The sequence below is a fragment of the Copidosoma floridanum genome, unplaced genomic scaffold, assembly GCF_036245765.1.
Source record: "Copidosoma floridanum isolate Cflo_tuat_1 unplaced genomic scaffold, Cflo_Japanese_pri ptg000032l, whole genome shotgun sequence".
Lineage (NCBI taxonomy): Eukaryota > Metazoa > Arthropoda > Insecta > Hymenoptera > Encyrtidae > Copidosoma > Copidosoma floridanum.
Genome location: NW_028321909.1, coordinates 4,073,936 through 4,146,024, shown reverse-complemented (window position 1 = coordinate 4,146,024; position 72,089 = coordinate 4,073,936).

Below are 72,089 nucleotides of genomic sequence, written 5' to 3'. Positions count from 1 at the left end.
AACTTTGAGATATTACGTTAGCTTAATACTGTAATGGACAAAAATGTTTTTGGCTTTAAATGTTTGATGACTTCTACATCATCTAGAGTACATTTTGGAATAAAAGTGTACTATACAAAAAAGTTGTATTTCAATGAGATCTACAACTTATTCAACTACACATACACACAGACCTTTTATGAAAACTGTAAAATCAATAGTAGAGAATAGAATGGAATTGTTATTATTTTACAATTGTTAATGTTCGTTTGTTAATTGAGTTTTTTAATCATTAAAGGGGTCGTCTATTTATAAAGTAAACAGATGTAGTTTCTTCAAGGCTGCGTTGCGATCAATCAAATAAGGGTTGATCGTTAACGCTATTTTCCCTCCACCGGTAAAAGATACCAATAACAGAAGGGATCTACGGAGCAAGCGAACACAGAGGGATTCAATCGCAGACGATGGGCCAATAGGCGATTCTTTTTTGGTTGTCTTCTTCTTCGTTTTTGGTTGCTATGACGACCAGAAAATAATAAGTAAAAAATTGTTTTTTAAAAAACGGGCAGAACCATACCGACAAACGAGCAGTGATCACGGTCAATTTTGTTTGTAACCTAAAACTGAATAACGTAAATAAATGGCTTTCAATTGATTCTAAACTTGAACCCGAAGTTTTATTCTGATCATAAAGTTCTGTTTCGTGACGGAACAAGAATATAATAGAAATTTATTGAGGCCACGGGGTACATTCCCAAAATGGCCCTGCTTGATGTTACATCGAATTACAGAGGTAGTGTATTTAACAATTGCCTTTTTTTTTTTTTTTTCACAAATCCCGAAGGAAAATATCGATTCACGTGTATTTCTCTTAGGCTTCATAATTTTTCACATTTTCCGTATTAAACACTTGGAAGCAACAGTACCATGTCAATAAATAAGTAATAAAATATTAAAAGCATATTCAATTCCGAAAATAACAGAATTTTTGTGCACAATGATTCGAAAATAGTTTTGCAGATATTAACAAAAGCGTAATGAAAAAGTCACGAAAATTTAAGCTACGACTTGATGCATTTTTACTACATTGTTTGTAAAATTTTTTAAACTCAATATTATTGTCTGAAATTAAATGTACGTATTCTGTAGACAAAAACGAATAACGTAATATAAAAAACATTATGTAAAAGTTTGGATTTTCGTAAATTTGTAACAGTCTTTTGGTGATTGAACTTAGGAAATTCGTAACTTTTGAGGTCAAGACATTTTTTCAGTAAACAAAACAACATACTTAGTTTTTATTAATACCATTAGAATCCAAGGGCCTTGAGAAACATTTCTGAATTTTTTGAGATTTTTTTTATGCCTATTCGAGTACTAGTAAGTTGACTGTAAGTAGGTAATCCAAATCAGTTAAGCACCACGTAGGTCCTAGACGCCAATACAACCTTAATAATGTTTCTACAAGTACTTAATTACTTAACATATCAAAAACGTTGAAATTGACTAAAACAACTGCTACAATTTGGAAATAGTATAGCCTTATCATTCAAAAAATGATAGGCCTCCTTACACCCAAGCAGCGTCGAAAGTATTCAATTAATATTATTAATAAAATCTTGGATGGTACACCAATATTAACCATTTAATAGTGTTACAAACTACATAGTTATCATTGGTAACTTTGTAACCAGAAATTTTAAATAACACAACCACTACTCAATGATGCTGGTACAAGTATTAACTGTTTCAAATACAAATTTAATCAAAAATCGCAAAAGTAACTGCTAAGATGCAAAAATAATTAAGCCCAATCATATAACAGAGACACGCCTCCTCACTTCCACACCTTAGCAGCGTCAAAGTATTCTAGAAATATTATCAGTACACTCTTGGACATTGACCGTCTCAATCTATGACTCCAGGACCCTGTCTTAACGTTATTACGCCGCAATTATTAATATTATTCATGTAAATTGACATTTCGTTATGTAATTAAAACCATACTTGCAATACCATCATGCTTTCCATGATTTCGTTTTAAAAGTGTCATACAATCTAAAAATCTGTACTATAAAATAATGTCACAAACTAATTACGTGTTATTGATAAGTTTATAACCAGGAAAAGTATCTAACGGCACAACAACTATTTAATAATGTTTGTCCAAGTATTAAACTGCTTAGCCTATGAAGCCCATTTAAATTAACCAAAACTTACTGCTAAGATGCCGAAATAATTTAGCTCAATTATAAAATAAATGACAGGCCTCCTTATTTTTACTTTTGAGCAGCGTCAGAGTGCCGAAAATATTCTTGATAGACTCTTAGGCGTTCAACGTCTCAACCTATGTCTCCGGGACCCGGCCTTAACGATATTACGCCGCAATCATTAATATTTTCCAGGTCAATTGACTTGTCATATGTAATGAAAACTATCCTTGGAACAACATCATGAAAATTGTGTCTGGGAAAAGTGTCCATGATTCTTTATTTTAAAAGAATGGCTGTTTGTGCATGCGTGGGTGTGACGCGCACGTGTGTGTATGAGTATCGGAAAACGAAATAGTAATTTTAAATAAAATGGTATGATTATTTAATTCACAACATGATACATTAACTAAATAAAAATAAAAAATGAGTATAACCAATATTTACGGCAACAATATGAATTTATTCAATAAAATTTTTAATACAATGTTGCCTTAGAGAAACTAATTCTGGAGAAGGAGTTGAAAATAGATAAATTAAGAGACCAGGGATGTACCACAAATATCTCATATCATTACAATAAACAGCAATATAAATTATTTGAAGAAGCTTTGTACCCAGGAATGAGTAACTGTTCTCTCTTACTATCGAAAGAAAAATTAAGCGTCAATTTAAAGAAATGTTTAAAACTTTTTTAAAAAATTGTATAATATTCCTAATAAGCGTACATTCAAAATTAAAATTTTTTAGTAACGTTTATAATAGCGTAATCGAAAAGTATAAATCAGTGCCGTATAAAACCTTCCCTAATATTTAATATTGTAAAGTAAAATTATTTTTAAAGATGCAAATTTTTTTTCTATTATCTGAAAAAAATACATAAAATCTTATTACAACTCAATTAACAAAGTTTTTTAACAAGTGAACTAAGTGCAAAAAAGTGAAAAATTGTTAAATACTTCTTAATTCAAATTACGTTAAAATTTTTACATATTATTGTCCTTTTGTTTTCTGTTACCTAGAAAATAAGTGAACTGAGCGTTAAACAACTAAATCTCCTGATATTAACTGACGCTTATAACTTAAATCTATAAGGCTCAAATTTTTGGTTGGTTCTGCTGTTACAAAATACTCTTGATTATTGTAAGTTTCAACAAAAAATTCTGCAGCGACAACTTCAAATTCTTAAATTTTTTTAAAATTTCATTTGTTCCAATTTTTCAAATAAAGTAACTATGATAAGGATTGTAAATACCAAAACGTTACTCAATCTCGTGACTTTAGTAGTTTATAAGACCTTCACTGATTCATAAATTAACTTTTCTTAATTTATTTGACTTGACGTGATTAGAAAAAATTATCATTTATATTTCATTAGTATGGACCGTTTTAATAGTAAGAACTATCTAGTAACGTGATTAGCATGTGTGGTGATAATATTTTCAACATTTACAAGTTAGTGCAACATTACAGGATTTTCGTAATGTATCAATACTTGATACTTATAGCTTATTTAAAGATAGCAAGCTTGAAAATTATCAGTGTTGTTTCAAAAGTTACCAATGTGTCTTGAGTGTTCAGATGCTATTTGGTTGCATCGTGCTATCTTTTCCAAAAATATTAAATTCAAAATTCTTATGACAGTGACACATGTTATATACAAAGTATCACAGGGAAAAAAATGCTATCATAAATTTTTTAGGTTCAAATATTTATATAAATATTGGTTCTACCACATGTCAGAAAAAAATATTCGTTAATTAAGTCTTATAATAAAAAAAGGATAAACAATAAGTGGGGACTAATATCAAAAATCGAAAGTACTGAAATCATTTGAATAAAATTACCTTTTTAAGATAGAAAATCCGTCGTCACTAACAAATCAAACTTTTCGTAAGTTTGAAATATGTTACACATTTAATTTCTTTACGTTATAACAAATTTTTTTAACTTGGGATGTCGGTACTCGTTTTTTAAATATTTCAGTTCTAAATATCATATTTTAACATAGGTTGGAATGGGGTATAGCAACACCAGCTTGAAAGACATACGCAAAAAATCAAATAATTTTATAAAAAATAGTAGGCACATCCTCAACATTTCTGCTTTCCTTTTTTTTTTTTTTTTAACTATACGGTGACAGCACGAAACCAAATGCAGTTAATTGAATAAAATTTCTCCTATTACTAATGTATATAATAAAACCTACAAGACTGTCTTAATACGGTAAATGACGCACTACTTTTTTTTGACCAACGGATTTTCTACTTTAAAGCAAACATTTGTCAGACTTTTACTCAAGAGTTAGTGATACTAATTAATTTTATACTTTTCTATTGTTACACATGACTTTACATTTACAATATTTACAGTAAGATTTGTTGAAAAGCTGTTGATATAAGTAGCCGTGAGCATGATATCACGAATGAAAAACCAAACAATTAAACGTCACCACGTCAAAATTTAACTCGACCACACATGCTACCCATTCGTCAAAATCCAGATCGTACTTACCTCCCATACTTGATATTCTGTTACTCTTTATTCTGGAATTGCCGATGTCAAGTTTTGCTGCTTCTGAAGCCACGTCTTGCGGCGCGGCACTTGGCACTACCTTTTCTGTTCATGCGTCTTTTTTTTTTTTTTTTGTAGTTGACAAAGCCCACGTGATAAATTTCATTTTATGGATATTTCAAATGGGATGCAATTATAAAATCGTGGACTGAGATGGCAACTTCAACATTATTAAAAATAATAAATTCATGAATTTTTGTGAATACAGAACATTAATAAATAAAAAAATTTTAATTTATAATTTACTTATTCTTTTAAATTCATGGCTACTAAAAGTTCTTACAACAAATATATGTAATGTACAGTTCTTATTATTTATTTTTTGTATACAATATGATACTCTATTTTCTATACCTTGTGAATTCGGAATTTCGTCTTCGGACTCGGATATCACATGTTCTTCAGTTTCTTCATTTTGTAATTGCCACAATAACACTTTTTTTACTTTTTCTGCATATCTTTCTACATTGTTACCTGAAAATCAACTTGGATGTTATTATTTGAAAGTTGATTAATGTCATTTGAATATTTTCTATGCGGAATTGTACAAATTTTTATAAATTTAGGTTCTTGGAAACTTTTGACTTTTTATTTAGAAAGTTGTTTCATGTATTAAAGAGAACATTTATAAATTGTTTATTTTACAAAATGAAAAAACTTGTCTTTGAATTTTAGGGGTTAGTACATGATTTTGAGGTAAACCTGGATAATAATATTATTCTATGCACTTTTCAATAGGCACTGCTTAGAGAACTTGCGAAGTAGAAATATATTGAATTGAGGTTACAAATAGAATCCTTAAGAACTCGTTTTAAACTTGATTTATATTGCACGCAAAATTAAGTTGGAATTATACTTCACGCAAAATCAGATTGGAATCATAAAATATGGGTGTTTGAGTTAGCATCATATTGTACGAAATGTAAAAGCGCGTATTTTTTGCTTAAACTTATATTATATTAGTTTTGTCAGAGAAATCATATGAATAGGCTTTGGTACATGTAGAATGTTGAGATATGTTCCTTCGTCTATTGCAAATAATAAAAACGTAGAAAAAATCTATTACCCAAATTACCTTGTCTCCTTTGTGGATAATCTGATGAACTGTCACATTCAGATGATGCAAAAATATCTTTGTCACTTTCTGAAAGCCAATGTTTGACAAAATACATAATGGCATTGTATGTTAGAGACAAAATTTTTAATTTTAAAAAAAATAATCAACATGCAATTTTCTGTTCGAGAATAAATATTTAATTTCAATTGAATTACAAATTTTAATATTATTTTGTTTCAATTACTTTTGAAATTTACATTTTTTGCACTTACGTATGTTTAACATCATTTTTACGGACTGAAAATGATGTGAAAAATGTTTTTTACAAACATATATTTAAAATCTATCTTCACGCACTTATAACCGTGTGTCAACTCAAATTTTACGCACAGAATTGCAAAAAGATATGAACTCACCAGTCTCTTCAGTTTTACACCAATATTAAAAAAAAAAATTAACGCAAAAATGAAAGTTATACGGGAAATATTTATTGAGTTTTAACTAAATTTCGACAAATTACGTTAATTATTGATTCAGTGTCGTTGAAAAGCCAACACACATTGTAAAAGATTTTCATATCGTTTCAAAACTCTTGCAAACCCTTGGAACCACTTATAATGGGTGCGTCGTGTGATTTATTCTGTCTTTATTTTATTGACTTTTATATGTGTCTCTTTTATGAATACACACATATATACATTGTATAAATTATAATTTAAATATTAAGCCTTTTGTAAATGTTGAATGGATTTAAAATTAACTAAACATTCAATGTTACAGGATTGTATGACCATTACAACTATTCAAAACTTGTATACGAATGTTCAAATGAATTTATTTCAGATTCATTAATGAATTATTTATAAAATTTTTACTCACCATAATTACTTATAATGTTATTGTTGTTGGTACGTGATTCAGCCTTATTAATCTCATTATCTTTTATACATTTAGGATAATTTTGTTGTGAAAGATTTCCTGTCAGAGATTCATTATGTCCTGCTTTATCAAAATATACACCGTAAATATAATTTCTTCGCGGTTAGGTCCAGAGAGGTGAAAATATGTCAGCTAGATGGACAAGATCCAAATTCAGGTCATGCGCGTCTAAAGAACCATCTGTACTCGACATATCAATTTTATTTTGTTCTAAACCAGATTTTTTGTTGTGGTCTAAAAATGTATTATGAATATTTATTTTAAGTAATTAATTGTAAGATGTCAATGGATTTATAATAATATATTAATAACGAGATTTAAATATTATTGTTAGCCAAAACATGTTGGGCAATACTATGAGAGTATTGTAATAAATAATGGCTACTTACGTTATTGTTTTTATTTTTATTACTTTTCTTTAGTAAGTCTTTTATGAAAATCAAACAAATCAAAGATTAACTTTACATTTCATTATAAAAAAAAATCTATTATTATTACATACGCTTACAACTTTTTTTACAAAATTTAAAATAAGTCTGTTCCAGGTTATTCGTTGAATTATTTTGAAAAACTTGTACTCACCTTAATTTTTTGTCACGTTATTCCTAAGTGGTTCATATTTATGCATTATATTATCGCCAATATTATTTAAACGATTTTGTTTTTAAAAGGTCACTAATTGGGGCTTAGTTGTTTCATATTGTTGTCTTTTTTTAACTGGTAAATCATAATCATGATAAGTTCGACGAGGTTGGTCCCAGTTGGGTGACAGTCTTTCTTCTAGATGAACAGAATCTAAAGTTATTTCCTGGTCTGATGGAATTTCACTAAGTACATTTTCATTTTGAAATTGTGTATTTTATACATATAGACGTTTTACACTGTTAGTATCGAAGGGTGTCTGCATGTGATTAGGTATTTCTGCTTGTGAAGATGTGGGTGAGTGTACTTGCTGTCGGTTGAATGGTAAGCGATTAGGTGAAGGTAAGTACTTCTGCTTGGGGAGATGTTGATGAGTGTACTTGCTGTTGGTTGAATGGTAAGCAATTGTGTGTGAAGCTGGGTACTTCTTCTTGTGAAAGTGTAGATGAGTGTACTTGCTGTTGGTTGAATAGTAAGCAATCGTGTGTGAAGCTGGGTACTTCTTCTTGTGAAAGTGTAGATGAGTGTACTTGCTGTTGGTTGAATAGTAAGCAATCGTGTGTGAAGCTGGGAACTTCTTCTTGTAAAGGTGTAGGTTAGTGTACTTGCTGTCGGTTGAATGGTAAGCGATCGTGTGTGAAGCTGGGTACTTCATCTTGTAAGGGTGTAGATAAGTGTACTTGCTGTCGGTTGAATGGTAAGCGATCGTGTGTGAAGCTGGGTACTTCTTCTTGTGAAGGTGTGGTACCCGGCAACTCAGCAGAAGACTGTCTATTTAGATTGTCACTCTCGTTTAATAAGTCCATTTCATCAATTATTTTTTGTAGATTTTTATTGATAACCAGATCTGTAATAGAAATACAAAAGTTAAAATAACACTTTGTTCAACAACGGGCGTAACTGTAGAATTCTCGTTTGAATGTGAGTTGTTATCTTCTAGGAACTGATGAGAAGTGGATATTACATTTACTGCTTTGGGGACATTTATAAATACTGTTATGAATAATTTTTTAGTTGTCTCGCTCGTCTCTCTCTTTTTTATTACATCCTGTGGGCATTATGACAAACATGTCCCACCAAAATACATCACACTTCTACTGATTACCCACCATTTACTAGAAAAATTTTTAATACGATTATTTTTGATAAATCGCGCAAATTATTTGATATTATACTGTAATACATTAAAAAGTAGTGAAATAATATAAGACTACTTGTAGATCACATAAATAGATAGTATATCTTTCTAGTATAGTCTCTATAGATATGCTAATAGAATTACGTATAAACATTGAATCAAAATATCTCCTTAGTGGTGTCGTTAGGCTTCTTTAAATTTTCATGTCATTTTATTTTTTTCGGCAATAAAATACTACTCTTTTAAGAAACTCTGTCTAATAATTTTGAAGTTACGTTTAATCATGAACATTTCGCGATGACATGGCGTCTCCATAAGAGCCTATGAATGAATGTCTTAATTAACGATTTAATCGTTCGTAAACCTCACGGTCAGACCTACTAAAATTATAACATATTATTGAAAGCATAAAAATAAAAGTACATAATTTTTTTATAGAAATTTGTTGAAAACTTTATATGGCTACAACACACTCAAGAGAGTAGTGTTTTGTGCTGCGACGTCAAATTATTAGAACGTTTATACGTACGTAAAAAAACTGACAGAGCAGAACAACACAGGAAAATGCAAAGGAAAGCCAGAGTTATATAACTGTGTTTGCCTGCATCTTAAGCGTTATGTTCTTACAGCCTCAATTTTCTGGTGGTACGTCTGAAATGCAAGAACACGGTTTCGTAACTGCAACCTAGCTGTAGAAGAGCTCCAATGTTACTTGAATATGATACTATAGACTTCCTAGCACTTAATATAATTATCACGCGACCTAACTACTGGGATGCTTCTTACAGTCTACATAACTCACCCCTCTCCTACATCGTGATGTAATTTGTAAAAAATCTGTTTATCAAGAAAGTAGTTCAACATCATCCACGTAGAAATTGTTTTCTTTGTGGAGAGTAAGATGGCAAACAAACGGTGGAATTCTTTCCTATGACGTGTTCATGCGATTTTGTACTATAAAGGGAATCATTTTTATTACCATCAGTGATAAAGAGTAGTAGTTTTAGTAGACGTATGGTAACAATTAATAGTTGTATGGGTATAATAGGTATGAACTGTTGAAAGTTATGTAAACACACATCACGTTGTATGTCGTACCTGGCATAAAACCGGACAGATTAAGTTCTTCGTTCCACTCATCATGCTGCAGAACATCTAAATTTTCTAAATTCTCTAAATCTTCTCTATGAATATGCTCCACTTCATTTTCAGTACGTCTAGTCCTTGAAGCTTTTAACATTTCTTGGCATATCTTTCCCTTATAAGATACTAAATATCTATAGCTTCAGTTGTACTCATCTGTCTTTTAATTAATTTAATCCAAACAAAGAAAATTATATATTAAGTACTAAAACCCGTTAAAGTGAGATTGGTAGAGTTTTTAATAATGTATTACCGTCCATAATTCCTCGCTCTTGATACTTTGATACATAACGAGGGTTTCTGCTAATGCGTTTTTTTTTTTTTTATAAGCTTAAGATCATTTACTGTGCAGTCACACAATTCAATAAGGCGTCCTGTAAATAAAAATCAATATAAATTACACGTAAAAAAAAGTTATGTATTGACATCATTTGAATATCATTTATAAAATGACAAACACTCTTTCAACCAGAGGATTGTGTTTCTATTTGAAAATTTATTTATTTTTATGACATTTCAATTTAATAATTTTAATTGCATTTAGGCGCATGGCTTTACGCTTTAAGGAACACTTTGTACCCACTATCATTCTGCGTTTCCTATTGGGCACTACGTGCAGTACCGTCTTAGAAATTTAAGTGGTTCTCGGGCGCAAAGAAGCGCTCTTAGTAAATTAAATAATATCCGCCAGTTAGGCGTACCTGTACAAACATCTGGCCCAAAATTATAAATGAATAAAATAACTCCTCAAACATTCAATGTTTCCAACGCCCATTTTTAAGTATTTTTGAAAATTGTTAAATCTGACATTTTGGAGAAAGTCAAATATAAAAATTTTTTTTTCACACATCAAATCACTTTTTAAAAAGGAAATGTATATGCTAGTAGGGTGAAAAGAACCAATTTACATGCTCAAAGTACATGGTAGTCGCTCTGGATGCCCAACTGGCATACGTTACTATGGTTGCAAAGTGATTGAAGGGGACAAAGTGTTCCTTAGCTAGCAAAGCCATACGCCCAAGAGTGCGGACAGTTTAATTCCTTTTCTGTGAAAAGACAGTTAGTACTTGTGTTACGTTAAGCAAAAAATTATATACGCATCGGTAGGAATTAAATAAGGCTCAGATCATCCGGTTGCCACCATTGGCTTGGCCTCAAGAGGCAACATTTATTAGATAAGAGAAATTTTTTACTTTTGCTCCATATGTATGTCATATACTATTTTTTACGCAGTGAATGTGATTGTTTACCCAAGTGTAATGAGAAAAAAATTTTTTAGGTCTTATATCATGTCAAATAATACTGGAAATGAAATTTACGAAGTATCTATTCATAGCATACTTACGGAGAAAAGCCCATGCAGAAGGATGCTTCTCCAATTTACGTAAAAGACGGCTGTGGTGAGCCTCAATGGCATTATTAGTTTTTATGAGCAATCCAAAGATGCTTATTGCATTAGGCCAAACTTTTTTTAACCAAAAAATCTTAAAGTACGTTAAAAATTTTTTTAATTCCATTCTGTGTTGTAGTTCAAGATTGTCAAGAAGATCCTCATATTCTTTAACTATTTTTTCAGGTGGTAGAAACATTAAAGCCAAGCATTTTTTTACAAATACTTTTGCTGCGATGTTATTTTTAAAAGTATGATCTAAGTTTTAGTTTGTCGAGTTTCTGGTAAATAGCCTAAAAGTCATTAAATTTCTCCTTTAAATAGGAATTACAAAATAATTACTTTCTTGTAGAAAAAATTTGTACGAAATGGCGAACCCGATCAAAGTGTACGTTACACCCTACTACACGACAGGTAAGAAATGCTTTTCCAGTTGCTTTCCTAAGCGCCACTTCAAAATCAGCCATGATAACCTGTACCTTTACAGGATCCAGTAATTATTTAGAAACGATGTGTTAAAAGACAACGTTTTAAGCGTTTTCTCGTTTACTTGTTAATAATCCGAATATGATTGGAAACAACTTGAAAGTAATTTGTATTTATAATTTACAATTATATTTAATATAAAAAACATTTTTTATTTATATCCTAAGTGTAATTTGTATCTTTATCAGCAACAGAATAAAGAAATCAAATAAATAAATAATTACAAGCAACTATGCAGTCTTAATTTCCTTTATCATTTAAATTATAAGATGGTTTTTTCTTATTTTTCTTATTAAAGACTTACTGAATACAATCAACATTTGTACATCTAAATTATGAAAAATTATAATTGTCGATATAAAAACTTACATGACCGTGGCTGACTACCATTATAGTAAGCAGTTGTTTGAATTTTTGTCTTTCAACAACAGGTGTAACGTTAAAAGTACAGTCGACGAAGACGTGTATAACGGATTGAAAATTTCTTTTTACAAGATTTTCATCATAAATAATTAAATGCTGGTTTCCATCCGTATCTATCAACCTATAGACATCCAAGTTGGTATCTACTCCTCTGCGTTAAAAGTTATAGTCCGGATTTATTAAATGTTGAGCGAATTCTGTCATAGTACTGGGATTGGCTGGCCAAATATGTTAACGACATCTGAGCATTTTTGATCTGACCTCCTCATATGAAATCATGTTTTTGAGCTCTGGGTAGCTACATAAAATTTTTTAATATGTTAAATAACTCTTATAACAAGCTATAAAAAATATATTTATAAGAGCAAGAGCGTAATTATGATTGGAGAAAATAATTTATTATGACACGAGGATACGAACTAACACACTCCCAATCATATATAAATTGCCATCACAACAAACACGCTAAGGATTTATTATTTTTATGCAGAGTGACGCAAGTGATATACCTTAAAAAAGATACTCGGAAATAAAAGCTTAGTGAACTGAAGAATAGACATGGAAAAATCCTCAACTTATGCCGAGCGTATTTTGATGTTTTTCGAATTATTATTACTATCTGAACCAAAAACTATAATGTCAAACGTGCCAAGGACGATAAAATGCTTTTTGATCTACAAGAAAATTTTGTGGCATTTTCTTTTCCAAAGCCAGAGAGAAAGTTGTAGTTTTAGCAGTAAAGTTTTTTTAATGTACAATGCAAGCCTTGTACGATAACCCGACATTAAAAAAATCGTTCAACAGGGCCAAGTATATCAAAAAATTAAGTGGATTCTTTCTGATTTCAAAAATTACGCAACTCTTCATTCTCCCAGAGTACAAGTAAATAATTACCATATTGAATGCTTACTTACAGTAATATCGTTGTATCGAATAGTACTCTAGGATGGCAGTAATTATTTTCTATAGACTCTTTCAAATACTTTTCAAATTTAGCTCTAATCTCTTTCGTCTTGGATTTATTGCACAAGTTGGCATCCGTATCAACCCCTTGGTATATGGGTCACCCATGAACAATTTCTAAGAACTTGAATCGCGGTTGCACCACAATACTCGGTGGTACATAATAAATACCTACAAAATTATACATGATTTATTTGTTAAGAATTAACTTGAATTTAAAAATTTATTTTTCATTTTTCGTATGATCATTTTTAACAGCAAAATAATTGTATTGTTATAGTAAAAAATCTATTAAAAAAAATAGTTAAAATTTTATGTATTTATACCATGTTGTGGCGCTCTGTTTATTAATGCGAAAGAGTCTTTCCTCAAACATTCTTTCCTACTCGTCAGTTTTCTTTTTCTTTGGTGGCATGGTGATTAAACCTAGGATTTTTTATAATAAATGGTATGTTTTTTCATTGTGAACAATGCATAACTATAGTTCGAAAAGTTACAAAAACGAATTTTCAATCATATAACAAATTTTGGAGATGGGTTGTACTCCATGAGAAAACTATTCAATAATTTTTAGGATTTTTTAACAAACATCGTTGCCGTCAGTGACGGTCATAAAACTTGAATTTTTTTATTAAAAAACTGTAATGACTCTACTAAATTGTTTTTTGTTTATTAGGAAAGCTAAGACATACTTAGTAAATGATGCCAATTTTTAAGTTTATCATAAGTTTTATTATATTTAAAATAATTATAATTGTGTAGAACCCGTAAAAAGATAATTACACGGCATATAGTAAGAAATTCTAGGGGATGTCTAATATAGTAAAAATTTTGATGGTATAGTTTTTGATATATAACAGAGTAAATATTACTGTAATCATTTTAATATGTCTCACATTTTGAAGTAGAATTTGGTCTGTGACATAGTGAAATTTCTCATTGCGCTGCATTGCTATTCAGTATAGTAAAAATTACTTTGTTCGAGAGTAATTTTTTACAACATCTATAGGTATATAGACCTCTTTAGTTTTAAATTTAAAGTTATATTAAAATAGTTATGACAAGATACCTATTTTTTTTGTTTATAATAGTTAACAATTGATACGTGCAGACTTGCCTGTTGTACACGAGGTCGAGGGTTTGAATCTCTTTGTAAACTTCTTTTTTCTTTAGAAATTGGTTAAAAGAAATATAAGTAAAACTTAAAGTGTTTGGTGGGATGATGTATGGTGTGATGTGGGGTACAGAGGACCTGAAGTACGTCAAGAGGAATAGGGTTAAAAGGGAGAATCAAGCAAAATCTACTTCCGTTAAAATTTTTCTCAAGGTCACAATCTAAAATCGTTAATTTACCCCCACGCATAACGCGCCTATAGAAGTATAACTTCAAAAATTGATGGTTGAACAGCTGAAGACGATGAGTATCGTAAAAATTATACTTAAATATAATTTAGTAATGGTGTTTCTTTATTTAATAAAAGCTTATGAACTTATACATTGAATTTTCTTTTTTCCACTATAGTTTTTATTATAATGTAAGGTTAAGTATGCTTTTCTGCATATTTACGCACTATTTGCTTTTCTAATTGCTTCATATTGTTAAGTTTAAGATAATGATATCGCTTGTACGTAACCATACAACCAAATCCCTTCACTTCGTTCAATTGAATAATTATACACAGATGTGGTATAATTACGACGATTTTCTGTACTTTAGTGTTAATGGCGTATTGATGTATACATGTTTGCACGCGCAAATAAGTGAAGAAAAAACAGCCCTTGACTACTTTTTGGTCTTAATGTGTAATTAGTTTGCATTGCTGTACAACGCTCTCCATATTAGTAGATAAATCAGTTAAAAATATTTGTCATGGTTTGTTTAAATTTCCTGAGTAAAGTGGAAATTCATCTTGATGTCTGGGATTTGGTCAGGATAATAAATAAATGAAAAAAATTTGTTTTTTATATTGAGAGCGAAAAAAATAATAATTGAGGATTTATTATACATCATTTTTTGAAATATATAACTGTCCACGCCAATCGTGAACTTTTAATTTTCTCTCTTTATTTTCTAATTTTCTTCAGCACAATACGTTAAATGCAATAGTTATACTTCCTGGAAATGTAATAGCTTTATCTTTGCTTTATTTTCTAAAAGCAACACTTACTAATTTTATAACTTTCACTTTACATTTATACATACTTTAATTTCAGAACTTATATTTTCTCATCTTATATCTTTTTTTTACTCTGACTCACATAACGACTACAGTGTATATTTGTATAGTTATTTTTAGTTATTCTCTCGGCTATTATTGTAATAAATCAGATACGTCTCAACAAGCAAAGAGCCAACATTAATTGCTCTCTGAGCTCCGCTAACTGCTATTGTAAATACATACGCTATTAAATAAACACTATTTAAACTACTAACACTCAACAGTTTATTGATCCTCAGTAATTTCCGAACAATCGGTATTAAGATCCCTGCGTTCGTCAAGCATTTTTTGCTTAAACGTAACAATAACTATAGTTATTTTCCTCAAAAGAAACGTTTGAACTAGTAAACAACACCAGATCTTTAAGTCTTCAAGTATTTTAATCTTATTATGGATGTATTTTAAAACGATATTGTTTTTCATTATTTACTGCGTTATAGACAAGTTGAACCTGTTATCTGTACAATCTCTTTAAAACTAACAAACTAAAGTTCTAAATCTTTCACCTTTAATGTCTGCAAGCATTTTCGCTTGTATCAAAAAATAAATATACAAAATTGTACTTAAAGAGAAAAGTTTAAAAACAACAGAAGTCTTCAATATGGCAAGTCCTGGCGTTATTAATAAGAAAATAATAGAAAAACATATTATTGCAGTAATGATAGATTTATCTTTGAGGTCTTATGTGGCTCCGTTGCTTTTCAAGCATATACACGTACCTCTACACAAGTATTAAGACGCAAGACCTATTAAATCCAATTAGCTCACTGACTGTGCATTGGTAATCTTACGACAGAAAATCATACATACCGATTTTTGCGGACATGCAATAATGAAACTGAGTGACATTAATCGTTCTGCGATGCCAAAAATCAAAACAGGCTACGCTTGTTGTACTAATTTATTTTTCTTGGCACTTGTTTATCGTATTTTTACCATGTGCACATTGCTGCATTATAATTTGTTTAAATAAAATTTACTGATTAGGTTTTGTAGACGTTCTGCTTTAAAATTTTTTATGTACGCAAAAAAAGATGTTATAATTAACATACCCTGGAAAACGCAACTAAGTGATAAAACTCAACAAAATAATTTTTTCAATGTAAATAGATAAATTTTTTTGAGTTTTGCGTATTCAAGTACGCCAAAATAATCATAACGTCACTGGCATTCTCCAGGACAAAATATGCTTATTTAGTTATGGCAATATTAATTAGAATGAATACACGATTTCTACGCAAGAAGTACAATATTTATATAAACATGTTAAGAAAACTTGTTTGTGTTTAAGGTGATATGTGGAAGACGGGCACGTCAAATAGTTTAAAAGTTAAAAATTTCAGTTGATTAAACAAAGGAGTGGTTTTGGACGAATAAATACCATTGTCTCTGGGGCTATTATGCAGCCCGAGGGACCTGCGAATCAGGGCCCGAGAAACGTAAGGTAGCCACAGACCAAAAGCACTTATGTGTCTCATCCTATATCAACGGCTTCTAAAAAGAGTAGCACTATTATGTTTTCCCCATGTTAATTCAAATAAGAAAGTTTGAATAGTGCTACTCTTCTTAGGGGCTGTCAATATTTCCTACCAAGGGCACACCCAACCTTCAAAAACGCCCGATGTCACAAATGGTACATGAAGTCGCTAAGGCACAAAGTACAAACATTAGCGCTAAAAGGACGCGCTTAATGTAGGTTGGTGCCCGAGTCATGTATAAGTTTTTCTTACCAAGGGCAACAAAAATACAAGATTGGTACGCTAGGAGTCTCAATCTTGAACTCGAGGTCCGCACAGAGCTTAATTAAAAAGTGAACTAGATATAACTATTTACATCAATAAGTTAAAAATAGTTATGACTTAGTTAACTCGAGAATAAGATATCCAATTTATGCATCAGGAGTAAGGACTCGAGTGACAACTTTTTTTCTTTATCATTTAACTAATTGCTTCGAGCATTTTCTGCAGTTTGTATCGATATGTACTTGAAAAGCTTGTTACTTTTATTATTATTTATGTTATTGTTGTTACTATTATTTTTAGAATTATTATTATTTTTATCATTATTATAATTGATATCATGTTTGTTTTTATTTAATTGCATTAAGGCAAGTTAGTAGTGCCATTGTTTCGATTTTTAAATATTTTGAAGAGATTACTTACTGTCTTGGGATGATACTGCATACAAAAATGGCAATTACAGAAAAAAATACTTGAATAAAGTCTATGACTATGGTATCATTATTTTGAGCCACAAATTTAATGCAGTATAATTGTATGTTGCAGGACAGAATTTTGTTTTTTGTAGAGTATTTATTACCCCGTTGAAAATGTTAAATCACTATCATTAAGAGAAATTTGCCTAGCAAAAAAGTCTTATTTCAATAATTTTTTATTTTGCATCAGCAGCTCAACTTGTGCAAAAAATTGATACTTGACATCTTACATACGACTGATGAGTATTTTTTTTTAATTATTAATATGAGTATACTGTTGTCTTAGTTCATAGGTAATTTATTTATTACTGTTATTAAGATTATTATAATTATTTTTTAAATTTAACAGTGAATTAGAAGAACGTAGGAAAAAAAAAATTCACGGTAATTGCTTGACAACATAAAAATCTAGAAAAAAAGTTTTAGCTAAATAAGTAACAAATGTTTTAATGTAAAGACATTTTCTTTTAATCAAATAGAGCTTGATTCTGATTTTGTCTAACTTTGGCGATTTGAATATCTTCATAGGTGTTGGTTACACTTTTTACTAAAGTTAAAATATAAAGTACTTTTGAACAGCAGTTATGTCTAAAAATAACACTCAAAATAACAAATGAGGTGCCTGAAGGTAAATAATTTTAAGTGACTATTGATTATCTGTGAGTAATTATACAAAAAATAGCATTTTTCAAACATATTATAAGTGAGGACTGACCTACACTTGTAAACAATAAGAAATAGTGCAATGATTTATTATATCCTTTCGCTTGCAAGAAATAATGACCCAATCCTGAATTGGTTGTATTTTTGTTTTTTTGTGGGTAGCTTGATGTTTCTTTACTGATCACCACAGATCTGCTAATTATAAGTATTGTATACTAAAAATACATACAATATTTGTATGAATTTATCAACATTTCTAAACATGCTTCATTTCTTGTAACTTTATTATCATTATATATTTTTATGTAAATAAACGCACTAAGAAATTTAAATAAAATGACAAAAGGTAGTTGAAAACACAACTTAAATGCTTTTATTGACGGTAAACAAATTTTTTAAAAATACATGTATGTCAGTCTCAGACAATTTAAACGAGACGTACTCTGAGTAAAATATGTTTTATAATTACTCTATGCAGTAAGACTGTGCTCGATTCCGCAACGTATTTGTCTAAACAATACTGCAGAAAAGAAGGGTTTCCCTTACCAGAATAAGAGCATGCAATAAATGTTTGTAAATTCTAGAATTTGTATGAATTTTGCAAAAGAGTTGCTAAAATTCAGGGCTACTTGATTTTCGTTTACTTTATTTATCTACATTAAGTGTACGTTAAATTCTTGTATCAGTATACAAAAAGTTAATAATCTATGATGTTACAGCTTCTGTGAATCAAAAAAACAAGTTTCTGATGGTCTTCTTAAGCTTGTGGTTTATAGAAAAAAAAAAAATCAATATGGATGAAACGAAGAACGAAAAAATAGAAATAATCAAAAGATTTAAGCAGAAAAAAAAAAATAAAAAAAAAAAATAAAATAAATTTAAAGAAAAAAATTTTTTTTTTAATAAAAAAAAAATATCAATATGAAAGCAAAAAAATGGAGAATCTGGAAAAAATATTAAAAAAATAAAACTAAGAGTCCGGCCTCACCGCTAGGTGGTCTGCGTGCTCGGCTAGAGGTCGACTTCGCTGCGGGTGGTTTTCCAGCCATGCGTGCGAAGGCGCTCAGACCATTCGACTATCGTCGCAGTGCGACATCACTGCCTTAGTTACGTAAAGACTATTGTATAACAGCTCAATCACCGATACAATTGTATGGATGCAGTAGCTCAGCTCTCTATATTAAACGCGGAATGTCAGCCTTATCGACGCTGAATATTTTATTACAAGTTGGGAAGAAAAATGTAATGTTCTCACGGTTATTTGTAAAAGATCATTATCAATTTGCTAAGTTTAATATCACAAATTTTGTCAAATACTAAATCAAAAGTTAAAAAAGTTTAATGATTTATATTTATTTAAAGTTTAAAATGATAAAGAGTAATTGTTTGTAAGTTACTAATTATTGAAAATCGAATAGCCATAAATTAAGTAATTTGAATAATTAGCAATTAAAAACTTTTATTTTCTTCACATAAAAAATGATATGATAAAAGTAACTATCAATAAACAGATAATCATTTCAAATTATCAGACCCACAAAAAAATTTAGATATTACTAGTATTTGGCGTACGTATTTTGTTGATGTCAGTCTTCTAACCATGTAATAGTTAATCAACTTTGGTACGATTGAATGTCTTGCCTAAAATTATAATAATAGTTCACATTGATTGGTACATTAGATTAATTGGAAAATTTATGATAAATTTATTTCAAATTCTTTACAAAGGGAAAGAAAATATCGTATTTTAGATAAACATAAAACGAATTATATTTTATTCTAGTTTTTAGATTATATCTGTGTAATTTACACACAGAGAACATCGCTTCCTTTGAACTAAGTAAAGCCTATTTACAGTACTAAAATTAGGTTGAGTATAAAGATTTTACGTTATAAATAGCTTTGTAGGCACGCTTCGTAATGTGACTGCAGTTTGACTTTGGCCGTTTTTAAGCAGCGCCCTCTGTTAAGACACTTGAGAACCTATATGTCTCGCATGGTACCAGTATATCTACACATCCGATAATAGATATATTGCTTGAAAACATAGATATACTTACCCGTCTATTTAAAAATTCGTTGGTCTATCTATATGAGTCCAAAAGAGTCAAAATTCTTGGCGCATGTATTCACGACGTACGTATGAAGGTACACTTGTCAAGCGTGTACATACAAACTTAAAAAAGCGATATACATGCATACTTCTTTTACTTCTTCAACACGTCTATTTTACCAGTTTTTTCTTTTTTTTTTTTTTTTTCTTACTTTTGTTCTTTTACTTGCGAGGCATGCCTACGAACCTTTTTGTAACGTAAAATCTTCATACTTAACTTAATTTTATTTTTGTGAATAGGCTCCACTACATTTGAGGGTAGCGATGTTCTCTGTGTGTATATTACACATACGGAATATAAAAACTAGAATAAAAAAAGATTTGTTTTATTGTTATATAAAATACGATATTTTATTTTTCTTTGTGAATAATTTGAAATAAAATTATCACTCATTTTTAAATTTAAGAAATGTGCCAATCAATGTAAATTATTTATAATAATTTTAGGCAAGACATTCATTCGTATGGAAGTTTATAACCTATTATTATATATTACATGGTTACAAAACTGACATCTACAATATACGTATACGCCAAGTACTAGTAAATTTTGAATTTTGTTGTGGGTACAAAAATGTTAAATAATTATTCATTAAATGACAGTTTCTTTGATAACATTATTTTTTACTTAAAAAAAAGAAAAGTTTTTAAATGTTTATATTTCAATTACTTAATTGGTGGCTAGTCGATTTTGAATAATTTGTACCTTAAAAAAAAGTTTTCTTTCTGATTTTTTACTTTAAATAAATATAAATCATTAAACTTTTTGAACTTTTGATTTAGTATTTGACAAAATTTGTAATATTAAACTTTGCAAATTTATAATGATCTTTTACAAATAACCGTGAGAAAATTACGTTTCTCTTTCCAACTTGTAATAAAATATTTAGCGTCGATAAGGCTGACATTCCGCGTTTAATATAGAGAGCTGAGCTACTGCATCCATACAATTGTATCGGTGATTGTGCTGTCGGACAATAGTCTTTTCGTAACTAAGGCAGTGATGTCACACTGCGACGATAGTCGAGTGGTCTTAGCGTCTTCGCAAGCATGGCTAGAAAACCACCCGCAGCGAAGTCGACCATTAGCCGAGCACGCAGACCACCCAGCGGTGAGGCCGGACTCTTAGATTTATTTTTATTCTTTTTTTCCAGATTCTCCATTTTTTTGCTTTCATTTTCATATTTTTTTTTTTATTAAATAAAAAAAATTTTTTTCTCTAAATTTATTTTATTTATTTTTTTTAATTTTTGTTTTCTGCTTTAATCTTTTTTTTATTTTTATTTTTTTGTTCTTCGTTTCATCTATATTGATGTCTTTTTTTTCTATCAACCACAAGATTAAGAAGACCATCAGAAACTTGTTTTTTTGATTCTCAGAAGTTGTAACATCATAGATTATTAACGTTTTGTATACTGATACAATAATTTAACGTACACTTAATGTAGATTAATAAACTAAATGAAAATGAAGTAGCCCTGAATTTTAGCCACTCTTTTGCAAAATTCATACAAATTCTATAATTTACAAACATTTATTGCATGCTCTTATTCTGGTAAGGGAAACCCTTCTTTTCTGCAGTATTGTTTGGACAAATACGTTGCAGAATCGAGCAGAGTCTTACTGCATGGAATAATTATAAAACATATTTTACTCAGAGTATGTCTCGTTTAAATTGTCTGAGACTGACATACATGTATTTTTATAAAATTTGTTTACCGTCAATAAAAACATTTAAGTTGTGTTTTCAACTACCTTTTGTCATTTTATTTAAATTTCTTAGTGCGTTTATTTTCATAAAAATATATAATGATAATAAAGTTACAAGAAATAAAGCATGTTTAGAAATGTTGATGAATTCATACAAATATTGTATGTATTTTTAGTATACAATACTTATAAACAGCAGATCTGTGGTGATCAGTTAAGAAACACTAAGCTACTCACAAAAAAATAAAAATACAACCAATTTAGGATTGGGTCTTTATTTCTTGCAAGCGAAAAGATATAATAAATCATTGCACTTTTTCTTATCGTTTACAAGTGTAGGTCAGTCCTCACTCATAATGTGTATTAAAAATGCTATTCTTTGTATAATTACTCACAGATAATCAATAGTCACTTTAAATTATTTACCTTCAGGCACCTCATTTGTTATTTTGAGTGTCATTTTTAGACACAACTGCTGTTCAAAAGTACTTTATATTTTCACTTCAGTAAAAAGTGTAACCAACACCTATGAAGATATTCAAATCGCCAAAGTTAGACAAATTCAGAATCAAGCTCTATTCGATTAAAAAAAATGTCTTAACATTAAAACATTTGTTACTTATTTAGCTAAAATTTTTTTTCTAGATTTTTATGTTGTCAAGCAATTACCGTGAATTTTTTTTTTTCTACATTCTTTTAATTCACTGTTAAATTTAAAAAATAATTATAATAATCTAAGTAACAGTAATAAATGAATTACCGATGAACTAACACAACAGTATACTCATATTAATAATTAAAAAAAAATAATTATCAGTCGTATATAAGATGTCAAGTATCAATTTTGTGCACAAGTTAAGCTGCTGATACAAAATAAAAAATAAGAGTACTTTGTAAGAGCAGAACTTACCAAAACTTTAAGCCTTATAGATTTAAGTTATAAGCGTCAGTTAATATCAGAAGATTTAGTTGTTTAACGCTCAGTTTACTTATTTTCTAGGTAACAGAAATTAAAAGGACAATGATTTGTAAAAATTTTAACGTAATTTTAATTAAGGAGTATTTAACAATTTCTCATTTTTTTGCACTTAGTTCACTTGTTAAAAAACTTTGTTAATTGAGTTGTAATAAGATTTTATGTATTTTTTGCTGATAATAGAAAAGAAATTTGCATCTTTAAAAACAATTTTACTTTACAATCTTAAATATTAGGGAAGGCTTTATACGGCACTGATTTTTACTTTTCGATTACGCTATTATAAGCGTCACTTAAATATTTTAATTTTGAATGTACGCTAATTAGGAATATTATACAATTTTTAAAAAAAGTTTTAAACATTTCTTAAAATTGACGCATAATTTTTCTTTCGATAGTAAAAGAGAACATGTTATCATTTTACAATTGTCAATGTTTGTTTGTTAATTTAGTTTTTTAATCATTAAAGGGGTTGTCTATTTATAAAGAAAGTTAGTTTCTTTAAGGCCGCGTTGTGATCAATCAAATAAGGGTTGATCGTGAACGCTATTTTCCCTTTACCAGTAAAGATACCGATAAAAGAAGGGCTCTACGGAGCGAGCGAACACAGAGGGATTCAATCGCAGACGATGGGCCGATAGGCTATTCTTTTTTGGTTGTCTTCTTTTTCTTTTTTTCTTTTGGTTGCTATGACGACCAAAAGATAATTTGTTACATTGTTTTTTGAAAAACAAGCAGAACCTTACTGACAAACGAGCAGTGATCACCGTCAATTTTGAAATATAACCAACCAAAAACTGAATTACGTGAATAAATGATTTTCAATTGATTTTAACTCGAACCCGAAGTTTTATTTCTGAACATAAAGTTCTGTTTTGTGACGGAACATTTTGGTGCATCGGCCGGGAAACTCGCTTGTTTTGTTTTTGTTTTTTCCGTGTCTTTATTTTCGTGTGAGCCGTTATGAGGAGAAGAAATAACTCTCCTTTGGGAGGACCTCCGCTCAGACGACTGCGTCTAGATGAAGAGGAAGACAGACTCTCAGACTCGGATCCCGATGCAAATCTAACGGATTTTTAGGCTCGTCTGCGAGACAACTCTAACCACCAGGAGATAGACTCTTAAGAAAACTCTGAAATTGACGCCCCACAGTTGGACGTTGCGCCGTTATTTCCACCACCGATTCCAGCTTCAGTCCTTTTCCAAGGACCGTTTCCTCAGCAGTTGCATAACCCTGCTCCAATTTTGGGTCCTGCAGCTCCTGCCGCCGTCCCGCAACTAGAACACCTCCAGGCGCGAGCGCTGCGCCGACGTCCTGCAGCCGAGGCAGTTTAACTTGTGGCTCCGCCACCTCCTGCAGCTGCGCTAGTTCGCCCTCGGGCGCCGCGCTGACGTCTAGCAGCGGAGGCCGATGATCTTGCAGCCCCGCCACCACCTGCAGCTGCAGCAGTTCGCGCTCGAGCGCCGCGCCGACGTCCAGCAGCGGAGGCCGCTGAACTTGCAGCCCCGCCACCACCTGCAGCTGCGCCAGTTCGCCCTCCAGCAGCGCGCCGACGTCCAGCAGCGGAGGCCGCTGAATTTGCAGCCCCGCCACCACCTGCAGCTGCGCCAGTTCGCTGTCGAGCGCCGCGCCGACGCCCAGCAGCGGAGGCAGTTCAACTTGTGGCTCCGCCACCACCTGCAGCTGCGCCAGTTCGCCATCGAGCGCCGCGCCGACGCCCAGCAGCGGAGGCAGTTCAACTTGTGGCTCCGCCACCACCTGCAGCTGCGCCAGTTCGCCATCGAGCGCCGCGCCGACGCCCAGCAGCGGAGGCAGTTCAACCTGTGGCTCCGCCACTTCCTGCAGCTGCGGCAGTTCGCCCTCGAGCGCCGCGCCGACGCCCATCAGCCGAGGCCGCTGAACTTGCAGCCCCGCCGCAACCTGCAGCTGCGGCAGTTCACGCTCGAGCGCCGCGCCAACTTCCAGCAGCGGAGGCCGCTGAACTTGCAGCCCCGCCACCACCTGCAGCTGCGCCAGTTCGCCCTCGAGAACCCCGCCGTCGAGGTCCCGCGGCGCCCCCCGAATCTCCTTTTGCGCCAGAGCTTGCAGTGCCAGCGGCGGCAGTCCGCCCTCGAGCGCCGCGTCATCGAGGTTGTACAGCACCTCTACTGTTACCCGAGCTTGCGCCTCCGGCAGCTCGACTGCAAGCTCCGCATCAATTTTACGATGAAGAAGATCCGGTGAACGAGTTTGAGGATTATTTATCTGGACAAGCGATTTCAAACCAGGGATCAGAAAATGAATCATCATCGATAGAAACGTTTGACGATAATAGCAATATCGATTTAAGTAACCGTAATAATTTCGAAAATGCGGTCTTAAATTCACCATCCCGAAATCGTTTTCACAGCACCGCACATTCGACTCAATCGAGTGGAGATATCGCGAGATTAGCTAACGTTCTTGAGGATACTTTGGTACCGATTAGAAATGCTAGTATTTTATCGAACAATACAACTTTAGTAAGCAGGATAACAGCCAAACCACCTACATCTTTTTCCGGGGATCCGCTCCATTGGGGCGAATTTAAACAAGCGTATGAAGTAACAACTCAGCAAAATAATTATAACAATTAGGAAAACGTGGTAAGACTTTCTAAGTCCTTAAAAGGAGAAGCTCGTAACGCTACTAAAGCCCTTTTTGTGGCTGGAGGGAATGCAAATGATATCATTAAAACTTTAGAAATGAGATTCGGCAGTTCAAGGTTGATTCTAGAAAAATTTTTAAATGAAATCAAAGAACTGCCAAAAATCGATTCACGAAAAAATAATTTAGTAGAAGTTGCTACTCGGTTAAAAAATTCTGTATCCGCGATTAAGTCATTTAATAATTTAGGATTTTTGCACAGTTCTGATCTTTCGGGTGAGGTAATAAAAAAACTCCCTGATTCCATGATGAGTGGGTATATACGTTACGCTGCTTTTAAGGACCGAGAAAAGCCTGAACTTGAAAAACTGGCCAATTTTATTTTTGAAGAAGCGGAGATATCATTAACAGCAGGCGTTTTTGCGTTACAATCAACAGAATCCGATCCGAAAAACGAGCGATCTATTCGTAATAACCGAAATGAAAAGAGTGTATTTTTAATCGATGTGCCTGAAAATTCTTTTAATGATTCATGCGAAAACGTGAATAAAATTCAAAAAAAAAATCTTGTTTGCGTTTTTTGTAAAAGGAAAAATCATTACATTGAAAATTGTAGAGATATATGTAAAGTATCAATTGCTGAGAGATGGAAAACGGTAAAGTCAAATAAGTTGTGCTATAATTGTTTGCGTAGTGGTCATATTCGAACAAGCTGTCTTAGAAATCCGTGTAAAAGATGTGGGCGAAAACATCACGAAATTTTACATCGAGACACTAAAAATACCCCATTAACTTCCGCAAGCTCGAATACAGAGACTTCATCAGTTGAAAGCAGCAATAGTTGACTAAATTCGGTGAACTCGATCAAAGATTCACCATCTCAAAAGTCAAATTTTCAAGTTTACTTAAAAATAGTTCCAATAATCATTGAAGGCGATAAAGCTTGTGAAGAAATAGCTGCTTTTCTCGATGAGGGATCTACTTCGAGTTTAATCCGAAAGGATGTAGCTGAGAGAATTGGTGTAAAAAAGTTCAAACTGAACTTAATTTTGAAAAGTCTTGCCGGAATAACCATGTCAAATGAAAAGGCGAATTTCAAAGTAAAAGCTCAAAACTCAGAATATTATTTAAAAAATGTAATAATAGTAGAAAATCTTTCTATTTCTCCTCAACGAATTAATTAAGATATCGTTCAATCGTGTTTTAATAGAACTGGTGTAAACATATGCCCCTGTAATTTGTTACCATCGATGCTAATAGGTCAAGATAACATTAATCTTATCATTTCGCGAGAGACTAGAGTAATTCAAAAAGATTCCTTTTTTATTAGTAAAAGTTTGCTTGGATGGGCAGCACATGGTTATTTTGATGCACGTGATCAAAACACTGTCAAAAATTTTCAATTTAAAACAATAAACGGGATTGCCGAATCAGAACAACAAAACGAAACATAAAACTATGAAAATCTCGAGAATCTTGTAAAGTTTTATTTTGGGTTAGAAAATTTAGAAACTTTCGATTACAATGCCAAAACCGCAGAGGAAATACGAGCTTTACAAATTTTAGAAAAAACCAGTCGATACACAAATGGCTCATGGGAGGTGGGACTTCTTTGGAAAAGTGACGACGAAGTTTTCTCAGATGGTCGTTCATCCGCGCTTTATAGATTAGCTTTACTTGAAAGAAAACTCGCTAAGAACCCTGATTATGCCCGATTATATTACACTGAAATGTCGCGACTTTTCGAGAAAAACTTCGCTGTCAAAGCAGGGAAAATATCTCCGAATTCAAAAATTCGTTATTTACCTCACTTTGGCATTCAAAATATAAATAAACCAGGGAGAATTCGATTAGTTTTTGACGCTGCTGACAAAACTAATTCAAAAAGCTTTAATGATTGACTTTTAGCAGGTCCAGATTTATTAAAATCTCTTCCAGGCGTTTTAATGCGTTTTCGGCTATGTTTATTTGCGATAAAATCTGATATGCGAGATATGTTCTTGAAAATTAAAATTCGGCAAGAAGATCAAGACGCGCAACGCTTTTTCTGGAGAGGAGAGAATAGATTTAACCCTCCTGAAGAATATTTGAGGAGTTCTATGCTATTTGGGGCTAAGTCATCCCCCTGCTCTGCACTTTTGATAAAAAATAAAAACGCTCGACTTTTTGCAGATCAATACCCTTAAAGTTCAGAGAGTTTAATTCATAATTGCTATATGGATGATTTTCTTAACAGTTGTATGAATCGAATCAATGCTATAAATCGTGTTCGCGAAGTAGCAAAAATTAATGAGCACGCTAACTGGGAGATGCACAGTTGGTGCAGTAATGATGATTTTGTTATTTCTTTGTCTAAAGAGAAGGAAAAATCGAAGCAGGTTATAGAATCGGAAACTCTAGACAACGGAGGAGAAAAAATTCTAGGGTTACGTTGGTTTAATCAGGAAGATAAGCTGGGTTTTAACGTTAACTTAAGTGGAATTGATCAAAATCTACTTTCTAGTTTTAAAAAACCTACAAAAAGGAAATTTCTCTCTGTAATTATGTCGGTTTTCGATCCCCTAGGGCTTTTAACTCCATTCACTATTCATTCTCGGATTTTAATGCAAAGAGTTTGCAAAAGTGGTATCAAGTGGGATAAAGAAATAAAAGACGAATAATTTATTGATTGGCAAAAGTGGCTAAAAGACTTACCAAACGCGAAATCGTGTCGAATTGAAAGATGTTACCAGTTGCGAGAATTTCAAACTAAAAAAGCCGAGTTACACGTATTTTGCGATGCGAGTGAAAAAGCTTGCGATGCCGTGGCTTATTGGCACTTTTCTCTTAATAACAACACTTTTCATACTTCAATAATTGCTGCAAAAAGTCGAGTAGCGCCAATAAAAGGTTCAACGATACCGCGCTTAGAGTTGCAAGCAGCCTTGTTGGGCACTCAATTAGCTAAATCAATAGAAAGTGAACATGAATTCGAAATTTCAAAGCGAGTTTTTTGGTCAGATTCTACAACAGTCTTATATTGGATAAAACGGGATCCTAAAGAATTTAAAGTTTTAGTATCTAATCGCTTGAAAGAAATTCGGGCTAATTCAAAAGAAAACGAATGGTGTTGGGTTCCTTCAAAGGAAAATCCGGCGGAAGACGGAACTCGTTTTTCGTATGAATGTTTAAGTGAAAGTAGCCGTTGGTTTTCCGGTCCGACCTTTTTAAAAAGATTAAATTCAGAATGGCCAAAATTAAATAAACCCGATCTTTCAAAAAATATTTCAGACCTTGGTGAAAACGAAAGACAAATTTTTACCGTTGAAACTCAGACAACTTTGATCGATTTCACTCGTTTTTCTTCTTGGGATCGCCTTATTTCGGCAGTACGTTGAATTTTTATTTACGTATCAAAGTTAAAAAATAAATCGATCAAAAGAAAGGGTTTTTAAGACAACGGAAATTTTACTTACTGATCTACAAATTAAGGCCGAAAATTTGTGTTTAAGAATTTCTCAGAATTTATCATTTCCGGAGGAACTTATTACATTGAAAAACGAAAACAAAATTACAAAAAATAGCAAACTACTTAATTTAGACCCTTTTACTAACGAAAATCAAATTCTTCGCCTGAACGGAAGATTAGCGAATTTCGGTAAAAATGACGAAACGCTAAGTTATAAGCCCATCGTCTTAGACAGCAAAAAACGATATTCCAAACTCCTCATAACCTTTTATCATAATAAATATTTTCATAAAAGTCATGATACTATCTTAAATGAATTGCGTCAAGTTTTTTGGATTCTAGGTGTAAGCAGAGAATTACAAAGCATCGAATTTAAATGCATAATTTGTAAAATGAGAAAAAATAAACCCGCTAATCCAAGAATGTCCGACTTGCCCCCTGCTAGACTTGCGTACAAAAAAACACCTTTTTCTCATTGTGAGGTCAACTTTTTTGGTCCGATGGTCGTTAGAATAGGACGTAGACGCGAGAAAAGGTGGGAGGTATTATTTACCTGCCTAACCACAAGGGCGATTCATTTAGAGCTTGCTCATTCGTTAAGTTCTGATTCGGCGATTCTAGCGTTTAAAAGATTTATAGCACGAAGATGTACTCCAATAGTACATTATTCAGATAATGGAATGAATTTTAGGGGCATGTGTAAAAAATTGAAAGACACTATTGTTGAATTATACTCACATAAATTGAAACTCGAAGAGTTCACCGCAAGAAATAAGTTTTACTGGAAATTTAATCCACCTTCTGCGCCGCACATGGGGGGAGCGTGGGAGCGACTCATTAGATCAGTGAAAATTGCTATTAATGCGAGTTTGAAAGAACAATGCCCGAGAGAAGAAACACTTTTAACAATTTTAACTGAAATCGAAAATTCTGTCAACTCTAGACCATTAACACACGTCTCTTTAGATCCACGAGACAATGAAGCACTGACAACCAATCATTTTTTAAAAGGTTCTCCTTCGGGCATGGTTAAATTCAATAAAAATAAAAGTCCATCACATTGTTCGCGAAAACAGTGAAAAATTTGTGAACTGGCAACTGATTTATTTTGGAGAAGGTGGTTGTGAACGTATCTTCCATCATTGATTCCGAGAAAAAAGTGGCTTGAAAATGAAGATCTTATAAAAGTAGGAGATATAGTATTAATTTTGGATGATAAAATTGAACGAAATCAATGGAGAAAGGGTTTAGTTACGCGCGTTTTTCCAGGAAAAGACAAACAAGTCCGAGTCGCAGAAGTAAAAACAGCATTTGGAAAATTTTTACGACCAGCGAGAAAACTAGTTATATTCGCTGAGGTTCAAAATTGAATTTTGAACGGGGGAGAATGTTATTATTTTACAATTGTCAATGTTCGTTTGTTAATTTAGTTTTTTAATCATTAAAGGGGTGTGTCTATTTATAAAGTAAACAGTTGTAGTTTCTTCAAGGCCGCGTTGCGATCAATCAAATAAGGGTTGATCGTGAACGCTATTTTCCCTTCACCGGTAAAGATACCGATAAAAGAAGGGATCTACGGAGCGAGCGAACATAGAGGGATTCAATCGCAGACGATGAGCCGATAGGCGATTCTCTTTTGGTTGTCTTCTTTTTCCTTTTTTTTTTTTGGTTGCTATGACGACCAAAAAATAATTAGTAACATTGTTTTTTGAAAAACGAGCAAAACCTTACCGACAAACGAGCAGTGATCACTGTTAATTTTGTTCCTAACCAAAAACTGAATTACGTGAATGAATGATTTTCAATTGATTTTAACTCGAACCCGAAGTTTTATTTCTGAACATAAAGCTCTGTTTTGTGACGAAACAGAACAGTTACTCATTCCTGGGTACAAAGCTTCTTCAAATAATATATATTGCTTTTTATTGTAATGATATGAGATATTTGTTGTACATTCCTAGTCTATGAATTTATCAATTGTAAACTCCTTCTCCAGAATTAGTTTCTTTAAGGCAACATTGTATTAAAAATTTTATTAAATAAATTTATATTGTTGCCGTAAATATTGGTTATACTCATTTTTCCATTTTAATTAGTTAATGTATCATGTTGTAAATTAAATAATCATACCATTTTATTTAAAATTACTATTTCGTTTCCCGATACTCATACACACACGTGCGCGTCACAACCACGCATGTACAAACAGCCATTTTTTTTAAAATGAAGAATGATGGACACTTTTCCCAGACACAATTTTCATGATGTTGTTCCAAGGATAGTTTTCATTACATATGACAAGTCAATTGACCTGGAAAATATTAATGATTGCGACGTAATATCGTCAAGGCCGGGTCCCGGAGACATAGGTTGAGATGTTGAACGCCTAAGAGTCTATCAAGAATATTTTCGGCACTCTGACGCTGCTCAAATGTAAAAATAAGAAGGCCTGTCATTTATCTTATGATTGAGTTAAATTATTTTGGCATCTTTGCAGTAAGTTTTGGTTAATTTAAATGGGCTTTATAGGCTAAGCAGTTTAATACTTGGACAAACATTATTAAATAGTTGTTGTGCTGTTAGATACTTTTCCTGGTTATAAACTTATTAATAACACGTAATTAGTTTGTGACATTATTTTATAGTACAGATTTTTAGATTGTATGACACTTTTAAAACGAAATCATGTAAGGCATGATGGTATTGCAAGTATGGTTTTAATTACATAACGAAATGTCAATTTACATGAATAAAATTAATAATTGCAGCGTAATAACGTTAAGACCGGGTCCTGCAGTCATAGATTGAGACGGTCAATGCCCAAGAGTGTACTGATAATATTTTTAGAATACTTTGACGCTGCTGGGGTGTAAAAGTGAGGAGGCGTGTCTCTGTTATATGATTGGGCTTAATTATTTTTGCATCTTAGCAGTTACTTTCGCAATTTTTGATTAAATTTGTATTTGAAACAGTTAATTCTTGTACCAGCATCATTGAGTAGTAGTTATGTTATTTGAAACTTCTGGTTATAAAGTTACCAATGATAACTATGTTGTTTGTAACACTATTGAATGGTTAATTTTGGTGTACCATCCAAGATTTTATTGATAATATTAATTGAATACTTTCGATGCTGCTTGGGTGTAAGGAGTCCTATCATTTTTTGAATGATTGGGCTATATTATTCCCAAATTGAAGCAGTTGTTTTAGTCAATTCTAACGTTTTTGATATGTTAAGTAATTAAGTACTTGTAGAAACATTAGTAAGGTTGTATTGGCGTCTAGGACCTACGAGGCGCTTTACTGATTTGGATTACCTATACTTACAGTCAACTTACTAGTACTCGAATAGGCATAAAAAAATCTCAAAAAATTCAGAATTGTTTCTCAAGGCCCTTGGATTCCAATGGTATTTATAAAAACTCAATATGTTGTTTTGTTTACTGAAAAAATGTCTTGACCTCAAAAGTTACGAATTTTCTAATTTTAATCACCAAAACTCTGTTACAAATTTTCGAAAATCAAAACTTTTACATAATGTATTTTATATAACGTTATTCGTTTCTGTCTACAAAATACGTACATTTCATTTCAGACAATAATATAGAGTACAAAAAATTGTACAAACAATGTAGTAAAAATGCATCAAGTCGTAGCTTAAATTTTCGTGACTTTTTCATAACGCTTTTGTTAATATCTGCAAAACTATTTTTGAATCATTGCGCACAAAAGTTCTGTTATTTTCGGAATTGAATATGCTTTTGATATTTTATCACTTATTTATTGACATGGTACTGTTGCTTCCAAGTGTTTAATACGAAAAATGTCAAAAATTATGAAGCCTAAGAGAAATACACGTGAATCAATATTTTCCTTCGGGATTCGTGAAAAAAAAAAAAGGCAATTGTTAAATACACTACCTCTGTAATTCAATGTAACATCAAGCAAGGCCATTTTGGGGTTGTATCCCGTGGCCTTCATAAATTTCTATTCTATTCTTGTTCCGTCACTAAACAGAACTTTATGATCAGAATAAAACTTCGGGTTCAAGTTTAGAATCAATTGAAAGCCATTTATTCACGTTATTCAGTTTAAGGTTACGAACAAAATTGACGGTGATCACTGCTCGTTTGTCGGTATGGTTTTGCCCGTTTTTCAAAAAACAATTTTTTACTTATTGCTTTTTGGTCATCATGGCAACCAAGAACGAAAAAGAAGACAACCAAAAAAGAATCGCCTATTGGCCCATCGTCTGCGATTGAATCCCTCTGTGTTCGCTCGCTCCGTAGATCCCTTCTGTTATCGGTATCTTTTACCGGTGAAGGGAAAATAGCGTTCACGATCAACCCTTATTTGATTGATCGCAACGCAGCCTTGAAGAAACTACATCTGTTTACTTTATAAATAGACGACCCCTTTGATGATTAAAAAACTCAATTAACAAACGAACATTAACAATTGTAAAATAATAACAATTCCATTCTATTCTCTACTATTTATTTTACAGTTTTCATAAAAGGTCTGTGTGTATGTGTAGTTGAATAAGTTGTAGATCTCATTGAAATACAACTTTTTTGTATTGTACACTTTTATTTCAAAATGTACTCTAGATCATGTAGAAGTCATCAAACATTTAAAGCCAAAAACATTTTTGTCCATTACAGTATAAAGCCAACGTAATATCTCAAAGTTGTAAATACAAAATTTGCATATCCAAAAAAAATTAAAACTTGTATTATTTTTATGCATTTGTAAATGCTTTCTGTATGCTTTGAAAATTGCAGGAAATATTAAACATATGAAAAATATCAGTACTTACCTTTGCTACATTTTTCGCTTTAAGTCTATGTGTCGTTAAAGAAAGTCATAGATTTTATTTAAATATATTTTTATAATACTCATTTTTTATCAAAAATATAATCACTATGTTGAAAATAACGAAAAATAACGATAATAGCTGAGAAAGTGATGTAATATTGCTCATGTTAAGTAATAAAACAATTTTTATGAAATTATTACCAATAGTTACACTTTCTGCTCTTAAAAAATGTATGAGTCGTGCCTTAAATGCAAAAATAAGGCCGTTTGTTTAATCTTCATATTGAATTATTTAATAATTTTATTTTTGAATTAGTATATACATAATCAGAGTTTGATTTAAATAATAACAATATTGTTCAAGTAAATACCAAAACATATTCAACCTTAACATTTTATTACATTTGTAAAAAACTGTATATCATATGTACAATTTTAAAACATTTGTATCGTCTTGTTTACTACCCTTTCTTTAGTCATGTTTCAGAAATTTACGTCAATACAAGAAATCGTCAGACATAGTGAGGAATTAGCTTATGCCGAAAGTCATCTTATATTCCAGATACTCGTCGTTGTTACTAATTAGCAAGTTCTTTTAAGTAAAGGAGAAAAGCTTTATTGATATTTCTATTTCGTTATTGATTAATAGCGATTTAAACATAATTGGTGTAAAAAAAAGTAATTGATAAACAAGATTATTTTCTAAAGGTTTCAGGTGTATTATTTTAATTATCTACAAATATTTATGATTAAGGATGGATAAAGATAGATGAATGCTAAAATTTGACAGATCAATTAAGTGATATTTTTCTAAAGTGTACAAAAAGGGATGTATGAAATCGGTATATAAGGCTAACAAAAAAAAAGTTATTTAAGAGAAGCAAATAATTTTATTCTGTCTCCAACTGTAAAAAAGTTAAACAAATGTGTTTGTTATTTATGTGTTCAGTATTTTTGAAATACTTTAATAGCGATTCTCACTATAACCAGTTATTTTTCTAAATAAAAATCATTAAGTTTACAAGATTTATGATTTTATAAGAATTTGTAAATTAATGGTACACTCTCTCACCAAACTATTTTCTCTAATACCTATTTTAAATATTTGCGAAGTAGGTGATGCACCATGTTGTATTGGCCACCATTTTGATTTGAAGGAAATTTAACACATTTTATTGTATTCTAGTTATATTGTACCTTTACATTTGATAAAGTTTTTAAACCACATATACTAAAGTGATTTCATCGAAATGTAATGAAATATTAGAAGAAAACAAGCGATAGTCCTTGATGTGTTTTTAAAAAGTGTGCGCGAACCAGACAACTTTATTTAAATTGGCAGCTAGCTGAATAATTTCGGAGTTGCGAATTGCAATTGCCGCTATGTCGCTACAATAAAGCGGATCGACATAAAATACGTTGAAAAAAGTTAGATTTGGAAACATTCATGAATTTGCTGAAATTTGTTTTTATAAAAATTAATTCTTTGAATTACAATGAAAGATAGTATATGTTTCAAGATAATAATGTTATCGCAAATTTAAGTCAAGAGGTATGCAACTAGGTATATTGTACTGAGCCTTAAAAAACGAAAACTAAAAAATAGGGATGTAGAAATAATGGAAGCCGAGAAGGGACTTACCCGCAATATTAGTAAGGAAGTCACACAGCTAAATCTATTCTATTTATCAAACCTTTTCATTTGATACCTATATCAAAGGAAGTATAAAGAAACAGGTTACTCAAACAATTTATACTTGACACATGTTTTTTAATACTGTACTGCCTTTTTATTGGGTTATTGTACTGCACTAGCCAAACCCTATCATTTCATATTTATGTCGAGGAGGTCATGTAAAAAAAAAAAATAATCTACCATTTCAAAGATAGCGGCCGTTTTTTGGTAATAATAATATCCATTATACTATATGTTTAAGATAGTCCTTAGAACGAAAAAAGTGTGCATAATTTTAGTATGATCGGATATTGAGAAGTGGTTGATGAATTGATTACCCACTTTGTCCCAGATAAACAAACAACCAGGCAACCAAGATAAATAAAAGCTTATAAAGTACACCAACCTGCTACAATTAAAAATGTTAAATATATTAATAAATTTGTTTTAATGTGAAATTGTTTATTACTTTTAATCATTACTAATCATTATTGATTATTGTGCATCTTTAACTTCATGGACAAAAATGTATATCACGTTTTAAATTTCTATGTTTCTATCATTTTTTAAGTTTGCCAGCCATGATTGTTAGATATTTTATCAGTTTAAATGATTTAATTATATGATTTACTGTAAAGAAAATTCTTCGGTAGGCGATTTGCCGAAAGCAACATTTACCGAAAGAATTATGACGAAAAGCAATTTGCCAAAAATTTTCAGTTGTAATTCGGAAAATTTTTTTTCGATACGCTTCTTTTCGGCTCATTAGTTTTCTGCGAACCATTGTCGGCAAAAATTTTTTTTGGTAATTTTATGTATCGGAAAATGTTATACGAATACAAACCCCTCGATACAATTGTATGGATGTAGTAGCTTAGCTTTCTATTAAACGTAGAATTTCAGCCTTATCGACGCTAAATATTTTATTAGAAGTTGGAAAGAGAAACGTAATTTTCTCACGGTTATTTGTAAAAGATCATTATAAATTTGCAAGTTTTAATATTACAAATTTTGTCAAATACTTAATCAAAAGTTCAAAAAGTTTAATGATTTATATTTATTTAGAGTAAAAAATCAGAAAGAAAACTTTTTTTTAAGGTACAAATTATTCAAAATTGATTAGCCACCAATTAAGTAATTGAAATATAAACAATTAAAAACTTTTTTTTTTTTTAAGTAAAAAATAATGTAATCAAAGTAACTATCATTTAATGAATAATCATTTGACATTTTTGTACCCACAACAAAATTCAAAATTTCCTAGTACTTGGCGTATACGTATATTGTAGATGTCAGTTTTGTAACCATGTAATATATAATAATAGGTTATAAACTTCCATACGAATGAATGTCTTGCCTAAAATTATTATAAATAATTTACATTGATTGGCACATTTCTTGAATTTAGGAATTAGTGATAATTTTATTTCAAATTATTCACAAAGAAAAATAAAATATCGTATTTTATATAACAATAAAACAAATCTTTTTTTATTCTAGTTTTTATATTTCGTTGGTGTAATATACACACAGAGAACATCGCTACCCTCAAATGTAGTGGAGCCTATTTACAAAAATTAAATTAAGTTAAGTATAAAGATTTTACGTTACAAGAAGGTTCGTAGGCATGCCTCGCAAGTAAAAGAACAAAAGTAAGAAAAAAAAAAAACTAGTAAAACAGACGTGTTAAAGAAGTGAAAGAAGTATGCACGTATATCGCTTTTTTAAGTTTGTATGTATACGCTTGACAAGTGTACCTTCATACGTACGTCGTGAATACACGCGCCAAGAACTTTGACTCTTTTGGACTCATATAGATAGACCAACGAATTTTTAAATAGACAGGTAAGTATATCTATGTTTTCAAGCAATATATCTATTATCGGATGTGTAGATATACTGGTACCATGCGAGACATATAGGTTCTCAAGTGTCTTAACAGAGGGCGCTGCTTAAAAACGGCCAAAGTCAAACTGCAGTCACATTACGAAGCGTGCCCAGCGTTGGGTTAGGCGGATTCAATATCGGAACTTTTTCCCTAGATCGTATATATAGCTATACGATCTAAGGAGAATGTTCTGTCGAGCAGACAACTCAGCAGTGAAGGGGCATTGCCAAAGACACGCGAAAATTCAAAATTGTAATATTAATAACACAAGTGCCTATCACCCAATGACCCGGGGCGCTAACTGGCCACTCTGTTAAATAAATAATTTTTAATAACACAAGCGCCTATCACCCAATGACCCGGGGCGCTTACTGGCCACTCTTTTAAATGAATAATTATTAAAATAACACAAGCGCCTGTCACCTCATGACCCGGGGCGCTTACTGGCCACTCTTTTAAATAAATAATTATTAATAACACAAGCGCCTATCACCTAATGACCTGGGGTACTTACTGGCCACTCTTTTAAATAATTAATTATTAAAATAACACAAGCGCCTATCACCTAATGACCCGGGGCGCTTACTGGCCACTCTTTTAAATAAATAATTATTAATAAGACAAGCGCCTATCACCCAATGACCCGGGGCGCTTACTGGCCACTCTTTTAAATAAATAATTATTAAAATAACACAAGCGCCTATCACCCAATGACCCGGGGCGCTTACTGGCTACTATTGAATAATAAATTATCAAGAAATTATAAGAGCGCCATTTAAACAGATCTTTGTCGTACTAGATAGGCAATCAAAATTGTGATATGTTTACATATGTTATCGATCAACTTTTTATTATTTAATAGTGTTGCAAATAAGTGTCCTGGATCATCAGGAAAAAGGTGCTTGACATATTTATTAATAATTATTTATTTATTAGATTTGCAATTAGCGCCCCAGGTTATACGGTGATAGGCGCTTGTGTTATTTTAATAATTATTTATTTAAAAGAGTGGCCAGTAAGCGCCCCGGGTCATGAGGTGATAGGCGCTTGTGTTATTTTAATAATTATTTATTTAAAAGAGTGGCCAGTAAGCGCCCCGGGTCATTGGGTGATAGGCGCTTGTGTTATTAAAAATTATTTATTTAACAGAGTTGCCAGTAAGCGCTCGAAGTCACTGAGTGATAAGCGCTTGTGTTATTTTAATAATTATTTATTTAACAGAGTGACCAGTAAGCGCCCCGTGTCATGAGGTGATAGGCGCTTGTGTTATTTTAATAATTATTTATTTAAAAGAGTGGCCAGTTAGCGCCCCGGGTCATTGGGTGATAGGCGCTTGTGTTATTAAAAATTATTTATTTAACAGAGTGGCCAGTTAGCGCCCCGGGTCATTGGGTGATAGGCACTTGTGTTATTAATATTACAATTTTGAATTTTCGCGTGTCTTTGGCAATGCCCCTTCACTGCTGAGTTGTCTGCTCGACGGAACATTCTCCCTAGATCGTATAGCTATATATACGATCTAGGGAAAAAGTTCCGATATTAAATCCGCCTAACCCAACGCTGAGCGTGCCTACAAAGCTATTTATAACGTAAAATCTTTATACTCAACTTAATTTTAACACTGTAAATAGGCTTTACTCCGTTTAAGGGTAGCGATGTTCTCTGTGTGTAAATTACACAGATAAATTCTAAAAACTAGAATAAAATATAATTCGTTTCATGTTTATCTAAAATACGATAATTTCTTTTCCTTTGTAAAGAATCCGGAATAAATTTATCATAAATTTTTTAATTAATCTAATGTACCAATCAATGTGAACTATTATTATAATTTTAGGCAAGACATTCAATCGTACCAAAGTTTATTAACTATTACATGGTTAGAAGACTGACATCGACAAAATACGTACGCCAAATACTAGTAATATCTAAATTTTTTTGTGGGTCTGAAAATTTGAAATGATTATCTATTTATTGATAGTTACTTTTATCATATCATTTTTTATGTGAAAAAAATAAAAGTTTTTAATTGCTAATTATTTAAATTACTTAATTTATGGCTATTCGATTTTCAATAATTAGTAACTTACAAACAATTACTCTTTAACATTTTAAACTTTAAATAAATATAAATCATTAAACTTTTTTAACTTTTGATTTAGTATTTGACAAAATTTGTGATATTAAACTTAGCAAATTGATAATGATCTTTTACAAATAACCGTGAGGACATTACATTTTTCTTTCCAACTTGTAATAAAATATTTAGCGTCGATAAGGCTGACATTCCGCGTTTAATATAGAGAGCTGAGCTACTACATCCATACAATTGTATCGGTGATTGAGCTGTCGGACAATAGGCTTTCCGTAACTAAGGCAGTGATGTCGCACTGCGACGATAGTCGAGTGGTCTAAGCGCCTTTGCACGCATGGCTGGAAAACCGACCGCAGCAAAGTCGACCTCTAGCCGAGCACGCAGGCCACCCAGCGGTGAGGCCGGACTCTTAGATTCTTTTTTTTATATTTTTTCCAGATTCTCTATTTTTTTGCTTTCATTTTGATATTTTTTTTTTTTATTAAAAAAAAAAATTTTTTTCTCCAAATTAATTTTATTAATTTTTTTTAATTTTTTTTTTCTGCTTAAATCTTTTTATTATTTCTATTTTTTCGTTCTTCGTTTCATCCACATTGATTTTTTTTTTTCTATCAACCACAAGCTTAAGAAGACCATCAGAAACTTGTTTTTTTGATTCACAGAAGCTGTAACATCATAGATTATTAACTTTTTGTATACTGATACAATAATTTAACGTACACTTAATGTAGATAAATAAACTAAACGAAAATCAAGTAGCCCTGAATTTTAGCCACTCTTTTGCAAAATTCATACAAATTCTAGGATTTACAAACATTTATTGCATGCTCTTATTCTGGTAAGGGAAACCCTTCATTTCTGCAGTATTGTTTGGACAAATACGTTGCAGAATCGAGCACAGTCTTACTGCATGGAGTAATTATAAAACATATTTTACTCAGAGTATGTCTCGTTTAAATTGTCTGAGACTGACATACATGTATTTTTATAAAATTTGTTTACCGTCAATAAAAACATTTAAGTTGTGTTTTCAACTACCTTTTGTCATTTTATTTAAATTTCTTAGTGCGTTTATTTTCATAAAAATATGTAATGATAATTAAGTTACAAGAAATGAAGCATGTCTGGAAATGTTGATGAATTCATACAAATATTGTATGTATTTTTAGTATACAATACTTATAAACAGCAGATCTGTGGTGATCAGTAAAGAAACACCAAGCTACCCACAAAAAAACAAAAATACAACCAATTCAGGATTGGGTCATTATTTCGTGCAAGCGAAAGGATATAATAAATCATTGCACTATTTCTTATTGTTTACAAGTGTAGGTCAGTCCTTACTCATAATGTGTTTGAAAAATGCTATTTTTTGTATAATTACTCACAGATAATCCCTAGTCACTTAAAATTATTTACCTTCAGGCACCTCATTTGTTTTTTTGAGTGGTATTTTTAGCCACAACTGCTGTTCAAAAGTACTTTATATTTTAACTTTGGTAAAAAGTGTAACCAACACCTATGAAGATATTCAAATCGCCAAAGTTTGACAAAATCAGAATCAAGCTCTATTTGATTAAAAGAAAATGTCTTTACATTTAAACATTTGTTACTTATTTAGCTAAAACTTTTTTTCTAGATTTTTATGTTGTCAAGCAATTACCGTGAATTTTTTTTTTCCTACGTTCTTCTAATTCACTGTTAAATTTAAAAAATAATTATAATAATCTAAATAACAGTAATAAATGAATTACCTATGAACTAAGACAACAGTATACTCATATTAATAATTAAAAACAAAATACTCATCAGTCGTATATAAGATGTCAAGTATCAATTTTTTGCACAAGTTGAGCTGCTGTTGCAAAATAAAAAATTATTAAAATAAGACTTTTTTGCTAGGCAAATTTCTTTTAATGATAGTGATTTAACATTTTCAACGGGGTAATAAATACTCTACAAAAAACAAAATTCTGTCTTGCAACATACAATTATACTGCATTAAATTTGTGGCTCAAAATAATGATACCATAGTCATAGACTTTATTGAAGTATTTTTTTTCGTAATTGCCATTTTTGTATGCAGTATCATCCCAAGACAGTAAGTAATCTCTTCAAAATATTTAAAAATCGAAACAATGGCACTACTAACTTGCCTAAATGCAGTTAAATAATAACAAACATGATATTACTTATAATAATGATAAAAATAATAATAATTCTAAAAACAATAGTAACAACAATAACATAAATAATAATAAAAGTAACAAGCTTTTCAAGTACATATCGATACAAACTGCAGAAAATGCTCGAAGCAATTAATTAAATGATAAAGAAAAAAAGTTGTCACTCGAGTCCTTACTCCTCATGCATAAATTGGATATCTTATTCTAGAGTTAACTTAGTCATAACTATTTTTAACTTATTGATGTAAATAGTTATATCTAGTTCACTTTTTAATTAAGCTCTGTGCGGACCTCGAGTTCAAGATTAAGACTCCTAGGGTACCAATCTTGTATTTTTGTTGCCCTTGGTAAGAAAAACTTATACGTGGGTCGGGCACCAACCTACATTAAGCGCGTCCTTCGAGCGCTAATGTTTGTACTATGTGCCTTAGCGACTTCATGTACCATTTGTGACATCGTGCGTTTTTGAGGGTTGGGTGTGCCCTTGGTAGGAAATATCGACAGCCCCTAAGAAGAGTAGCACTATTCAAACTTTTTTATTTGAATTAAAAAGGGGGAAACATAATAGTGCTACTCTTTTTAGAAGCCGTTGATATAGGATTAGACACATAAGTGCTTTTGGTCTGTGGCTACCTTACGTTTCTCGGGCCCTGATTCGCAGGTCCGTCGGGCTGCATAATAGCCCCAGAGACAATGGTATTTATTAGTCCAAAACTACTCCTTTGTTTAATTAACTGAAATTTTTAACTTTTAAACTATTTGACGTGCTCGTCTTCCACATATCACCTTAAACACAAACAAGTTTTCTTAACATGTTTATATAAATATTGTACTTCTTGCGTAGAAATCGTGTATTTATTCTAATTAATATTGCCATTACTAAATAAGCATATTTTGTCCTGGAGAATGCCAGTGACGTTATGATTATTTTGGCGTACTTGAATACGCAAAATTAAAAAAAATTTATCTATTTGCATTGAAAAAATTATTTTGTTGAGTTTTATCACTTAGTTGCGTTTTCCAGGGTATGTTAATTATAACATCTTTTTTTGCGTACATAAAAAATTTTAAAGCAGAACGTCTACAAAACTTAATCAGTAAATTTTATTTAAACACATTGTAACGCAGCAATGTACACATGGTATAAATACGATAAACAAGTGCCAAGAAAAATAAATTAGTACAACAAGCGTAGCCTGTTTTGATTTTTGGCATCGCAGAACGATTAATATCACTCAGTTTCATTATTGCATGTCCGCAAAAATCGGTATGAATGATTTTCTGTCGTAAGATTACCAATGCGCAATCAGTGAGCTAATTGGATTTAATAGGTCTTGCGTCTTAATACTTGTGTAAAGGTACGTGAATATGCTTAAAAAGCAACGAAGCCACATAAGATCTCAAAGATAAATCTATGATTACTGCAATAATATGTTTTTCTATTATTTTCTTATTAATAACGCCAGGACTTGCCATATTGAAGACTTCTGTTGTTTTTTTTCAACTTTTCTCTTTAAGTACAATTTTGTATATTTATTTTTTGATACAAGCGAAAATGCTTGCAGACATTAAAGGTGAAAGATTTAGAACTTTACTTTGTGAGTTCTGAAGAGATTGTACAGACAACAGGTTCAACTTTTTTATAACGCAGTAAATAATGAAAAACAATATCGTTTTAAAATACATCCATAATAAGATTAAAATACTTAAAGACTTAAAGATCTGGTGTTGTTTACTAGTTCAAACGTTTCTTTCGAGGAAAATAACCATAGTTATTGTTACGTTCAAGCAAAAAATGCTTGACGAACGCGGGGATCTTAATACCGATTGTTTGGGAATTACTGAGGATCAATAAACTGTTGAGTGTTAGTAGTTTAAATAGCGTTTATTTAATAGCGTATGTATTTACAATAGCAGTTAGCGGAGCTTAGAGCGCAATTGATGTTGGCTCTTTGCTTGTTGAGACGTATCTGATTTATTACAATAATAGCGGAGAGAATAACTAAAAATAACTATACAAATATACACTGTAGTCGTTATATGAGTCAGAGTGAAAAAAAGATATAAGATGAGAAAATATAAGTTCTGAAATTAAAGTATGTATAAATGTAAAGTGAAAGTTATAAAATTAGTAAGTGTTGCTTTTAGAAAATAAAGCAAAGATAAAGCTATTACATTTCCAGGAAGTATAACTATTGCATTTGACGTATTGTGCTGAAGAAAATTAGAAAATAAAGAAAGAAAATTAAAAGTTTACGATTGGCGTGGACAGTTATATATTTCAAAAAATGATGTATAATAAATCCTTGATTATTATTTTTTTCGCTCTCAATATAAAAAAAAATTTTTTTTCATTTATTTATTATCCTGACCAAATCCCAGACATCAATATGAATTTCCACTTTACTCAGAAAATTTAAACGAACCATGACAAATATTTTTAACTGATTTATCTACAAATAGGGAGAGCGTTGTACAGCAATGCAAACTAATTACACATTAAGACCAAAAAGTAGTCAAGGGCTGTTTTTTCTTCACTTATTTGCGCGTGCAAACATGTATACATCAATACGCCATTAACACTAGTGTACAGAAAATCGTCGTAATTATACCACATCTGTGTATGATTATTCAATTGAACGAAGTGAAGGGATTTGGTTGTATGGTTACGTACAAGCGATATCATTATCTTAAACTTAACAATATCAAGCAATTAGAAAAGCAAATAGTGCGTAAATATGCAGAAAAGCATACTAAACCTTACATTTTAATAAAAACTATAGTGGAAAAAAGAAAATTCAATGTATAAGTGCATAAGCTTTTATTAAATAAAGAAACACCATTACTAAATTATATTTAAGTATAATTTTTACGATACTCATCGTCTTCAGCTGTTTAACCATTAATTTTTAAAGTTATACTTCTATAGGCGCGTTATGCGTGGGGGTAAATTAACGATTTTAGATTGTGACCTTGAGAAAAATTGTAACGGAAGTAGATTTTGCTTGATTCTCCCTTTTAACCCTATTCCTCTTGACGTACTTCAGGTCCTCTGTACCCCACATCACACCATACATCATCCCACCAAACACTTTAAGTTTTACTTATATTTCTTTTAACCAATTTCTAAAGAAAAAAGGAGTTTACAAAGAGATTCAAACCCTCGACCTCGTGTACAACAGGCAAGTCTGCACGTATCAATTGTTAACTATTATAAACAAAAAAAATAGGTTTCTTGTCATAACTATTTTGATATAACTTTAAATTTAAAACTAAAGAGGTCTATATACCTATAGATGTTGTAAAAAATTACTCTCGAACAAAGTAATTTTTACTATACTGAATAGCAATGCAGCGCAATGAGAAATTTCACTATGTCACAGACCAAATTCTACTTTAAAATGTGAGACATATTAAAATGATTACAGTAATATTTACTCTGTTATATATCAAAAACTATACCATCAAAATTTTTACTATATTAGACATCCCCTAGAATTTCTTACTATATGCCGTGTAATTATCTTTTTACGGGTTCTACACAATTATAATTATTTTAAATATAATAAAACTTATGATAAACTTAAAAATTGGCATCATTTACTAAGTATGTCTTAGCTTTCCTAAGAAACAAAAAACAATTTAGTAGAGTCATTACAGTTTTTTAATAAAAAAATTCAAACTTTATGACCGTCACTGACGGCAACGATGTTTGTTAAAAAATCCGAAAAATTATTGAATAGTTTTCTCATGGAGTACAACCCATCTCCAAAATTTGTTATATGATTGAAAATTCGTTTTTGTAACTTTTCGAACTATAGTTATGCATTGTTCACAATTAAAAAACATACCATTTATTATAAAAAATCCTAGGTTTGATCACCTTGCCACCAAAGAAAAAAAAAACTGACGAGTATGAAAGAATGTTTGAGGGAATACTCTTTCACATTAATAAACAGAGCGCCACAACATGGTATAAATACATAAAATTTTAACTATTTTTTTTAATAGATTTTTTACTATAACAATACAATTATTTTGCTGTTAAAATGATCATACGAAAAATGAAAAATAAATTTTTGAATTCAAGTTAATTCTTAACAAATAAGTCATGTATAATATTGTAGGTATTTATTATGTACCACCGAGTATTGTGGTGCAACCGCGATTCAAGTTCTTAGAAATTGTTCATGGGTGACCCATATACCTAGGGGTTGATACGGATGCCAACTTGTGCAATAAATCCAAGACGAAAGAGATTAGAGCTAAATATGAAAAGTATTTGAAAGAGTCTATGGAAAATAATTACTGCGATCCTAGAGTACTATTTGATACAACGATATTACTGTAAGTAAACATTTAATATGGTATTTATTTACTTGTACTCTGGGAGAATGAAGAGTTGCGTAACTTTTGAAATCAGAAAGAATCCACTTAATTTTTTAATATACTTGGCCCTGTTGAACGATTTTTTTATGTCGGGTTATCGTACAAGGCTTGCATTGTACATTAAAAAAATTTTACTGCTAAAACTACAACTTTCTCTCTGGCTTTGGAAAAGAAAATGCCACAATATTTTTTTGTAGATCAAAAAGCATTTTATCGTCCTTGGCACGTTTGACATTATAGTCTTTGGTTCAGATAGTAATAATAATTCGAAAAACATCAAAATACGCTCGGCATAAGTTGAGGATTTTTCCATGTCTATTCTTCAGTTCACTAAGCTTTTATTTCCGAGTATCTTTTTTAAGGTATATCACTTGCGTCACTCTGCATAAAAATAATAAATCCTTAGCGTGTTTGTTGTGATGGCAATTTATATATGATTGGGAGTGTGTTAGTTCGTATCCTTGTGTCATAATAAACTATTTTCTCTAATCATAATTACGCTCTTGCTCTTATAAATATATTTTTTATAGCTTGTTATAAGAGTTATTTAACATATTAAAAAATTTTTTGTAGCTACCCAGAGCTCAAAAACATGATTTCATATGAGGAGGTCAGATCAAAAATGCTCAGATGGCGTTAACATATTTGGCCAGCCAATCCCAGTACTATGACAGAATTCTCTCAACATTTAATAAATCCGGACTATAACTTTTTACGTAGAGGAGTAGATACCAACTTGGATGTCTATAGGTTGATAGATACGGATGGAAACCAGCATTTAATTATTTATGATGAAAATCTTGTAAAAAGAAATTTTCAATCCGTTATACACGTCTTCGTCGACTGTACTTTTAACGTTACACCTGTAGTTGAAAGACAAAAAATTCAAACAACTGCTTACTATAATGGTAGTCAGCCACGGTCATGTAAATTTTATATCGACAATTATAAATTTTCATAATTTAGATGTACAAATGTTGATCGTATTCAGTAAGTCTGAAATAAGAAAAATAAGAAAAAACCATCTTATAATTTAAATGATAAAAAAAATTAAGACTGCATAGTTGCTTGTAATTATTTATTTATTTGATTTCTTTATTCTGTTGCTGATAAAGATACAAATTACACTTAGGATATAAATAAAAAATGTTTTTTATATTAAATATAATTGTAAATTATAAATACAAATTACTTTAAAGTTGTTTCCAATCATATTCGGATTATTAACAAGTAAACGAGAAAACGCTTACAACGTTGTCTTTTAACACATCGTTTCTAAATAATTACTGGATCCTGTAAAGGTACAGGTTATCATGGCTGATTTTAAAGTGGCGCTTAGGAAAGCAGCTGGAAAAGCATTTCTTACCTGTCGTGTAGTAGGGTGTAACGTACACTTTGATCGGGTACGCCATTTCGTACAAATTTTTTCTACAAGAAAGTAATTATTTTGTAATTCCTATTTAAAGGAGAAATTTAATGACTTTTAGGCTATTTACCAGAAACTCGACAAACTAAAACTTAGATCATATTTTTAAAGATAACAACGCAGCAAAAGTATTTGTAAAAAAATGCTTGGCTTTAATGTTTCTACCACCTGAAAAAATAGTTAAAGAATATGAGGATCTTCTTGACAATCTTGAACTACTGCACAGAATGAAATTAAAAATTTTTTTAACGTACTTTAAGATTTTTTGGTTAAAAAAAGTTGGGCCTAATGCAATAAGCATCTTTGGATTGCTCATAAAAACTAATAATGCCATTGAGGCTCACCACAGCCGTCTTTTACGTAAATTGGAGGAGCATCCTTCTGCATGAGCTTTTTACCGTAAGTGTGCTATGAATAGATACTTCGTAAATTTTATTTCCAGTATTATTAGACATGATATAAGACCTAAAAAATTTTTTTCTCATCACACTTGGGTTATCAATCACATTCACTGCGTAAAGAATAGTATATTACATACATATGGAGCAAAAGTAAAAAATTTCTCTTATCTAATAAATGTTGCCTCTTGAGGCCAAGCCAATGGTGGCAAACGGATGATCTGAGCATTATTTAATTCCTCCCGATGCGTATATAATTTTTCGCTTAGCGTCACATAAGTACTCACTGTCTTCTCACAGAAAAGGAATTAAACTGTTCGCACTCTTGGGCATATGGCTTTGCCAGCTAAGGAACACTTTGTCCCCTTCAATCACTTTGCAACCATAGTAACGTATGCCAGTCGGGCATCCAGAGCGACTACCATGTACTTTGAGCATGTAAATTGGTTCTTTTCACCCTACTAGCATATACATTTCCTTTTTAAAAAGTGATTTGATGTGTGAAAAAAAAATTTTTACATTTGACTTTTTCCAAAATGTCAGATTTAACAATTTTAAAAAATACTTAAAAATGGGCGTTGAAAACATTGAATGTTTGAGGAGTTATTTTATTCATTTATTATTTTGGGCCATATGTTCGTACACGTACGCCCAACTGGCGGATATTATTTAATTTACTAAGAGCGCTTCTTTGCGCCCGAGAACCACTTAAATTTCTAAGACAGTACTGCACGTAGTGCCTAATACGGAACGCAGAATGATAGTGGGTACAAAGTGTTCCTTAGAGCGTAAAGCCCTGCGCCTAAATGCGATTAAAATCATTAATTTGAAATGTCATAAAAATAAATAAATTTTTAAATAGAAACACAATCCTCTGGTTGAAAGAGTGTTTGTCATTTTATAAATGATATTCAAATGATGTCAATACATAACTTTTTCTTACGTGTAATTTATCATGATTTTTATTAACAGGACGCCTTATTGAATTGTGTGACTGCACAGTAAATGATTTTAAGCTTATAAAAAAAAAAAAAACGCATTAGCAGAAACCCTCGTTATGTATCAAAGTATAATGAGCGAGGAATTATGGACGGTAATACATTATTAAAAACTCTACCAATCTCACTTTAACGGGTTTTAGTACTTAATATATAATTTATGTTGTTTAGATTAAATTAATTAAAAGACAGATGAGTACAACTGAAGCTATAGATATTTAGTATCTTATAAGGGAAAGATATGCCAAGAAATTTTAAAAGCTTCAAGGACTCGACGTACTGAAAATGAAATGGAGCATATTTATAGAGAAGATTTAGAAAATTTAGAAATTTCAGATGTTTTGCAGCATGATGAGTGGAACGAAGAACTTAATCTGTCCGGTTTTATGACAGGTACGACATACAACGTGATGTGTGTTTACATAACTTTCAACAGTTCATACCTATTATACCCATACAACTATTTATTGTTACCATACGTCTACTAAAACTACTACTCTTTATCACTGATAGTAATAAAAATGATTCCCTTTATAGTACAAAATCGCATGAACACGTCATAGGAAAAAATTCCACCGTTTGTTTGCCATCTTACTTTCCACGAAGAAAAGAATTTCTACGTAAATGACGTTGAAATACTTTCTTGATAAACAGATTTTTTACAAATTACATCACGATGTAGGAGAGGAGTGAGTCATGTAGACTGTGAGAAGCATCCCAGTAGTTAGGTCGCGTGATAATTATATTAAGTGCTAGAAAGTCTATAGTATCATATTCAAGTAACATTGGAGCTCTTCTACAGCTAGGTTGCAGTTACAAAACCGTGTTTTTGCATTTCAGACGTACACCCAAGTATAAATGATTCTTCCCAGGTATCGTGTGTGAAGCTGGGAACTTCTTCTTGTAAAGGTGTAGGTTAGTGTACTTGCTGTCGGTTGAATAGTACGCGATCGTGTGTGAAGCTGGGTACTTTATCTTGTAAAGGTGTAGATAAGTGTACTTGCTGTCGGTTGAATGGTAAGCGATCGTGTGTGAAGCTGGGTACTTCTTCTTGTGAAGGTGTGGTACCCGGCACTCAGCAGGAGACTGTCTATTTAGATTGTCACTCTCGTTTAATAAGTCCATTTCATCAATTATTTTTTGTAGATTTTTATTGATAACCAGATCTGTAATAAAAATACAAAAGTTAAAATAACACTTTGTTTGACAACGGGCGTAACTGTAGAATTCTCGTTTAAATGTGAGTTGTTATCTTCTAGGAACTGATGAGAAGTGGATATTACATTTACTGCTTTGGGGACATTTATAAATACTGTTATGAATAATTTTTAGTTGTTTCGCTCGTCTCTCTCTTTTTTATTATATCCTGTGGGCATTATGACAAACATGTCCTACCAAAATACATCACACTTCTACTGATTACCCACTATTTACTAGAAAAATTTTTAATACGATTATTTTTGATGAATCGCGCAAATTATTTGATATTATACCGTTATATATTGAAAAGTACTGAAATAGTATAATATTACTTGTAAATCACGTTAATAGATAGTATATCTTTCTAGTATAGTCTCTATAGATATGCTAATAGAATTACGTATTAACATTGAATCAAAATATCTCCTCAGTGGTGTCGTTAGGCTTCTTTAAATTTTCATGTCATTCTATTTTTTTCGGCAATAAAATACTACTCTTTTGAGAAACTCTGTCTAATAATTTTAAAGTTACGTTTGATCGTGTACATTTCTCGATGACATGGCGTCTTCATAAGAGCCTATGAATGAATGTCTTAATTGACGATTTAATCTTTCGTAAACCTCACGGTCAAACCTACTAAAATTATAACATATTATTAAAAGCATAAAAATAAAGGTACATAATTTTTTTATAGAAATTTGTTGAAAACTTTATATGGCTACAACACACTCAAGAGAGTAGTGTTTTGTGCTGCGACGTCGAATTATTAGAACGTTTATACGTACGTCAAAAAAATGACAGAGCAGAACAACACAGAAAAAGGCAAAGGAAAGCCAGAGTTATATAACTGTGTTTGCCTGCATCTCAAGCGTTATGTTCTTACAGCCTCAATTCTCTGGTGGTACACCCAAGTATAAATGATTCTTTCCAGGTATATGCCCTGAATGGCAACATCGCACATTACTTTTTCTTGGGTGACCAGAGATGGCGTTATCTCTAAATGGCAGCCAGACTTCTGCCATAAAAGAGTAAAAGAGAGAGAGAGAGAGAGAGCAGAGCCATGAAACGCGCGAGAGTGTTTACATTTTTAAACTAGTCTTCTGCTAGCACTATCAATACAGCATAGTGACAGTTCATAAAAGCCTCTTTAGTCATAATTCTCTAGACACCTCTCAACGTTGGCTTTTCAGATAAGTAGCTGTCAATAATTGATTTACCTTAATAAAGTGCATGGAAAGTAAGTAAGTGATTAGATGCTTTGTGTGTATATATTTGATGTCTTACAGGGTGACATGTCTTAGGTGAATCACGAGCCTGCATTGGTATTCAGAAGCTTCGTAGGGGACTTTGATTCTGTGCGTCCAAGAAAGAACTTGAAGAAGAAGCTATTGCCAATAACAAGCTAGCTATTAAACATAAAATTCAAATACAGCTGGTGAAATCAGCTCGTATTAACATGTGATTTTCTTGCCTGGATACAGTGGACAAATGCTTATGAACGGCATGAAGGGTCTTTTTTCCAACACTTGAGAAGGCTTTGGAAACTTTGGTCAGCCTTATCACAACCAGTTGTATTGTAAAATGGAGACTTAAGTGCCTGGGGAACGCCAAGAAAAGCCAGCTACGAGGACCACTACCAGCACCGTAGCAGAGATAGTTATATTTTTAGTATTGGAGGTTATCCATCAGTAAAAATAATGTGTTATGATGATTTGCTGCAGTAATTAAAAAAATTTGCTTATAACAAAATATAAATAACCGCGTACGACAAAATATTGTATAACTCCACTACTATGTAGGTGCAGAGACAGGAGCAGCCTCAGCCCACTTCATCGCAATAACAACCAACCCGCTGCCGTTTCGGCTTTTTTGCCGGAAATTGAGCCTAAAGATCCCCGCAAGATAACATGGGGTAGCGTAGCCAGCCAGCCGGCACAATCTGTATCCTCTACCCAAGGCCTTAAAAGGAAAACTGGTGTCACCCCACCAACGATAATACCTGGCAAGCATAACATGGACATTGTTACTCGGGGTGAGGGTAAATCCTCCATGCCACCACCAAAGGCTCCACCGCCACCCTCACCACCTACGCTACAACCAGCTATGCCATCAACCCAATTACCCGCATCCACTGCTGTTGAGAGACAACTGCCATAGAAGGGATGTCAGCGTCTGGCCCACCATCAGGAAACAGAATTCATGAAATAAGTCATACAATTAATTCCTTTTTTCACATAAATTTGGGTCAAGTGACTTGATTCTTATTGGTTTTATATGTATTTGTATTTTATTCCAGATTTTAAATTTGTGATACGTAACTCGTGTAGCACGCAGGAACACGATACGTCCTACTGTTGTGCGCAAGGTTTTAGTACTGCCAGAAATGTGTGCAAATAAATTCAAGTGATACTTACTTCAACTAACAAAAAATTCCAAATAAATTTGTCAAATTGTAAGCAGGACTTATCATATTGTATGCTGACACTGATTTCAAAGTTTCCTTCGATATTATAAGCAAATAACTATGAAAATATTAATTAATACGTTTTTATTTATGTTTGTTATTTTTTTTTTGAAGGAACTTGAGTAACTAAAATAAACATGCTGATGAACAATAACTACAGCATTTATTTTTTAAATACATAGTGGTAACTGATGCATAAAGACAAGCAATTTTTTAACATAATTTGGTTGGAAAAAAATGGAAAATTAAAGTGAAAGGTGAAAAAACAGAAACGATTTAAGCATATGGGTATTAAAATATTTTTAATAATTAATATAACCACTATCAGCTTCAATTAATTTCTCTAAGCGAGCTGGCATAGAGAGTGCCAATTTTTCAAAGTACTGGGGTTTAGCCATGAGATCATCCCATTCTCGAGTAACTGTTTCATGTAGGGTGTCAGCATTTTGTATCATACCAGGGCGCCAATCTCTGACCATTTCAGACCATACGTTTTCAATAATATTCAAGTCTGGCGAGCGCGCCGGCCAAGGTAACCGTTGAAAACGTGGATGAGCATTATACCATTCTTGAACAATCCTTGCTGTATGAACTAGGCTGTTATCTTCAACAACTCGTATAACTTCCTCGTTTGGAAAAAGTGGTTCTACCGATCCCACAAGAAAATGTTCCAAGATCGGGACGTATCGTGCGGCATTCATACGCCGGCCGACCTCGACGATATCACCAGCACTATGACCAGTGCACCATCCCCAATACGCTTCGTTTACTCGACCACTGTGGTAAATTGGAATTACGTACTCAGGTAAGTAGCGGGCACTTGGAGGTCTCCAGACAGTATATCGTCCATCCTTATCTGTTGAAAAAACCTTCTCATCAACGAAGACGGTGTTCATCCATTGTTCTATAGTAAGATGGTGATAATTATTTGCAAATTCCAATCTAGCTGTCTTGTGCCTTTCTGACAAACCCGTTTTTTTTGCAGCCTTGAAGCATTTCAGTTCTGTCCTATCCGAAACATTGGTTTTTAAAGTCTGGTAAGTGACGTCCAGATCCAAGGTTTCTGTTAGGTGCTTCAAGGGCTCAAAAGGAAGAAAAGTCATTTCCTCAACAACTGCAGCAATATCTTCATCGGTCATTTTTCGAATCGATCCATTAACTATTAACAGATATCAAGGTATAATTAAAACGAACATAATTAATACTCTCAGCAACGATATTTCTTTTCACCAATACTTAAATGAACTTACAGTGCCGCTCATCTTGTGCCTTAAATCCTTCAATTTCTTCTTTCATCTCAAATCTAAATGTCCATTTTGAAGCTGTTTTTCGACAACAATGACAGATTTCACAGATTTCATCCAAATCCATCCCTCTTTCCCATAACGCCCTCATACGCTCTAAGTTAACATCTGTAGGCCTAAATGCCATTTAAAAATCAATACAATTTTAATAAAAACCAGATGCTTGAATCTACTCCTAAAAATAATTTTCTAATATTAATACTGTATCCAGCAGCTTTGTGCTATTTGCCGTTATAGCTATAGTACCAAATTCGCAAACCGGTGCAAACTGCCTGCTTTCAGCAATCCTGCACAAACATGTTCATCCCTACCATTTATTAACTGTAACACGCATTGGGCTGTTGTTTTTTTGTTGTGAGAAATATCTTCCAGTGCCAACAATTTCTTACATTGCTAGTTTGCTATTACTGAGCCGCAGAAATCAATGGTATTCGAGTTATTCATTTCATCTTACCACGAGAAAGTGTAAGAAAAAAAAAGTTCATAATGAATTGAATGTTACAGATGGAGCATTTTGAAATCGAACTATGTCAGCAAGGTCTCAACGAGCAGCATATTTTAAATATTAAAAATTATATACCAAGATTGGTAAAAGAGGAGATCGACAAGCTCAAGTGACAATGGGGGTCATAGTGAAAAAGATCTCACAAAAGACGTAGTTGACAGCGTGTGGGAAGCCGTGGTTTACCACTGAAACTCTGCAAGTTTTGCTGGGTGCTTTGGAGATATGATTGTTACACGTAAGTATACATTGTTATGAAAATTATAAATTTTTTTTTTAATTCTACAAACAAAGTGTATTAGTCATCGTATTACCAACTATTTATTCTCTGATTGCAGGGAACTTTTTCACCAAAGCATATTATAAGCTAAAAGAAGACTACAACCGATTAAAAAGTGACCTGGCATTCGGATTTCGAACACAAAGAAGCCTAACTAAACTTGAAAAATATTTATTAAGCGATTTTGATGCAATTGAACCAAAACTATAAGTGTTAAAGTTATATTAATTATTAAAAATATTTTAATACCCATATGCTTAAATCGTTTCTGTTTTTTCACCTTTCACTTTAATTTTCCATTTTTTTTCAACCAAATTATGTTAAAAAATTGCTTGTCTTTATGCATAAGTTACCACTATGTATTTAAAAAATAAATGCTGTAGTTATTGTTCATCAGCATGTTTATTTTAGTTACTCAAGTTCCTTCAAAAAAAAAATAACAAACATAAATAAAAACGTATTAATTAATATTTTCATAGTTATTTGCTTATAATATCGAAGGAAACTTTGAAATCAGTGTCAGCATACAATATGATAAGTCCTGCTTACAATTTGACAAATTTATTTGGAATTTTTTGTTAGTTGAAGTAAGTATCACTTGAATTTATTTGCACACATTTCTGGCAGTACTAAAACCTTGCGCACAACAGTAGGACGTATCGTGTTCCTGCGTGCTACACGAGTTACGTATCACAAATTTAAAATCTGGAATAAAATACAAATACATATAAAACCAATAAGAATCAAGTCACTTGACCCAAATTTATGTGAAAAAAGGAATTAATTGTATGACTTATTTCATGAATTCTGTTTCCTGATGGTGGGCCAGACGCTGACATCCCTTCTATGGCAGTTGTCTCTCAACAGCAGTGGATGCGGGTAATTGGGTTGATGGCATAGCTGGTTGTAGCGTAGGTGGTGAGGGTGGCGGTGGAGCCTTTGGTGGTGGCATGGAGGATTTACCCTCACCCCGAGTAACAATGTCCATGTTATGCTTGCCAGGTATTATCGTTGGTGGGGTGACACCAGTTTTCCTTTTAAGGCCTTGGGTAGAGGATACAGATTGTGCCGGCTGGCTGGCTACGCTAGCCCATGTTATCTTGCGGGGATCTTGAGGCTCAATTTCCGGCAAAAAAGCCGAAACGGCAGCAGGTTGGTTGTTATTGCGATGAAGTGGGCTGAGGCTGCTCCTGTCTCTGCACCTACATAGTAGTGGAGTTATATAATATTTTGTCGTACGCGGTTATTTATATTTTGTTATAAGCAAATTTTTCTAATTACTGCAGCAAATCATCATAACACATTATTTTTTACTAATGGATAACCTCCAATACTAAAAATATAACTATCTCTGCTACGGTGCTGGTAGTGGTCCTCGTAGCTGGCTTTTCTTGGCGTTCCCCAGGCACTTAAGTCTCCATTTTACAATACAACTGGTTGTGATAAGGCTGACCAAAGTTTCCAAAGCCTTCTCAAGTGTTGGAAAAAAGACCCTTCATGCCGTTCATAAGCATTTGTCCACTGTATCCAGGCAAGAAAATCACATGTTAATACGAGCTGATTTCACCAGCTGTATTTGAATTTTATGTTTAATAGCTAGCTTGTTATTGGCAATAGCTTCTTCTTCAAGTTCTTTCTTGGACGCACAGAATCAAAGTCCTCTACGAAGCTTCTGAATACCAATGCAGGCTCGTGATTCACCTAAGACATGTCACCCTGTAACACATCAAATATATACACACAAAGCATCTAATCACTTACTTACTTTCTATGCACTTTATTAAAGTAAATCAATTATTGACAGTTACTTATCTGAAAAGCCAACGTTGAGAGATGTCTAGAGAATTATGACTAAAGAGGCTTTTATGAACTGTCACTATGCTGTATTGATAGTGCTAGCAGAAGACTAGTTTAAAAATGTAAACACTCTCGCGCGTTTCATGGCTCTGCTCTCTCTCTCTCTCTCTCTTTTACTCTTTTATGGCAGAAGTCTGGCTGCCATTTAGAGATAACGCCATCTCTGGTCACCCAAGAAAAAGTAATGTGCGATGTTGCTATTCAGGGCATATACCTGGAAAGAATCATTTATACTTGGGTGTACCACCAGAGAATTGAGGCTGTAAGAACATAACGCTTGAGATGCAGGCAAACACAGTTATATAACTCTGGCTTTCCTTTGCCTTTTCCTGTGTTGTTCTGCTCTGTCATTTTTTTGACGTACGTATAAACGTTCTAATAATTCGACGTCGCAGCACAAAACACTACTCTCTTGAGTGTGTTGTAGCCATATAAAGTTTTCAACAAATTTCTATAAAAAAATTATGTACCTTTATTTTTATGCTTTTAATAATATGTTATAATTTTAGTAGGTTTGACCGTGAGGTTTACGAAAGATTAAATCGTCAATTAAGACATTCATTCATAGGCTCTTATGGAGACGCCATGTCATCGAGAAATGTACACGATCAAACGTAACTTTAAAATTATTAGACAGAGTTTCTTAAAAGAGTAGTATTTTATTGCCGAAAGAAATAGAATGACATGAAAATTTAAAGAAGCCTAACGACACCACTGAGGAGATATTTTGATTCAATGTTAATACGTAATTCTATTAGCATATCTATAGAGACTATACTAGAAAGATATACTATCTATTTATGTGATTTACAAGTAATATTATACTATTTCAGTACTTTTTAATATATAACGGTATAATATCAAATAATTTGCGCGATTCATCAAAAATAATCGTATTAAAAATTTTTCTAGTAAATAGTGGGTAATCAGTAGAAGTGTGATGTATTTTGGTAGGACATGTTTGTCATAATGCCCACAGGATATAATAAAAAAGAGAGAGACGAGCGAAACAACTAAAAATTATTCATAACAGTATTTATAAATGTCCCCAAAGCAGTAAATGTAATATCCACTTCTCATCAGTTCCTAGAAGATAACAACTCACATTTAAACGAGAATTCTACAGTTACGCCCGTTGTCAAACAAAGTGTTATTTTAACTTTTGTATTTTTATTACAGATCTGGTTATCAATAAAAATCTACAAAAAATAATTGATTAAATGGACTTATTAAACGAGAGTGACAATCTAAATAGACAGTTTCCTGCTGAGTGCCGGGTACCACACCTTCACAAGAAGAAGTACCCAGCTTCACACACGATCGCTTACCATTCAACCGACAGCAAGTACACTTATCTACACCTTTACAAGAGGAAGTACCCAGCTTCACACACGATCGCGTACTATTCAACCGACAGCAAGTACACTAACCTACACCTTTACAAGAAGAAGTTCCCAGCTTCTCACACAATCGCTTACTATTCAACCAACAGCAAGTACACTCATCTACACCTTTACAAGAAGAAGTACCAAGCTTCACCCACGATCGCTTACTATTCAACCGACAGCAAGTACACTAATCTACACCTTCACAAGAAGAAGTACCCAGCTTAACACACAATCGCTTACCATTCAACCAACAGCAAGTACACTCATCAACATCTCCCCAAGCAGAAGTACTTACCTTCACCTAATCGCTTACCATTCAACCGACAGCAAGTACACTCACCCACATCTTCACAAGCAGAAATACCTAATCACATGCAGACACCCTTCGATACTAACAGTGTAAAACGTCTATATGTATAAAATACACAATTTCAAAATGAAAATGTACTTAGTGAAATTCCATCAGACCAGGAAATAACTTTAGATTCTGTTTATCTAGAAGAAAGACTGGCACTCAACTGGGACCAACCTCGTCGAACTTATCATGATTATGATTTACCAGTTGAAAAAAGACAACAATATGAAACAACTGAACCCCAATAAGTGAACTTTTTAAAACAAAATTGTTCAAATAATATTGGCGATAATGAAATCCATAAATATAAACCACTCAGGAATAACGTGACAAAAAATTGTGGTGAGTACAAGTTTTTCAAAATAATTCAACGATTAACCTGGAACAGACTTATTTTAAATTTTGTAAAAAAAGTTGTAAGCGTATGTAATAATAATAGATTTTTCTTTATAATTCGATGTAAAGTTAATCTTTGATTTGTTTTATTTTTATAAAAGACTTACTAAAAAATAGTAATAAAAATAAAAACAATAACGTAAGTAGCCATTATTTATTACAATACTCTCATAGTATTGCCTAACATGTTTTGGCTAACAATAATATTTAAATCTCGTTATTAATTTATTATTAAAAATCCACTGACATCTTACAATTAATTACTTAAAATAAATATTCATAATACATTTTTAGACCACAACAAAAAATCTGGTTCAGAAAAAAATAATATTGATATGTCGAGTACGGATGGTTCTTTAGACGCGCATGACTTAAATTTGGATCCTGTCCATCTAGCTGACATATTTTCACCTTACTGGACCCAACCACGAAGAAATTATATTTACGGTGTATTTTTTGATAAAGCAGGACATAATGAATCTCTGACAGGAAATCTTTCACAACAAATTTATCCTAGTTGTATAAAAGATAATGAGATTAATAAGGCTGAGTCACGTACCAACAACAATAACATTATAAGTAATTATGGTGAGTAAAAATTTTATAAATAATTCATTAATGAATCTGAAATAAATTCATTTGAACATTCGTATACAAGTTTTAAATAGTTGTAATGGTCATACAATTTTGTAACATTGAATGTTCAGTTAATTTTAAATCCATTCAACATTTACAAAAGGCTTAATATTTAAATTATAATTTATACAATGTATATATGTGTGTATTCAAAAAAGAGACAAATATAAAAGTCAATAAAATAAAGACAGAATAAATCATACGACGCACCCATTATAAGTGGTTCCAAGGGTTTGCAAGAGTTTTGAAACGATATGAAAATCTTTTACAATGTGTGTTGGCTAATCAACGACACTGAATTAATAATTAACGTAATTCGTTGAAATTTAGTTAAAACTCAATAAATATTTCCCGTATAACTTTTATTTTTGCGTTAATTTTATTTTTAATATTCGTGTTAAACTGAATAGACTGATTAGTACATATCTTTTTGCAATTTTGTGCGTAAAATTTAAGTTGACACACGGTTATGAGTGCGTAAAGACAGATTTCCAATATATGTTTGTAAAAAACATTTTTCACATCATTTTCAGTCCGTAAAAATGATGTTAAACATACGTAAGAGCGAGAAATGTCAATTTTAAAAGTAATTGAAGCAAAATAATTTTGGAATTTGTAATTCAATTGAGATTAAATATTTATTCTCGAACAGCAAATTGCATGTTGATTATTTTTCTAGAAATTAAAAATTTTGCATCTAACATACAATGCTATTATGTATTTTGTAAATCATTGGCTTTCAGAAAGTGACAAAGATATTTTTGCATCATCTGAATGTGACAGTTCATCAGATTATCTACAAAGGAGACAAGGTAATTTTGGTAATAGATTTTTCTACATTCTTACTACTTGCAATAGACGAAGGAACATATCTCAACATTCTACATGTGCCAAAGCCTATTCATATGAGTTTTCTGACAAAACTAATATAATATAAGTTTAAGCAAAAAATACGCGCTTTTACATTTCGTACAATATGATGCTAACTCAAACACCCATATTTTATGATTTCAATCTGAATTTGCGTGCAGTATAATTCCAACTCAATTTTGCGTGCAATATAAATCAAGTTTAAAACGAGTTCTTAAAGATTCTATCTGTAACCTTAATTCAATTTAATTCTACTTCGCAAGTTCTCTAAGCAGTGCCTATTGAAAAGTGCATAGAATAAAATTATTATCCAGGTTTACCTCAAAATCATGTACTAACCCCTAAAATTGAAAGACAAGTTTTTTCATTTTGTAAAATAAACAATTTATAAATGTTTTCTTTAATACATGAAACAACTTTTCAAATAAAAAGTCAAAAGTTTCCAAGAACCTAAATTTATAAAAATTTGTACAATTCCGGATAGAAAATATTCAAATGACATTAATCAACTTTCAAATAATAACATCCATGTTGATTTTCAGGTAACAATGAAGAAAGATATGCAGAAAAAGTAGAAAAAGTGTTATTGTGGCAATTACAAAATGAAGAAACTGAAGAACATGTGATATCCGAGTCCGAAGACGAAATTCCGAATTCACAAGGTATAGAAAATAGAGTATCATATTGTATACAAAAAACAAATAGGAAAAACTGTACATTACAGATATTTGTTGTAAGAACTTTTATTAGCCATGAACTTAAAAGAAAAAGTAAATTAAAAATTAAAATTTTTTTCTTTATTAATGTTCTGTATTTACAAAAATTCGTGAATTTATTATTTTTAATAATGTTAAAGTTGCCATCTCAGTCCACGATTTTATAATTGCATCCCATATGAAATATCTATAAAATGAAATTTATTACATGGGCTTTGTCAACTACAGAAAAAAAAGAGGAGACGCATGAATAGAAAAGGTAGTGCCAAGCGCCACGCCGCAAGACGTGGCTTCAGAAGCAGCAAAACTTGACATCGGCAATTCCAGAATAAAGAGTAACAAAATATCAAGTATGAGAGATAAGTACGATCTGGATTTTGACGAATGGGTAGCATGTGTGGTCGAGTTATATTTTGACGTGGTGACGTTTAATTGTTTGGTTTTTCATTCGTGATATCATGCTCACGGCTACTTATATCAACAGCTTTTCAACAAATCTTACTGTAAATATTGTAAATGTAAAGTCATGTGTAACAATAGAAAAGTAGAAATTAATTAGTATCACTAACTCTTGAGTAAAATTCTGACAAATGTTTGCTTTAAAGTCGAAAATCCGTTGGTCAAAAAAAAGTAGTTCGTCATTTACCGTATTAAGACAGTCTTGTAGGTTTTATTATATACATTAGTAATGGGAGAAATTTTATTCAATCAACTGCATTTGGTTTCGTGCTGTCACCGTATACTTAAAAAAAAAAAAAAGGGAAGCAGAAATGTTGAGGATGTGCCTACTATTTTTTATAAAATTATTTGATTTTTTGCGTATGTCTTTTAAGCTTGTGTTGCTATACCCCATTCCAACCTATGTTAAAATATGATATTTAGAACTGAAATATTTAAAAAACGAGTACCGACATCCCAAGTTAAATAAATTCGTTATAACGTTAAGAAATTTAATGTGTAACATATTTCAAATTTAAGAAAAGTTTGATTTGTTAGTGACGACGGATTTTCTACCTTAAAAAGGTAATTTTATTCAAATGATTTCAGTACTTTCAATTTTTGATATTAGTCCCCAATTATTGTTTATCCTTTTTTTATTATAAGACTGAATTAACGAATATTTTTTTCTGACATGTGGTAGAACCAATATTTATATAAATATTTGAACCTAAAAAATTTATGATAGCATTTTTTTCCCTGTGATACTTTGTATATAACATGTGTCACTGTCATAAGAATTTTGAATATAATATTTTTGGAAAGGATAGCACGATGCAACCAAATAGCATCTGAACACTCAAGACACATTGGTAACTTTTGAAACAACACTGATAATTTTCAAGCGTGCTATCTTTAAATAAGCTATAAGTATCAAGTATTGATATATTTCGAAAATCCTGTAATGTTGCACTAACTTGTAAATGTTGAAAATATTATCACCACACATGCTATTTACGTTACTAGATAGTTCTTACTAGTAAAACGGTCCATACTAATGGAATATGAATGATGATTTTTTCTAATCACGTCAAGTCTAATAAATTAAGAAAAGTTAATTCATGAATCAGTGAAGGTCTTATAAACTACTAAAGTCACGAGAATAAGTAACGTTTTGGTATTTACAATCCTTATAATATTTACTTTAATTAAAAAATTGGAACAAATGAAATTTTGGAAAAATTAAAAAATTTGAAGTTGTCGCTGCAAAATTTTTTGTTGAAACTTACAATGATCAAGAGTACTTTGTAAGAGCAGAACTTACCAAAAATTTAAGCCTTATAGATTTAAGTTATAAGCGTCAGTTAATATCAGGAGATTTAGTTGTTTAACGCTCAGTTCACTTATTTTCTAGGTAACAGAAAACAAAAGGACAATAATTTGTAAAAATTTTTATGTTATTCTAATTAAGGAGTATTTAACAATTTCTCACTTTTTTGCACTTAGTTCACTTGTTAAAAAACTTTGTTAATTGAGTTGTAATAAGATTTTATGTATTTTTTTCAGATAATAGATGAAAAATTCGCATCTTTAAAAATAATTTTACTTTACAATATTAAATATTAGGGAAGGCTTTATACGGCACGGATTTTTACTTTTCGATTACGCTATTATAAGCGTCACTAAAAAATTTAAATTTTGAATGTACGCTTATTAAGAATATTATACAATTTTTAAAAAAAGTTTTAAACATTTCTTTAAATTGACGCTTAAATTTTCTTTCGATAGTAAGAGAGAACAGTTACTCATTCCTGGGTACAAAGCTTCTTTAAATAATTTATATTGCTTTTTATTGTAACGATATAAGATATTTGTTGTACATCCCTGGTCTCTTAATTTATCTATTTTAAAATTCTTGTCCAGAATTAGTTTCTTTAAGGCAACATTGTATTAAAAATTTTATTAAATAAATTCATATTGTTGCCGTAAATATTGGTTATACTCATTTTTCATTTTTATTTAGTTAATGTATCATGTTGTGAATTAAATAATCATACCATTTTATTTAAAATTACTCTTTCGTTTCCCGATACTCATACACACACGTGCGCGTCACAACCACGCATGTACAAACAGCCATTTTTTTTAAAATGAAGAATGATGGACACTTTTCCCAGACACAATTTTCATGATGTTGTTCCAAGGATAGTTTTCATTACATATGACAAGTCAATTGACCTGGAAAATATTAATGATTGCGACGTAATATCGTCAAGGCTGGGTCCCGGAGACATAGGTTAAGACGTTGAACACCTAAGAGTCTATCAAGAATATTTTCGGCACTCTGACGCTGCTCAAATGTAAAAATAAGGAGGCCTGTCATTTATTTTATGATTGAGCTAAATTATTTCGGCATCTTAGCAGTAAGTTTCGGTTAATTTAAATGGGCTTTATAGGCTAAGCAGTTTAATACTTGGACAAACATTATTAAATAGTTGTTGTGCTGTTAGATACTTTTCCTGGTTATAAACTTATCAATAACACGTAATTAGTTAAAAATTACTTTTTATCATTTTAAACTTTAAATAAATATAAATTATTAAACTTTTTGAACTTTTGATTTAGTATTTGACAAAATTTGTGATATTAAACTTAGCAAATTTTTTGATGATATTTTACAAATAACCGTGAGAACATTACGTTTCTCTTTCCAACTTGTAATAAAATATTTAGCGTCGATAAGGCTGACATTCCGCATTTAATATAGAGAGCTGAGCTACTACATCCATACAATTGTATTAATGATTGTGCTGTCGGACAATAGTCTTTCCGTAACTAAGGCTGTGATGTCACACTGCGACGATAGTCGAGTGGTCTAAGCGCCTACGCACGCATGGCTGGAAAACCACCCGCAGCGAAGTCGACCTCTAGCCGAGCATGCAGACCACCCAGTGGTGAGGCCGGACTCTTAGATTTATTTTTTTTCTTTTTTTCCAGATTCTCCATTTTTTTGCTTTCATTTTGAAATTTTTTTTTTTTATAAAAAAAAATTTTTTTTCTCCAAATTTATTTTATTTATTTTTTTTTATTTTTTTTTTCTGCTTAAATTTTTTTATTATTTTTATTTTTTCGTTCTTCGTTTCATTCATATTGATGTCTTTTTTTTCTATCAACCACAAGATTAAGAAGACCATCAGAAACTTGTTTTTTTGATTCACAGAAGCTGTAACATCATAGATTATTAACTTTTTGTATACTGAAACAATAATTTAACGTACACTTAATGTAGATAAATGAACTAAATGAAAATCAAGTTGCCCTGAATTTTAGCCACTCTTTTGTATAATTCATACAAATTCTAGAGTTTACAAACATTTATTGCATGCTCTTATTCTGGTAAGGGAAACCCTTCTTTTTTGCAGTATTGTTTGGACAAATACGTTGCGGAATCGAGCACAGTCTTACTGCATGGAGTAATTATAAAACATATTTTACTCAAAGTACGTCTTGTGTTATTTTATTTATTATATTAAAAAAAAAGCGTCCAGTAAGCGCTCCAGGTTGTGTGGTGATTGGTATTTGCGTTAATTATTTTTTTAAATAATAAACAAAGTGGCCAGTAAGCGCCCCGGGTTGTGTGGTGATTGGCGCTTCGGTTATTTTATTTATTATATTAAAAAACAAAGCGGCCAGTAAGCGCTCCAGGTTGTGTGGTGATTGGTACTTGCGTTAATTATTGTTTTAAATAATAAACAAAGTGGCTAGTAAGCGCCAATATCTTAACAAAACAAATATCTCAAAGTTAAGAATACAAAATTTGCGTATCCAAAGAAAATTAAAACTTTTATTATTTTTATGCATTTGTAAATGCTTTCTGTATGCTTCGAAAATTGCAGGAAATATTAAACATATGAAAAATATCAGTACTTACCGTTGCTACATTTTCCGCTTTAAGTCTATGTGTCGTTGAAGAAAGTCATAGATTTTATTGAAATGTATTTTTACAATACTCATTTTTTATCTAAAATATAATTACTATGTTGAAAATAACGAAAAATAACGATAATAGCCGAGAAAGTGATGTAATATTGCTCATGTTAAGTAATAAAACAATTTTTATGAAATTATTACCAATAGTTACACTTTCTGCTCTTAAAAAATGTATGAGTCGTGCCTTAAATGCAAAAATAAGGCCGTTTGTTAAATCTTTATATTAAATTATAAAATAATTTTATTTTTGAATTAGTATGTACATAATTAGAGTTTGATTTAAATAATAACAATATTGTTCAAGTAAATACCAAAACATATTTAACCTTAACATTTTATTACATTTGTAAAAAACTGTATAATATATGTACAATTTTAAAACATTTGTATCGTCTTGTTTACTACCCTTTTTTTTAGTCATGTTTCAGAAATTTACGTCAATGCAAGAAACCGTCAGACATAGTGGGGAATTATCTCATGCCGAAAGTCATCTTATATTCCAGATACTCGTCGTTGTTACTCATTAGCAAGTTCTTTTAAGTAAAGGAGAAAAGCTTTATTGATATTTCTATTTCGTTATTGATTGATAGCGATTTAAACATAATTGGTGTAAAAAAATGTAATTGATAAACTAGATTATTTTCTAAAGTTTTCAGGTGTATTATTTTAATTATCTACAAATATTTATGATTAAGGATAGATAAAGATAGATGAATGCTAAAATTTGACAGATCAAATAAGTGATATCTTTCTAAAGTGTACAAAAAGGGATGTATGAAATCGGTGTATAAGGCTAACAAAAAAAAAGTTATTTAAGAGAAGCAAATATTTTTATTCTGTCTCCAACTGTAAAATAGTTAAACAAATGTGTTTGTTATTTATGTGTTCAGTATTTTTGAAATACTTTAATAGCGATTCTCACTATAACCAGTTATTTTTCTGAATAAAAATCATTACGTTTACAAGATTTATGAGTTTATAAGAATTTGTAAATTAATGGTACACTCTCTTACCAAACTATTTTCTCTAATACCTATTTCAAATATTTGTGAAGTAGTCGATGCGCCATGTTGTATTGGCCACCATTTTGATTTAAAGAAAATTTAACACATTTTATTGTATTCTAGTTATATTGTACCTTTACATTTGATAGAGATATTAAACCACTTACACTAAAGTGATTATATCGAAATGTAATGAAATATCAGATGAAAACAAGCGATAGTCCTTGATGTGTTTCTAAAAAGTGTGCGCAAACCAGACAACTTTATTTAAATTGACAGCTAGCTTAATAATTTCGGAGTTGCGAATTGCAAGTGCCGCCATGCCGCTACAATAAAGCGGATCGACATAAAATACGTTAAAAAGTTAGATTTGGAAACATTCATGAATTTGCTGAAATTTGTTTTTATAAAAATTAATTCTTCGAATTACAATGAAAGATAGTATATGTTTGAAGATGATAATGTTATCGCAAATTTAAGTCAAGAGGTATGCAACCAGGTATATTGTACTGAGCCTTAAAAAACGAAAACTAAAAACAAGGGATGTAGAAATAATGGAAGCCGAGGGGGGGCTTACCCGCAATATTAGTAAGGAAGTCACACAGCTAAATGTGTTCTATTTATCAAACCTTTTTATTTGATACCTATATCTAAGGAAATATAAAGAATCAGGTTACTTAAACAATTTATTCTTGATACATGTTTTTTAATACTGTACTGCCTTTTTATTGGGTTATTGTACTGCACTAGCCAAACCCTATCATTTCATATTTATGTCGAGGAGGTCATGTAAAAAAAAAAGATAATATACTATTTCATAGATGGCGGCCGTTTTTTGGCAATAATAATATCCATTATACTATATGTTTAAGATAGTCCTTAGAACGAAAAAAGTGTGCATAATTTCAGTATGATCGGATATTGAGAAGTAATTGATGAATTGATTACTCACTTTGTCCCAGACAAACAAACAACCAGGCAACCAAGATAAATAAAAGCTTATAAAGTACACCAACCTGCTACAATTAAAAATGTTAAATATATTAATAAATATGTTTTAATGTGAAATTATTTATTACTTTTAATCATTACTAATCATTATTGATTATCGTGCATCTTCAACTTCATGGACAAAAATGTATATCACGTTTTAATTTTCTATGTTTCTATCATTTTTTAAGTTTGCCAGCCATGATTGTTAGATATTTTATCAGCTTAAATAACCCAAATATATGATTTACTGTAAAGAAAATTCGTCGATAGGCGATTTGCCGAAAGCAACATTTACCGAAAGTATTATGACGAAAAGCAATTTGCCAAAAATTTTCAGTTTTAATTCGGAAAATTTTTTTTCGATACGCTTCTTTTCGGCTCATTAGTTTTCTGCGAACCATTGTCGGCAAAAATTTTTTTTGGTAATTTTATGTATCGGCAAATGTTATTTCGGCAAAATATGAACCCCTCGATACAATTGTATGGATGTAGTAGCTCAGCTCTCTATTAAACGTGGAATGTCAGCCTTATCGACGCTAAATATTCTATTACAAGTTGGAAAGAGAAACGTAATTTTCTCACGGTTATTTGTAAAAGATCATTATAAATTTGCAAGTTTTAATATTACAAATTTTTACAAATACTTAATCAAAAGTTCAAAAAGTTTAATGATTTATTTTTATTTAGAGTAAAAAATCAGAAAGAAAACTTTTTTTTAAGGTACAAATTATTCAAAATTGATTAGCCACCAATTAAGTAATTGAAATATAAACAATTGAAATTTTTTTTTTTTTTTAAGTAAAAAATAATGTAATCAAAGTAACTATCATTAAATAAATCATCATTTAACATTTTTGTACCCACAAAAAAATTCATAATTGACTAGTACTTGGCGTATACGTATATTGTAGATGTTAGTTTTGTAACCACGAAATATATAATAATAGGTCATAAGCTTTCATACGAATTAATGTCTTGCCTAGAATTATTATAAATAATTTACATTGATTGGCACATTTCTTGAATTTAAAAATGAGTGATGATTTTATTCCAAATTATCCACAAAGAAAAATAAAATATCGTTTTTTATATAAAAATAAAACAAATCTTTTTTTATTCTAGTTTTCATATTTCGTAGGTGTAATATACACTCATAGAACATCGCTACCCTCAAATGTAGTGGAGCCTATTTACAAAAATATAATTAAGTTGAGTATGAAGATTTTACGTTACAAGAAGGTTCGTCGGCATGCCTCGCAAGTAAAAAAACAAAAGTAAGAAAAAAAAAAAAAAAAAAAAAAAAAACTGGTAAAACAGACGTGTTGAAGAAGTAAAAGAAGTATGCACGTATATTGCTTTTTTAAGTTTGTATAAACATGCTTGACAAGTGTTTCAACATACGTACGTCGTGAATACATGCGCCAAGAATTTTGACTCTTTTGGACTCATATAGGTAGACCAACAAATTCTTAAATAGACGGTCAAGTATATCTATGTTTTCAAGCAATATATCTATTATCAGATGTGTAGATATACTGATACCATGCGAGGCATATAGGTTCTCAAGTGTCTTAACTGAGGGCGCTGCTTAAAAAACGGCCAAAGTCAAACTGCAGTCACATTACGAAGCATGCCTACAAAGCTATTTATAACGTAAAATCTTTATTTTCAACCTAATTTTAGTACTGTAAATAGGATTTACTCCGTTTGAGGGTAGCGATGTTCTCTGTGTGTAAATTTCACAGATATAATCTAAAAACTAGAATAAAATATAATTCGTTTTATGTTTATCTAGAATACGATATTTTCTTTTACTTTGTAAAGAATTCGGAATAAATTTATCATAAATTTTCCAATTATTCTAATGTACCAATCAATGTGAACTATTATTATAGATTTAGGCAAAACATTCATTCGTACCAAAGTTTATTAACTATTACATTGTTAGAAGACTGACATCGACAAAATACGTACGCCAAATACTAGTAATATCTAAATTTTTTTGTGGGTCTGAAAATTTGGAATGATTATATATTTATTGATAGTTACTTTTATCATATCATTTTTTATGTGAAAAAAACAAAAGTTTTTAATTGCTAATCATTTAAATTACTTAGTTTATGGCTATTCGATTTTCAATAATTAGTAACTTACAAACAATTACTCTTTATCATTTTAAACTTTAAATAAATATAAATCATTAAACTCTTTGAACTTTTGATTTAGTATTTGACAAAATTTGTGATATTAAACTTAGCAAATTGATAATGATCTTTTACAAATAACCGTGAGAACATTACGTTTCTCTTTCCAATTTGTAATAAAATATTTAGCGTCGATAAGGCTGACATTCCGCGTTTAATATAGAGAGCTGAGCTACTACATCGATACAATTGTATCAGTGATTGTGCTGTCGGACAGAAGTCTTTTCGTAACTAAGGCAGTGATGTCGAACTGCGACGATAGTCGAGTGGTCTAAGCGCCTTCGCACGCATGGCTGGAAAACCACCCGCAGCGAAGTCGACCTCTAGCCGAGCACGCAGACCACCCAGCGGTGAGGCCGGACTCTTAGATTTATTTTTTTTCTTTTTTTCCAGATTCTCCATTTTTTTGCTTTCATTTTGATATTTTTATTTTTATTAAATAAAAAAAATTTTTTTTTCCAAATTTATTTTATTTATTTTTTTTAATTTTTGTTTTCTGCTTAAATCTTTTTATTATTTTTATTTTTTCGTTCTTCGTTTCATCCATATTGATGTCTTTTTTTTCTATCAACCACAAGATTAGGAAGACCATCAGAAACTTGTTTTTTTGATTCACAGAAGCTGTAACATCATAGATTATTAACTCTTTGTATACTGATACAATAATTTAACGTACACTTAATGTAGATAAATAAACTAAATAAAAATCAAGTAGCCCTGAATTTTAGCCACTCTATTGCACAATTCATACAAATTCTAGAATTTACAAACATTTATTGCATGCTCTTATTCTGGTAAGGGAAACCATTTTTTTCTGCAGTATTGTTTGGACAAATACGTTGCGGAATCGAGCACAGTCTTACGGCATGGAGTAATTATAAAACATATTTTACTCAAAGTACGTCTCGTTTAAATTGTCTGAGACTGACATACATGTATTTTTATAAAATTTGTTCACCGTCAATAAAAGCATTTAAGTTGTGTTTTCAACTACCTTTTGTCATTTTATTTAAATTTCTTAGTGCGTTTATTTTCATCAAAATATATAATGATAATAAAGTTACAAGAAATAAAGCATGTTTAAAAATGTTGATGAATTCATACAAATATTGTATGTATTTTTAGTATATAATACTTATAAACAGCACATCTGTGGTGATCAGTTAAGAAACACCAAGCTACCCACAAAAAAACAAAAATACAACCAATTCAGGATTGGGTCATTATTTCTTGCAAGCGAAAGGATATAATAAATCATTGCACTATTTCTTATTGTTTACAAGTGTAGGTCAGTCCTCACTCATAGTGTGTATTAAAAATGCTATTTTTTGTATAATTACTCACAGATAATCTCTAGTCACTTTAAATTATTTACCTTCAGGCACCTTATTTGTTATTTTGAGTGTCATTTTTAGACACAACTGCTGTTTAAAAGTACTTTATATTTTCACTTCAGTACAAAGTGTAACCAACACCTATGAAGATATTCAAATCGCCAAAGTTAGACAAAATCAGAATCAAGCTCTATTCGATTAAAAGAAAATGTCTTTACATTAAAACATTTGTTACTTATTTAGCTAAAACTTTTTTTCTAGATTTTTATGTTGTCAAGCAATTACCGTGAATTTTTTTTTTTCTACGTTCTTCTAATTCACTGTTAAATTTAAAAAATAATTATAATAATCCAAGTAACAGTAATAAATGAATTACCTATGAACTAAGACAACAGTATACTCATATAAATAATTAAAAAAAAATACTCATCAGTCGTATATAAGATGTCAAGTATCAATTTTTTGCACAAGTTGAGCTGCTGATGCAAAATAAAAAATTATCAAAATAAGACTTTTTTGCTAGGCAAATTTCTCTTAATGATAGTGATTTAACATTTTCAACGGGGTAATAAATACTCTACAAAAAACAAAATTCTGTCTTGCAACATACAATTATACTGCATTATATTTGTGGCTAACAATAATAATACCTTAGTCATAGACTTTATTGAAGTAGTCTTTTTTGTAATTGCCATTTTTGTATGCAGTATCATCCCAAGACAGTGAGTAATCTATTCAAAATATTTAAAAATTCTAACAATGGCACTACTTACTTGCCTAAATGCAGTTGAATAATAACAAACATAATATCAATTATAATAATGATGAAAATAATAATAATATTAAAAATAATAGTAACAACAATAACATAAATAATAATAAAAGTAACAAGCTTTTTAAGTACATATCGATACATACTGCAGAAAGTGCTCGAAGCAATTAGTTAAATGATAAAGAGAAAAATATGTCACTCGAGTACTTACTCCTCATGCATAAATTGGATATCTCATCCTTGACTTAACTTAGTCATAACTATTTTTAACTTATTGATGTAAATAATTATATCTAGTTCACTATTTAATTAAGCTCTGTGTGGACCTCGAGTTCAAGATTGAGACTCCTAGGGTACCAATCTTGTATTTTTGTTGCCCTTGGTAAGAAAAACTCATATGTGACTCAGGAACCAACATACATTAAGCGCGTCCTTCGAGCGCTCATGTTTGTACTTCGTGCCTTAGCGACTTCATGTACCATTTGTGACATCGGGCGTTTTTGAAGGTTGGGTGTGCCCTTGGTAGAAAATATCGACGGCCCCTAAGAAGAGTAGCACTATTCAAACTTTTTTATTTGAATTAACATGGGGGAAACATA